The sequence below is a fragment of the Notolabrus celidotus genome, chromosome 10 (genome assembly GCF_009762535.1).
Source record: "Notolabrus celidotus isolate fNotCel1 chromosome 10, fNotCel1.pri, whole genome shotgun sequence".
NCBI classification, from domain to species: domain Eukaryota; kingdom Metazoa; phylum Chordata; class Actinopteri; order Labriformes; family Labridae; genus Notolabrus; species Notolabrus celidotus.
Genome location: NC_048281.1, coordinates 22,287,273 through 22,349,826, shown reverse-complemented (window position 1 = coordinate 22,349,826; position 62,554 = coordinate 22,287,273). Strand labels below are relative to the sequence as shown.

Below are 62,554 nucleotides of genomic sequence, written 5' to 3'. Positions count from 1 at the left end.
ATCAACAAACAAACACAATGAATAAATGAATGAATGAATGAAAATAAATTGAATATCCATTAACTGCAACCTTTCAGGACCTTTGCATTATGAGTCTGAGGTTAATGTAACACCAACAACAATAACAAAAATGCTGGGAAATAGTCCACTTTATATTGTTGATTTCTGCAGATGCACCGATATCCGATCCTGGTATCGATTTCGGTGAGCCCTCAAAGCTTGAGGGTTCATACCGTAACCGGTCTGTGTTTGAAAGTATATCAAAATAACTTGCCGAACAGGGACACAGAAGAACGTGGCTGTCTTTTTCTTTATACTTGACCTCCTCCGCACCTGGTCATTCATTCTCCGGCTCCCACTGCACAAAAACTTTTTTAACAAAGGTGAAAATGCTGACTTCCTCCATGTTTACGTTTGTGAAACAGCTGCATGTGACATCATTGTTACTGTTCTTTTGCGCACGTGGGGCAGTTCGGAGCCGCAAACAGTTCACACTGGAATCAGATACAGGTCACATTATAGAAGGTAATGTGAACAGGCAAACCAAAAAATCGGATCTGAGCAAAAAAACAGAATGGAGCATTAAGCCTTGCAGCGTGAACGTAGCCTATGTCTCTGCAGAAGGTAAAAACGTCGGTCTAAGTCAGCACCAGTTTTTTTGAATTAGATGCTTTTTGCAATGAGGCCTTTAATCATAAATAAAGGTAAAACTTTGCTCTAGGTGTTTTAATAATGGTTGATTAAACAGTGCACAAACAGCACTGACCCACAGAGAGGTTATTTTCTCTGCAGCAAAGAGTGTGGGATGTAAAAGTTTATCGAGAGCGAAAGCCGCACAGTCTTTTGGTGAATTAGCCGCTGGCAGTATGTAGCAATACCTGACTTGGAGATGTAATTGCTAAGGCAGTCCACTGTAAAATGTCACATACGTGATATGGAGTCATAAATAACATTTTTCAAAAGTGAATATATTATCAAGGACCATAGCTGTTTGGTGGTATATGCAGTTTCAACCCTCTTTTACACTATCATTTTTATTGGAGATAGCTCAAATATGTGTTGTATGTCTATTGAAGTGAAATTAATTATCTTTAACAGAGTGATGAAATCCAGTAGTCATGGTAAGATTGTCATCTGTAAGACAAAACATGACTCTGAGATCTGACATTGTTAGCATGACACTCATTGAGCTGTGTTGTTTTGCTCACATCTGCCTGTACACTTTGAGCTCCTCCCACGTGTGACTGCATGTGATATACATGTACATCTTTGCCTTTCCACGTGCACTGTAAGTGTGAATGTGTGTGTGGTTTTCTCCTCTGGTTTTGAAGCTTGCTGTCATTGTACTTCCTTTGTTTGTGGCGGCTTTGTTTAACTGGTGGATGGTCAGTAAAACAGCAGAGGTTGGCTGCTAAAGCATAACACTGGTTTTGTGTCTCAACACAGAAGCACAATATGAAGTGAGCTTGAGCTACATAACCACCAGAAGACCCTAAATCAAAGAAATGCTCTGAGCTCTAATCATCAGGATAAAGAGAGATGAGCAACCTCTGCATCACAACAACTCAAAAACACCTGGCCCCTGCAGGAGAGAATGGTGTTCCTAATGAAAGAGGTGTTTGGGATGGACAGACTGTGATTAGAGTTTTACTTTTAAACCATTTCATAGTTCATGTTATTACCATTTTTATGAATGACACTTAACAATCCTGAACCTTATCTTAAATGTACTTGGCGGCTCCAGAAACTATTGACACACACAGTACACCAGTAAGTACTTTCAAGGTTACATCCAACCTCTTGGGGTGGCTGTGGCTCAGTGGTAGAGTTGGTCGTCTCTTAATTGGAAGGTAAAGAGTTTGATTTCAGGTCCGTCTGTCCAGGCAGATGGCTGTCTAACATGAGTCTGGTTCTGCTTGAGGTTTCTGCCTGTTAAAGGGAAGTTTTTTCCTTGCTGCTGTAACTAGCTAAATACTGCGATGTGCAATGCTCATCGTGGATTAAGATGAGAAAAGATCAAGTCCAGTCAGTGTAGGGGACTGGATCTTATCCTGTCTTGATGTTGGGTCTTTGTTAATAATATAACAGAGTACGGTCTAGACCTGCTCTGTTTGTGAAAGCACCTTGAGATAACGTTTGTTGTGATTTGGTGCTACATAAATAAAGATTGATTGATTGATTGATTGATTGATTGACTGACTGACTGACTGACTGACTGACTGACTGACTGACTGACTGACTGACTGACTGAGACAATTCTGTCCTTTTAATTTCTGTACAAGCTGGAATACCACTTAAGTTTTTAACACTACAGATTTTTTTAAACATTTCTGCCTAAAGCTATGTGATCAGCACCACATTACTCTCAAAATATTAAGGTTTTTTACATCACAATTGATGGCCCCTATCATCATTTCTAAAAAACAAGTATTTAAATTAAATTCTAATAAAGCTTTAATCTGACATTTACATGTATCTATCAATTAATCTGTATTTATAAAGCACCTTTCTGTTTATCAAATGGAGTTTAACATTTAAAAAAATGGTTTTAGAACTAGAGACTAATGCACACCAGTGAAATTAAAATCAATGTAAATAAAACTAAAGAAGGCAAATAGTTACAACTACGTTAAACAATCAAGAATAGCAATAAATGTAAAATGATTTAAAATAGTCAAAAGATTAAAGTTCAGAGTTAAAGCACTAAATAACATTTGAAAAAAAAAGGGCGGTTTTCAATTTAATTTAAAAAGTACAAGTTTTTCCAGCTTCTGTCAGATCCTCCCGCAGGCTGTTCCAGGGTCTGGAGCGTAGGGGCTGAAAGCAGCATCACCAAATGTTCTTGTTCTACTCTGTGGAACAGCCTAAAGAGAAAAGAACGAGGATTTGAGTCTTCCCGGCTCATAAACCAAAAGCTGAGATGACGTCTGGTGCAAGGCCATGCAGTGCTAATGACAGCATTTTAACATCAATAAGGCATTTAACGGGCAGTCAGAGTATAGATTTAAAAAAAAAGGTTGAATATGAGTTCTCCTTCAGGTCAGAACCCGTCCTTCTGAATTTTGAATTAACTGCAGCTGGTGTTATATTCTTTGGTCAACCTGAAAGGAGAGCTTTACAGTAGACTTGTCTGCTAGTTATAAAAGGGTGCATTAGTCATTAGTGCATTCGTTTTTTGTTGCTCAGAGAGAAAAACGGTCTCACTGTGAAATGTTCTTTAATGATAAAATGCTGTTTTTTTGGCTGTGGCTTAGAATAAAAATCACAATCAACTTGACTTTGCATGCATTTAGTGTAGAGACCAGTGAAGATTACATGGCCCACAGTCAGTGTGTAGAAATGTAAAAGTTACAGTCCTAAAACTGATCCTTGTAATCATTAATGTCTATGAAAAATGTTCTCCCTCAAAGATGAGAGGAAACCAGTTTGAACATTTCTAGACAGGCCAACATTCTCGCTTAGTATTTCATACAGAATTTGATGGTGAACGGTATCAGAAGCAGAACTGAGGTCAAGTTGTACCAGGACTGTAAGACTTGTTAGAGTTCTTAATGCATTCATTACTTTTCACTGGGCTTTATCTGGAGCTTTTTTTTTTTTTTTTTTTACAATTTTTCATTTCATACCTTATTACTTTTTAAAAATTATTATTATTATTATTCTGTGTGACTTTTTACTTTTATTGAATAGGACAGCTAAAGAGACAGAGAAAAATCTGTGGAGAGACTGTATGAGATGATTTACATCAAATAGTGACAGGACCAAAAGTCCGGTTTACAACCAATGCAACGACTTTTGAAAAAGTAAACTTAAGACTTATTTATTTATTTATCTATTTATTTATTGTATTCATCTGATCTTGTTAACTCTACCTTGTTTTTAACTTTTCTTTCCACTGTTACTTATTTTATTAATTTTACTGTATTTATTTGGTTGTATTTTTAAGTATTTTATTTATAATCCTGCCTTTTATAACTTCACCATTGCTGTTGTTTTCTTTCTCTCTGTTATTCTGTGAAGCACTTTGGGCTGCATGTTTTATGTATGAAAGGTGCTATATAAATAAAGTTGAGTTGAGTTGAGGACTGTGGGCTCTGGCCGGCACCCCATTACTGTTAATTTTTATTAGTATTTCAAATATATATGTATTTACTAATATTATACTTTTTTAGACCCAATAGGATGGATAAACAGTAAATACACACACAAACACTGAGCACGCACACCTCAAGGGAGTCTGGCATTGAAAGTGGGTCACACAGCACAAGAAGTAGGGGGTGGGAGCATAGCGTAGCTCCACCTCTGTCTTTCAGACTCAGGGGAATCAGTGAACTAGTTCAGGTAAATGATGACAGAATTGATCCCACAAATCGTGACTTCCATTGTCTTGGTGAATCATCTGTTGTGGGGCTGCTTGGATTCCCTACTGCCAAAGAACGGCAGCACTGTACTTAGATTAGAAGGCTGTGCACTGTATGACAGGCTACAGCAGTGGTGTCCAAACTTTTTTCAAAGATGGCCACATTTGATGTTGTCAGAATACCTCCAGGCCAGTGGCTCCTACTGAGACTTAGGAATCATAAAAGTTATATATTAAATCTCTATTTAATAACAATTATTTAAATGATTCTTTATGTTGTCACTAAATCTAAACTAGGTAGTCCTCAGTTCTCCACAAGCCACGTAAATATTAGCAAACTATATCTTCTTCTGGAGGAAAATGTTAATATGAAAACCTGTTAACTTTAAGAGTTCATGTGTTTCGTCTTTATTGCCGTCTTGCAGAATTCCCAGTGCTTTGGCTTTTATAAAAATAGTCCGTATGAAGCTTTGTTTGCACGCTTGAAAGGAACTGCAAATGTACAGATGATTCAGAATGTGATTAATTTCTTTGCTATAAATAACACGTTTTAAGATGGAAGCTTGGGGCCATAAATAAATGGACCTTGGGCCGCGATTGGCCCCCGGGCAGTACTTTGGACATGCCTGGGCTACAGTTAGCAAATGGTCAGCAGTGCTTAGCATAAAAACTGGAAGCAAGAGGGAAAGAGGGAGAAGCAAAGTGTAGACGGTCAAATGGGGCAGCTATGGCTCAGTGATCGAGTCGGTCATCTCAATCAGAAGATCGATTGCATCTCCCGCTGTGCCAAAGAGTCCTTGGGCAAGACACTTAACCCCAAACGATTCCCAGTGTGTGAATGTGACTTATGATGTACAAGCACTTTGAGTTGTCTCAAGACAAGATAAAGTGTGATATTTTAACAATCAGTTCATATAGAAAATATATATTTATAAACTGTTTCTTTGAAGCCTCTCTGCTGCTGTTAAAGGCCTGTGCTTATGTGGCAGAAAATGTGTTGTTTCCTAATGAGGCTTTCAGAGCAACTGATGTTGACAGCAATGAGATTTAACTTCTATGAAAATAGAGTGATCATAGCAGAGCTGTTGGTGTGTGGGAGTGTGTAGATCGGAGGTTAGGATGTGTACGAGCTACAGCATATTTTGTTACAGATGCCGGTCTGTCTGGCAAGGCAGCATCAAGGCCAAAGAGAGTCGGTCAGCTCGGGAAACGAGGCAGGCAAATGAGGCTGCCAATCAAAACGAGAGTGAGAGAGAGGAGAGCTTGTTTATGAAGCAAACCCAGAAACCAGTCAATATTTTTTTTACAGGGCTTTTTTTGTTCATGTCACACCCTCACATGCAAACTTCAAACATTTCCTTCCCTTTTACACCACTCCACCCTCGTCTCTCTTTACCTGAATTCATCTCTCACGTTCCTGGTTTATTTTGCTAACGTTAACTACTGTTTACCCTCCTCCTGTGCAGTTTTGGACTGCGTGTTTCTGCTCTTCATGGTGCATTACAACTATAATTTAGCCAGCAGGTTTGGGGTAAACAAGCAAGAATTTAGGTCAGAAGTTCTCAGTGTCACTCTCTGAAAACGGATCCAAAAACAGAGCTGTTTCTAACAATAGACTTGCTTAGACAGTACACGCTTTGAAGTAACAATGAGAGACGGCAGATGTCTCCTTGTTTTGCATCGTCTGTGTAGTCCTGTACTTGTCCTCTGGTGTTGTGTGTACGTTTTCCCAAGTGCAGGGATATCATTTCAGATATTCCCCCTGTTAAATTCTGCCATGTGTCTTCACGGTCACTGAACTTGTCTGTCTGCCATCCTGCTCACTTTTCCATAATTATCACCCGGAGCAGTTGTAAACAGCCTCCACCACCTCTTCCTGAGTGAGAACATTGAGGTCTCTCTGTACTTACAACAGTGTTGCTACTGGCATGACTATGTGTAAATTTAAAACACAGTGTTTGAACAGATGTGGGACTCCAGCACGTCTGGTCTGTACATCCACAGACTGAAATGAATGTGTTGCATGTTTGGCTTTGTCTGTCTCTTTCGTGAGACAAACTCTATGTTAACCCTCCTGTTATGTTGTGGGTCAAATTGACCCATTTTAAACCTCCAAAATAAAAATAAAAAATGTTGAAAGTGTTTTTTCGCTATGAAACTTATTCTGCTTGGCTTAATTATTGTAAATAAACATATAAAATGAAAATGCCTTGCCCAAGGAAACTTTGCCATTTGACTGCAGCCATTGGGACAAGTGGGTAGAGCAACTTCCACTGCTCCATAACCCAGGCCCTGTTGTCACAGTGGATGAAAGGCTAGTGGCATTCAGAGGTTCCTTCCATTTTAGGAAATATATGCTCCTCCAAACCAGCTTAATGCAGCATAAAAATCTGGGCAGCATGTGACAGAAGAGGTGTCTCGTGTTCATTTATCAACATCCCTTCATAAAAAAAAAATTCTAAATTTAAAATACAATAAACAAAAATCTAAGTCATGTAAAACTACTGTATTTATATTTAGGTCTTTCCGATGTACATTAAAAAAAAGTTTTAAAGTGAATTTTCATAGAAAAACAAGTGATTTTCCTCATTGAACCAGTTAAAGTTAAAGAACCCCATTGCACTAAATATTGATTTAAATGGTTAGTAATGGAGTTAATTTTGAGATAAAAAATGTTGCTGTCCCTAAGAAACAAACATAACAGGAGGGTTAAATTGTCAACAAAGACCAAACATCAAGACAGGATACGATCCAGTCCCCTATTACAGACAGGACCCAGTCTTATCTCATCTTAATGCACCATGAGCATTGCACCTTGCAGTATTAAGTTACAGCGGCATGGACAAACTTCCTTTTAACAGGCAGAAACCTCGAGTAGAGCTAGACTCATGTTAGACAGACATCTGCTTCGACCGACATCATATCCTTTCTTCTTTCCTAGAGACATTTTTCCTGATAGAAAACATCTCAGTTTGAACAACCTACAGGGACAGGAGAAGCAAACCACAGTGCTGAAAGAATCTGACTAGATTTGAGGAAGCCGTATAAATGAATAGTCCTAAAACCATACATCAAAGAATTTTCCTCTATTAAGATCTGATCACCACTTTGGTTCTAATGTAAACCTACTTTTCTTTAAACTAGAACTACAGTTGTACAGTTGTTTCATTTAAATCATAATTTAACATACAAGTAGCCATTGAAATTACATCGCAAATACAATTAATATAATAAAAGTTTCTGGGAATCCTTATTCCCATTTTTAAATATTTACTTATAAAATGTTGATCAAATTTAAGCTTTAAATGTGTACACTTGTTACAGTAAGCCTACCCCCTTTTAAAATGCAGGTTTTCTGGGTTAAAGATGTAGCCATATTTTGTTGTCGTACAAATGTCTCAAGTGAAGTTTTGAGCATATAAGATTACTGCTGCATTTTTCAGTTCCTCAGCTTGGTAGAACACAATAGAGACCCTTAGGGGTGGAAAGAAGAGGGGGTAGAAATCTGGGTCATACATGATGGTGACTTTAAACAGATAAGCACATTTGATCTGTGGCCAGGACTTCTGTGTATTTCTCCAAAAGACGTGTACAGTTTCTCTAACACATGAAGTGAGATAGTACAACAACTTTGTGGTATCAGGAGGCGTTCATGCTGGACTATTTTAAAGACAGATTTGGAAAACCTGTGCTGTGGATACAGTAAAGAAGTTGTGGGTCGAATAAATGGTTACACCATGTAAAACAGTAAAGTATTGTTTCCCAAATTCTCTCTCTGTGGGTTAAATGAAGATGTTGCATAACATTATTAAGTATCATTATTATTAACACAGAATCTAAAAGCACAATCAATCAATCTTTCAATCTTTATTTGTATAGCGCCAAATCAGAAAACATAACATTATCTTAAGACCGTTTTACAAACATAGCAGGTCTAGACCATACTCTGTGTATGAAACCTCGAGCAGAACCAGACTCAATTAGGCAGCATTATTTGTGCTTTCTTGTTGCCTTATGTTTACATCTCATTTACAGTCATTATTATAACCAGGAGCACTAATACAACAATCAATCAATCAATCAATCGTTATTTGTATAGGGCCAAATCACAACAATGTTATCTCAAGACGCTTTTACAAACATAGGAGGTCTAGACCACTCTATGTCAAATTATGAACATAGACCCAACTTCAAGACAGGATAAGACTCAGTCTGACCCCACCTTAATCCATCATGAGCATTGCACATCGCAGTGTTTAGCTACAGTGACGAGGAAAAACTTCCTTTTAACAGGCATAAACTTGAGCAGAACCAGACTCATGTTTAGACAGCCATCATGCCTCGACCAAGTTGGGTCTTGAAAGAGGTATAGAGGGGAATAAGAGAGAGAGGTGATAGTGATGAGACGAGTAGTAGAAGTTGTTGCCGCTGGAGTCCAGCACGGTCGTATCAGCTGGAGTCCAGAACATCCTTAACAGGAGGATGCTTAGGGCAGCTCAGAGGGACCTACGAGACAATGGAGCTCAGGGTCTCCAGAGAGGTCTATGATTAGTAACTTTCAATGGGACAGGCAGAGTTAAAGTAAGTGATGGGGGGCTGGGGAGAAGGGGGTCAGTGCACCAGTTCCCCCGGCAGTCTAAGCTTATAGCAGCATAACTAAGAGCTGGTCCCACATGAGCAATTGTTTATGATCTGTAGCTAAACACAGCATCAATCAGAGACCACAATGGACATCATTTGTCACAGTCCGTGTACTGTGTGCGCGCTGTGTATTATATCATGTGCAACTTGTCACTACAAATGTTTGGGCTATCAGCACACAGATCATTTAACTCTACAATGTCTACCAGGGTAATGCTTGTCATCCACACGTCACAAGTTGCCTGTTAGGACTTAGTAGACACTTCTCTTTTTTGCATCATTGGTGGAGTTTGTGTCCCTCCTCATGGAACCCCTTTAATGCAGTTGCTAAGCAACCTCTGCTCTATCCTTTTCTCTCTCTGCCCTCATTTCTCTTTGAGCAGCAGAGCTCATCACTTGTCAGATGGAGTGAATGATGAAAGTCAGCCTTAAAACTGACATCACACTGTGCTGAAAGAAAAAACAGTCATGTGGTGAAGTTTACTCAGGTTCTAAAGCAAAAGCCGGATACGAGAGGCGGTGATATAACTTTGTAGTCATTCAAGAGAATAGGTTTATTGTGATTGAACAGTATGAATGCAATGTTTATTGAATGAATGTTGTATACGACTGCAGTAGTTAAAGCAAGTGCACTTAATAATCTTAGATGCAGAGCCGGCCCCAACAGACTTGGTGCCCAAGGCAAGATTTTAACAGGTTCCCCTTGTATTATAACCAACTCCAACAATCACATCACTGAAAGACAACTGACATTCAGCTTTATGTTTTACAGGTTTCTTTATTTTAAAATAAAAATAACCTCTAAAAGAACATTAATACAATGGTAATAACACGGATATTTAGCAGGGAAATACTTATACAATTTAAAAATACATAATGTAATAGTAGTAGTAATTTATTCAGTCATTATATAACACAATCATTTTCACAGTACAGACACTTTAAACAAAGGAACAGTAATGCATTAAGTGATGACTGAAAAGGCAGAAGCAAAATGTTTATTTAAGCCTAGCTTAATTTTTTTATTTGATTAAGCTAACAGCTTCCAAAGTGTGAAGAAAACAACAACAACAAAACAAAAACAAGTAAATCATGAACACTTTAAGACTTCAAAAACTGATTTGCATACCATTTTTTTTAAAACCAAAAGTGAATCACAAGCTCTTAAATGTATACTGGCATCAGTCCTCAATTTAATCCAAAATTAAATTACATAAAACAATATTGTTTTTCCTACTATCTTCAAATTTTCTTCCTCACTCATTTAGCTCCGCCCCTCGCATGTGCCTATACTGCCTATGCCACTGGCCGCCCTGCTTAGAAGAACCTATTGTGTGTGATGTAGCCTTATGATAACTTCCTTAATAACTTCTGCTGTTACTTCTGCAAAATTAGAGTATACAGATGTACTCTGAGTTTTCACCCAAGTTTTGTTGCTGGACAGAGCATAGCGACTGTCCTTTCTACAAAATCAAAACAGTTACACATCCACACAAATCAAAACAGCTAATCCAATCCAAAGAGATACTTACTATAAGTAATTACACACAAAGCATTAAGAGCTCTTAAGAGAGACTTAAGCATATTCACATAGTCAGGGCCGGCCCGGCATAGGCAGTATAGGCAGTATAGGCAAATGCGAGGGGCGCCGGCAATCCATAGGGGGCGCCGCTAAATGAGTGAGGAAGAAAATGTGAAGATAATAGGAAAAACAATATTGTTTTATCTTATTTAATTTTGGATTAAATTGCGGAATGATGCCAGTAAACATTAAAGAGCTTGTGATTCACTTTTGGTTTTAAAAATAATGGCATGCAAATCAGCTTTTGAAGTCTTTAAGTGTTCATGATTTACTGCTTTTGTTTTGTTGTTGTTGTTTTCTTCACACTTTGGAAGCTGTTCGCTTTTTCAGTCATCACTAAATACATGACTGTTGCTTTGTTTAAAGTGTCTGCACTGTGAAAAAATTGTGTTATATAATTACTTAATAAATTACTATTACTATTACTTTATGCATTTTGAAATTGTATTAGTATTTTCCTGCTAAATATCAGTGTTATTACCATTTTATTAATGTTCTTTTAGAGGTCATTTTTATTTTAAGATAAAGGAAACTTGTAAAACATAAAGCTGGATGTCAGTTGTCTTTCAGTGTATATGTGATGTGATTGTTGGAGTTGGTTACAATACAAGGGGCACCAGTTGAAATCTTGCCTTGGGCACCAAGTCGGTTAGGGCCAGCTCTGCACATATTTGAATGAATGAATGAATGAATGAATGAATGAATGAATGAATGAATGAATGAATGGAACATGATAGCAAAAGACATAAAGGTTACATCAACTGTCTCAGTTTGGAGGCTTATCATTACAATATTTAAAGCAGTTGCACAAAGGGGACAGTTTTGCATAGCTTTCATATTTACCAAACTTCGACAATCCTTTGAATCTAACTTTGAACGATATAATCTTGATAGGTTCATGTCTTCATCAACATCCAACCTGTCCTTGTACCCCTTTCCAAAAAACACACACAGGTTCATTATACACAGGATTAATACATCTACTTATATTTTTTCCATTTTTATTAGACTCAGCCAACATATCACAAAACAACAATGCAGCCATTAGACTGAGAGGCAAAAAAGAAAGAAATACTTTTGAAAACACTTAGTCCATAGTTCCAGAACGGTTAGAAATAGATACATTAATAAATAATAGATAGTTTAAAAATTAAATACATACATACAAAATAATAATATTAAAATTAATAATAGTAACTTAGAAACAGTGTAACTAATAAATCAAAATAATTGTACAAATACTAATCAGGATAATAAAAATCACATACAGTAAACTTTACAGAAAAATAAGTAAAAACAATAAAATAATAATAATGTATATGACAAATCAGCCATCAGAAAGTTAACCAAAAAGAAACGAAGCAACAGGCGCCCACCTTATCTGGAAAAGATCAGTTTTTAACTGAAATCTCACAGTTATACTCTCTTTATAGAAAATGTCCTTCATTTGGTTCTTCCACTGTGTGACTGTGGGGGCTGTGGCCTTAAACAGGAGACTGTGATGACCTTCTTTGCAACTAGAAGCAGGACCCTCAGCAGCAGGATTACAGTATTTCTCAATTGCTAAAACACATTTCTTGACATCCACCTTGCTTTTCTCAACACTATAAGCACAAAACCCAATTCCAAATTACATCCACCAAACCTCTGACTCTTCCTGCAAAACCAAACAATGTTGTCAGATCATACCCAAAGTCAATCAAAATAAAAACAATACTGTGCAGTCATTACACACTGCATCAAAACACTGAAAACACAATGCCCGGGACATGAAGCTGTAGAAATAATGTTTATTGTTCACAGAAGGCTAAATGAATTTTTCAAAAATAAATAAATCCTCTTTGAATGTAGCTCCTGTATACAGTAAATATAAAGTGACAACAAATATAAATGAAATGAATCTGTCACAGTAGCTCGGATTTCAGCAGAAGTTACTGTTCTTTGTCTGTCTCAATTTCGCTCCCCTCCTCTTCCTCCTCGACCACCTCTTACACACACTCTTCCTCTGCCTCTCAGATTATTTCTGTCCATTGTACAACCTTTAACAACCGGTGCTCTCTGAACTGGTTTATACTGGTTTCCTCACATCATAAGCCACAAGTGTGATCAGTTTTGAGTGGTTGTGTTTTAGCTGTGACACCTGTGCTTCAAATGTGTTTAACTTTAGCTACCTGTGCTTACCATTATGTAGCACAAGTGTATCACAGTGCAACATGTGTTTTAGTGAATGAGAATGTGTTAGTTGTGTCTAACAGGTGAAAAGTGCTTCTGGTTTTGCCAAAAGAGTGACTGATTCAATACATGGGTTCAGGCCACTAAGGAATTTGGTTCAGACAATAAGGGTTCAGTGTTTTAGCTATTGAGAAATACTGTAATATACATTATAAACAATGATATCAAAAATCATTTTTCTTGAAATGAGGACTAGTCAAATAAACACCAGAAGTGCTCTGTTTCCAGTAATCCACCTAGAAGAATGCATCACAGTCATTAAACAAACTTTTCCTTCTCTTTTTCTAATCATTTAAAATTAACGAGCGGTGGAACGCGCCGCCAGCCACGCGCTCCTCTCTGCACCTGAAGATGAGCTCCATAAAGACGGATACAACCAGGCCTGCTTCTTCCGGTGGTGACCTTCAAAATAAAAGTGTAGACGATCATTTACCTCACGTTCATTCTAAGACACTGAAAAATAGAAAAAGTACGTGTCGAATACGGATTCTAACACAGCTGTGTTTACAATTAAAATAGCTTTCTGCTCTCTTGAGTTTAAACGCTGTTGCTCTGAAGTGTCATGCATTTATTTTGGAAAAACAAGCGTTTCCAAGTGTTACTGCATCGGGGATCTTTTAGCTTGATGCAGGGGTGCTGCTGTCGAAAGCCAACACATTAAGAAAATATAAGGCTAAACACACTTAATTGATACCGGGTTGTTTTTCCTCGTCTATCCTGGAAGATGGTGGCGAAGCAGAGGATCCGCATGGCCAACGAGAAACACAGCAAGAACATCACGCAGAGAGGAAACGTAGCCAAGACTCTGGTGAGCCGTTCACTGACAGCGAGATGCCAGCATGACATTAGCCCAGATAGGTGACGTTCACTCCGGTCTGATCACAGCAGCATGATGAGGCAGAGGATGATGATGATGATGATGATGATGATGGTGATGATGATGATGCCAGCCGCCTGTTAGAGGAGTCTTGCTTATGACCACACATACGTCCATCAGCAACACCTCTACAGCTCCGTGTTGATCTCTGTGATGTATTCTGTGTGACCCACTAAGAAGAGCTGCTTCATTAAAATGTAATTTATTCACTCTGCTCGTTACCGCCCTCCGCACTGGAACCTGACATTTCTGTATGATAGCAGAAATATTGATGACTTGAAAAATGTTGGCATTAAATTAGTGTGTGATATAATCAAAGGCCCCCAAGTAGCAAACATGTTATTTTTCCCCACTGATAATTGAGCCACACTCTTAAATCTGTTAAGTAACCTATAGGCACTTTAGAGGGAGGGGGGGGGGATTTACCAATCTCTATTAAGAGATAATATCTAGCAAAATTTAAAGTAAAAAAAAAAAATCTATAACAGTGTTATGATTTCACAGAACATTAACTTAGTTTGACTTCAAGTTACTGTGAGAAGCTTTTAGTTTGTATTGACCTTTGTGACCCCTGTGGACAAAGCACAACCTGTTATGTCTTGGTTGATATCCTGTAGAGCAGAGGTTCCCAAACTTTTCAGCCAGCAATCCCTAAAGTATAGATGCCAAAGACTTGCGACCCCGCACTGTCCCTTGAAGTGATTAAATGTTGCTTCATACTTAATTTAGCTTGTCTATATGGCTGTTTCTTGTTGCTGAAGAGGAACCTGCTGCAACTGATGCTTACTGAAAAACATTAACTCTGACCCTAACCTGTTTTTAAAAATGAAAAGTTCATTTGCAAAAACAGTAAACTCATTTTTGAAAAATTTTAAAAATGTTTCAAAAAACACATTTCTTTCTAATACTAGCTTTTGGTATGATCAATCAACTGAGGTTGGGTGGCTTTAACTAAGTCAAAATGACTTTGCTAATCAGAGATATCTTGGAAATGTAACTTTATCAGGAATCTATATCAAAAAGAATTTTTTTTTCAAAATTTATAAAAACAGAACTATCTGTTTTTGCAAATGAACTCTTCAAACGTATTTTCGACCCACCACTACCCCCACGACCCCCCCAGGAGGTCCCGACCCCTTCTTTGGGAACCCCTGCTGTAGAGTAGGGGTTCCCAAACCCTTCAGCCAGCAACCCCGAAAATAAAGGTGCCAAAGACTTGCGAATCAATTAAATGTTGCTCCATTCTGTGCTGTTATGACTTAACCAGCAGCATCCTTTGTTAACTAATTGTTAATCAATTATCCAGTCCTACACTTAGGAGCAGAGATGTCAAGTAACGAAGTACAAATACTGTGTTACCTTACTTAAGTAGAAATTTTAGGTATCTATACTTTACTGGAGTAGTAGTAGAGTGAATTTGATTGTGGTTGGACATGATATATTAACATATTAATATAATATTATAGTCATTATGGCCTTTATAAAAATGTTTTTTTGGGGGGAAGTGGGGTACTGCACTATAGGCCCCTGTGGCACAGCCTAAGCTTTTGTCCTTAATGGCATTTTTTCCCCCTTACATTACTTTTATTCTTATATTTTAAGTAGTTTTGAAACCAGTACTTTTACACTTTTACTTGAGTAAAAAGCTTGAGTTGATACTTCAACTTGTACAGAAGTACAAGTATCCATACTTCTACTTGAGTAATGAATGTGAATACTTTTGACACCTCTGCTTAGGAGTCATCTGGCAAGAAAGACAGACAGAAATATAATGACATATTTTTTATTTGAAGGTTTTATTTCAAATTTAACAACTATTTTTGTCAATTTCTTTCAATAATGGGTAAAATATGGAATTTGAGATGACTTTTAAAAAATCATCCTGGAAGACATCGCTCGACCCCCCAGGGGGTCCCGAACCACACTTTGGGATGCCCTGCTGTAGAGGATAAAGTTATGTTTCCTTAAAATACTGCTTTCACTGAACAATAAAACAAATCAAGGGTTAAGACTACCTTCATAGAAAAAGTGAATGTGCTCTCTGAATCCTGTTTTATTTGGCAGCTTTAGAGGCATCAGTATTAATTTCAGCTTGCTAAACACTCCTGTCAGGCGTTTTAAGTGACGCTTCTCTATACTTCAAATGTCATCTGCCCTCCAAAAGATTCACAGTTATGATGCCTTTGTGATCTGAATGAATGTGAGGACCAGGAGAGGAAGATTTTAATGAACTTTGTGACAGAATACGTGTGAATTACCCTTGTGGTTAGCGGTGGTGTTTTGGGGTTTTAAGGAGATTGCACAATAGTAGTCCATAACTATAGGTGCATTTCTACCAAGAGTTCCGGGGTCTTTTAGCCCCCAGAACTACCCCATGAACTTTCCCTTGAACTAAAAGGTTCCTGTGTCCCCATTGTTGTCTGCGTTTTGACCACGGGCTGAAGTCCCGGGTAGATTGTGCAAATCAGGCCAGTGACGTATGGAGAAAAAAAATTATATTAAATAATATTTTCAAATCTTAATAAAAAACTAAACTAGTATGCATTCCCAGGAACTCCCTCTGTGTTTCAAAAACTGTGTAAACTCCACAAACACCGTCACATTCAACCAAAAGTCCCAGGACCTTTGAAAGCAGGGGCTTTTCAGGGGGGAGATTAAATACCCCTGAACTACATTTAGACCCTGGTTCCACCGGTCGGAACGAACGTAGTTCAGGGGTAAAGTCCCTGCGGTGGAAAAACGCCTTATGTGTGTACCAAGATTAATCTACCTTGCACATTTTCTACTTCCATCCTTCATGTGTCGTAAAATGGAGTTAAAATAGTGGATTAAAGGTGAAATGTTGAGCCGGTTAAGGTTTTGTTTTTTTTCCTTGTACCATGATAAACTCCAGCAACTGTTATTGTGTGAAGAAAACAGCAACTTCCACCACCAGCATAATTGAGACCTTAGCTGTCTCACTGGCTATAACAACCCTTTTCGGCACCAGCAGACAGTGAGGTTGCGTGTTCAAACAGACTTTACCATCCAGTGCGGCTGATGGATTCTCCTTAAACCAAATTGACAAGACAACTCAGTGCTGTTTTGTTTTTTGGCGTGTCCTGTGACATTCCAAAGTGGTTACTGTGAATATTTTGATGGGCAACATAACCTCAATAGTGGTGCAAATTAAACCTTTTTGTAAACCTATCCAGATCCAAGCAGCTTTACTATTACTCTGCAGCATCTGTCACATGTCTTTTAAAGGTGCAGCACTAATTTACTGTGTTTGTGTGTTTTCTTTGTGTTTCCTGTAGCGACCACAGGAGGAGAAGTATCCTGTGGGCCCCTGGCTGCTCGCCCTCTTTGTATTTGTTGTGTGCGGGTCAGGTATGAACTTTCGATAACTGTTGAAAGTTTTTACATTTGAATTTAATATATTTATGAAGTTTATACAGGGATTTATAAGGCTAATCTAGGCTAGTACATGATGCAATTAAAGGTAATATGGTAGAGGAGTACTAAGCAAAGCTTTCTAGACTGAATTTCAAAAAGCTTTCTGAAAATATGAAACTTTGGTTTGAGGGAAAAATCTTCAGAATTGATAAATGTATTATTCACCAGTAATGGTCTTTTTCTCTCAGCCATATTTCAGATCATCCAGAGTATCCGTATGGGGATGTGATCCAGAAGGAGCTTCTATACTCCCCGTCCCCAACCCCCATACCCTCACTGAGCCCTGCGAGCCCACACCTGCACAGCCCTTGGACCCTTTCCAAAGGCCCAGAGACTGACACCAAAGCTTTAAGATCAAGCAGACCTTGGAGAGAGAAGCTCCCCCAACCAGCCCCTCCTCGAGACAACCCCCTGCCCTGATCAGCATTTACATTGTCGCAGTCTGTGGTACTGACAGCTTTTCTATAGACAGTCTAAAACCACACCGGCTGAGGAACATGTGTGTCTCATCACTCACTTGGCACTTGTGTGTGTCTGTTGTGTGTGATTATGAAGGTGTGATTGTTGTTATGAGAGTATGTTTGGCCAGTGATTCCTGCTGACGATGTGCCATATCTCAGTTGAAGTATTTGTCTGTGTTATGTGAAGAGAATCTTTTTTATTTTCAAATAAATGTGGTGCATTTAGGAAGTGCCTAGTTTTACTTCTGGTTTGGTTTTTACTCCTTGTGTTTATCTCACTTGGCTCTGCCTCCCCTGTCTTTTGATATCTAGATTCAGACTCTTGTTGCTGTGTGTTGGGTGGTGGGGGCTGCTAGGGGCCAGGAGCTAGAGTATGTAGTATCAGTGTTGTCACTACCTGGAGCTTGCATATACGGAGCCTGTGTCTATTGAACGTGGCAATACTGTATGGGTTGGGTTGTTAAATTGGGGTGTTCTGCTAGTGGATATGATGGACAGCGGGAGCTGGCATGGAGGAGGGTTGCTCTGGGACGCCAGAGTTAACTGTTTAGCCTCTCCAAGGTGTCATGGGCCTAACTAAACAAGCATCAGTGAAGGGAGGAGCCCACTTGATAACCCCAGTGATGTGCTGACTCTCGCTCCCCATCTTTCCTTTCTATCTCAAGCTTCGGGGGCGGCCATAGGGTGGGCTACTAAATGCATCAGTACAGGGCATAGTGGGGTGGGTTTCTTTCTTTCAGCACAAGTACCTTGGGTTTATCTCAAATTCACACAGTTTGGATGTGAGCATCCTGCCTTTCAAAAGAACAATGAACCCATAATACAAATGTTAAACAATGACAGAGGAAGAGAGAACTTTCCACAGAACCAAATGCTTTGGATGCATTTGTTTTTTTTACTATCTAACTCAATTTAAGAGATGTTTCTACATTTTGTATTAACTTAAGACTTTAGAGCAAGGGTTCCCAAAGTGTGGGTCGGGACCCCCTGGGGGGTCACAAGACACAAATGGGGGGGTCATGAGATGCCTTCCAGAATGTTTTTTTAAAGGTATCTAAAAATAGTACAATTTACCCATTTTAGTAAAAAATATTGACAAAAATAGTAGCTAAACTTCAAATAAAACCTTGAAAATAGAACATGTAATGAGTTTTCTGCCTTTCTTTTTTTCAGATGACTCCTAAGTTTAGGGTTAGTGAACAGTTAATTATCAAAAGCATCAGTAGCAGTAGGTTAATTCATAACGTCACAGGAAACAGCCACATGCTCATATAGGAAGGCTAATTTTCTGCAGACCAGCTAAATGAAGCCACATGAAATCACTTTGAGGGACAGTGGGGGTTGAGAGTCTTTGGCACCTATATTTTGGGGGTCACGGGCCTAAAAGTTTGGAAACCCCTGCTTTAGAGCATCTTTCACGGCCCTCCTTTATCTCTGAAGAAACTACATTAGAATCTATTGGGAAAAAGCTGTAGCCCAAACAATCATCCACCCATCCATCCACCATCTTGACTACTTACCCCGTTTGGGAACGCAGGGTGCTGGAGCCTATCCCAGCTGACATCGGTCAGAAGTCAGGGCACACCCCAGACAGGTCACCAACCTATCACAGGGCTAACATGGAGAGACAGACATTCAAGCACACACTAGCAAATAGGGGCAATTCAGTGACCACTTTACCTGGTGGGCATGTTTTTAGGCTGTGGGAGGAAGCTGGAGTACCTGGAGCATACATGGGGGGAACATGCATACTCCATACAGAAAGGCACCTGCGGGACTAGGGATTCAAACTAGGAACCTTCTTGCTGTGAGGCAACAGTGCTACTAACTGCACCACTGAAACAATCATAAGCATCTTTAAAAACCCAGATGTTGTACTCAATATTAGAGCTCACAGATTCATCTTCTCTAGACAAATTACTTGATTGCAACTGACTGATGATAAAAAACGGAGTATCATCTGAGCTTTTCAATCATGTGTTGCTAGTAATTAGCTTCAAATGCCCAGGAGTGAGGGTTGTGGCTGAATCTTCCCAAATCTAAATGAATCTTGATGTTAGATGTTAGAATCTTTACCCCCCATGCCTACGAGAGATTCAACACAGTCTACAGTCATTAACCTTGATTTGAAAAGCAGAGATTCACTATACATACACGTAAAAAGCTGTGAGCCTTCAGAAGCTTGGTGCACACTTGCACGGTCAAAGCAGTTGACCGACTCTGCCTAACAGGTATAAAGATAAATAAGAACAAGATGAGAGGTGTTTATTTTCCTTTAAGCATGTTTATTGAAAGTTGTGAAGTGCAGCTGTCAAGTGCAATTGTTGTAAGTATGTTACAATATCTTATCCGGTCGTTGCAGAAACATGCACAGAAAATGAGCATACAACTAATACACAGAGTGAAAAGAAAAAACATCTCAGGAATTTGTATTTTTTTCATATGTTGAGTTTTAAGATATTGTTCATCCAGAAGTACATCACTGTCAAAAAAAAAAACCCATAAAGGTGCAATACTTCAGAAAGAAAAAAGAGCAAAGTGAAACTGGTTTTACAGTAAGAGTTAATGTTGCAGTGTAATGACAACACTGTTGGCTGTGTGTTGTCAGTTAAATAACCTAAGCTCCTGTCCATCCACAATCTTGAAAATACAGCATTAAAAATAGATGACACAGACTGGGTCAGTCCAGCACGTTCATCGCTCTCCTGCTTCAATCTGTGACTCAAGATAGCATCTGTTGTTTTTTCCTTCTCCTCACTATTTTACATGATACTTACACTATACAGAAATATACATCATCTTTTGCCCATCAAACTTTTAGGAAAAGAGAAAATGCAGCGTAGCCCAATGTCTCAACCCTGTCAAATAAGGTTTGTTTTACATGCCACTGCAGGGTTGAGAAAACAGCAAGATGAGCTTTGTCAAGGGCAAAAATGAGGAGCTTGAAAGTGAAATACTGAAATAGAATATCATAATCATCTCCATAAGAAACCATGTGTTTTGTTCATCCCACAGTTGAAGTAACGATGCTGCCAAGTGTTGTTCAAAATACCCTCCCGCCCACTTCCCTGACTCCCCCATTCCAGATGGGGACTTTGTCATGATAATAATTGCTCACATTCTTCATTTGTCACTCTTAGAAGGCCTTTCTCTCTCTCCTTAATCTTACAGCCTGTAACTTTAGGATCTAGCCTTGAGAGAGAACCACTTTTATTTACATTATTTCAGCAAAAAAAAAAAAAAAAAAAGTAACAACCAATACAATCCTCTACCTCCTCCTCATCATCGCCAGCATCAGTAAAATCGACATCACTTAAAATCCAGACACAGGCACAGTGATTTTTTTTATCTTTATTAAAGTATATCGTCGCCACTGATGAGCTGTTTGTTTCTTCTTGGTAAGACATTCTAGTTGATATGTCCAAGGGTTATTTGGCAAATGTACGATAATTCAGTCCCCCTCCTAAACAAACCACCCATACAGCATTGCCAGATTGTCACCCTCCACAGTGCTGTGGACCACCTCACCACTTGTCCGCTAGCTGCAACCTTCTGAGAGATAAATATGTGCAAAATTCTTGTCTTAACAGCGTAGCATCCTGCTGAAGAAGGCAAGTTGAGCTCTGCTGCAATAGCAGAACAAAAAAACAGTCAGCCAGTCTATAAGCGCAGGCCAGGCTACGCCGAGGGTCCAGAGCTGTGAAGGGTGGGCTGGGCGAGCGTGGCCGAGCTTGTTGGTCCCGGTGTGGCCGCTGTTGAAGGGGCAGGCGGGGAGCCAGTCTGAACCTGGGCCTGGAACTGGGCCATCTGCTCTGGACTGGCAAGTGTCTTCAACAAGGTGTTCTCCTGCTCCAGCTGGGAGTTACGTTCAATGAGCTCTTTGATCTGCTCTTTAAGGACCTCCACCTCCTCACGCACAGCGTACATCAGGTGACTCTTCACCAGGTCCTGAGAGACGGACAGAGATGTGTAAATTGAATGCATCAACAAATCCACATTAAAAAATAACCCAACGTTTTTCATCCTGCATTTGATATAACTTGGGAATTATCGTCGCTGTCAGGCAGAAACCTTGTATCTCCCTATTTAATAATTTAGAATTCTTTTAATGAAGCAATGCTATTGGCCTTCCTTTATGTCTGTAAGTAGGCTTTCTAAAATATTGGTTGAATCTCTTCAAAATGTTACTTTCTGGAAAGTAGTGGCTTTGGAGATACAAGGTTTCTGCCCGACAGTGACATTAATGCTTTTAATATTGTTTGGTACTTCCTGAACTTGGATCAAACGCAATATGACACAGTTTGTTTCATTAATTATTAATTAATTATTAATTCTAAAAAATTAGTTTGATCTTTAATCCAATCAAGATGATACAATATTATAATAAAAGTTTTAAAGTTTTCATAATTCAATATTCAAGATAGCTTTATTGCCTAGTGAGCTCGCACACACAAGGAATTTGACATGGTGAATGGAACACTGGTGCTTAACAACAAGACCGTAAGGACAATAAATTTATAAACCTAAACACAAATCCAGAAGTTCTAAATAAAAATACTATCTGTACAAAGAAAGGTTAAGAAGTACTTTTAAAGACATTAAATAAGTTAATTCAACCTAAGCCAGAGTGCACATGTAGTAGATGAATATAATAATACAATATGTTATTGGATAAATTACAATATTGCACATGGTAATACAGCAGGGTAAAATAATGTAGGACTAATCTAATTTAATGTGTTATATGGAGGATAACAGAGAATTATCAACATCTTTAGAATCAATATATCAGCAGAAAACCAATGCAAAGAAATTCCATACTTTAAAAACGTCTCATGATCAATGTGTACTGACTGGTTGGCTGATGTCTAAAAACATCACACAATGACAATGCATCATAATATAAACAAATAAATCAATAAATCGCTGAATCAAGCTCTTGAACTTGTCAAAGTACAATTAAAAGGCAAGTATGAGAAAACGTGAGTGAGTATATTCCCAGGGTGCCACGTCACCACGTTTGTGTCTTGGCCAATCAGAGGCCGAGATATTTTTACCCGTGCGTGAGAGCCTCTCAGTTTGCCTAGCAACAGAGCTGACAACAGCTACAAAAACAGAGAGTGAAACAGAAAATAAGACTCGCCTTTTTTTTTTAAACATATGTATATATTTCACGAAATTTTGTAATGAGGTTTTAAAACATTATCGGTAAGCTAATTAAAAATAAATGCACCGATTAAAAATAAGTTTGATACGTGACGTCAGGTAAAAGGCTTGGAAGTTGACTCAAGCTGAACTAATGGTGTTGTTGTCATTTTATCTTGGACTCTAGATTTGAGTTAGGATCATCTATTTCACATATGTTTGAACTGATTTTGACCCCATCATACAGCTGCTTTTTTAAATAAAAAAGCCCTACTTGTAAATAAACACAATAGCCTAAATGATTGTGTACATTTATCCAATACTATGTTTACTTTTCTTCATCAACCCCTCTTTTTCCCCGACAAACAAAAAATACATGGTGTTGAATCTTAAGGATATAACAAGCTTATAGTAGACTGATGTCATCAAACATTTGTCAGTAAAGATGTATAGTAGAGAAACTCACCATTGCTTGCTCAATCTTATTGTCTATGGCCACAACGCTGGCTCCCGACGAACTGCAAAAGAAGAAGGGAAGAATTAATGACACATTGAAAAGCAATCTGTGCTGAAATACAAAGAGATCTCAAGCCGCAGCCTGCAGGGGACTAGTCTTTCACCCAAGCCTGTGAAATGACTATATGTAAGACCTCCAGCTTGGTTTCATTGTTCAACCATCTTTATTCCCCTTTATGATAAAGTGTGAAGGCATTGTGTCTGCACTTAATGCTGACTCTGTAGCATCAGTCGCTCTCCATCACACAGCAGTGACATTATTTGCGCAGGTTGAAGCGAGCTGAACACAGATGCAGATGGGTCTGTACAAAGAAGGACAGTGATCCTACCTATTGTCGAGTTTGACTTGTGGGCTCTCTGCGCTCAGCAACGACGACAAAAACGAGATGGAGAAATTTCTCAGCTGGCAGACGCCTAGATCCATAGCCACGGTGTAGCACGGCGTATTCATACTGGCCATGTTTTTACAATCCGCTCACACCACACAGTCCCGTTGTTTGACTCGATCCCCCCTCACGAGCAGCCCCACGAGGCACATCCACACGCGCTTTTACAGTATTCTACCCTTTCAATCTCGTGCACCCAAACCAGCAGCGGCACAAATACATCCAAGGTCAGCTCATCTCGGCTCTACACAAGCGTCTGCAGCTCGGGGTAAAACCTGCATAACTTATCCAGTGACTAAACGAGAGGCCGGGCCCTGATTGGTCGAGACAGAGGCTATTTGAATGATGTATTCAGGAACGCCCCCACCTGCCGCTCAGCTGACACGCTTTAGCATAAAATATTCCAGGAACAGAGAGGAGACGGCGAGAACCGGGGAAAACCGGATGGGGGCAAGGAAGAAAAGAGCTATAGTACTGCTTCACAGTGAGGGGAAGGGCACAATTTAAGGCAGTTGACATAAAACGACAAAACACATCAATAAGCTCCAGTTTGGAGGTGAAGCGTAAACCAATCCAAAGGAACCAAATACTAGTTTTTGTGTTTGTTATTTAAATACTACACAAAGACAACTGCTTTTCATCCTTTGGGAACACTTACATGAATTCTCAGTTAGTTATTTGGTCTTATAGTTCATCGCTCATTAAAAACATTACCTGGTCAGGTATATTCGGAAGGACTATTTGAGGGGCAGGGAGGGGTGAAATAAGTAAAAAGGGCACCAGCACACAAAAACTGTGATCAACAACATTTGGAAAATAATTTTGTACTCTTCATTTTCTGTATCTCCTTAGGATCATGTAGTCATGTGGTTCAAGTCTATTAAAAATAAAGGTGGCTGATAAAAATTGTAGATGGTCAAGTCAGGGGCATTTCCAGAACATTTTGACCGGGGTGGCCCAACTGAGACTCTCACATAGGCAGGGGTTGCCAGGGCATTTACACATAAATAACATTTGGAGATTAGTACTGAATTTGAATATTCTTGAAACCCCTGATTCCAACAGTATAGAGTTCATTTAAACAGGAACACTTCATTCCTGTCATCCTGAAGATTTATGAGGCCATTTGTGGTGGGCATTTCATCATGTAAAGGGAAACCACTAAATGAATACATAATTTACAAAAACTTTCCAGAGTATTTAACTTAACATTTTATCATCTGGAAGTGCCTTTGTTTATATTTTTCACACTGGTAGACCAAAAGGATATCTTTTGCTGTATTATGTTTTATCCACTACATCCAAGAGGGAGCCTCTGCTGCGTTTCCAGAACACCAAGCAGGGACGACTACCCCCTTTTGACCCCTTTTGAGGACACCTCTGTTAATGTTGTTCCCCAGGATGTTATTGGATTCAGGCAGCTGCCACACTCTAATAAACTGATCGTGAATTTATCATCCAAGACATCTTAAATGTGAAAATACTGAGATGAGCAATTTCGTACAATAATTATTTTGACAAAACATCCTGTTTTGCAAGCAATAAGGGAGAAGGACAAAGACAAAGGGCCATAAAAGAAGCCATCATTCAGCACTGCCTATCAAAAATGTTAAATTACACGGACATTGTGTTTTCAATTAAATTTAAAAAATCACCAAAATTGATACAATGTACAAAAAAACAAATGTAATCCAGTCAAGTGCGATCAGAGGCTTGGGAAGTGCTTTAGTCATTCATTAATTGTCGTCAATTCCATGCATCTGTTGCCCCCATGTGGCCCTAGACAGAATTGCAATGCTCTAAGGCAGAAACAAGTCCAGCATTATTTCCTCCAAAGTTAAAAACAAACTAGATTAACCAGGAGTCAAGTGTGGGGCTTGAAGTAGGACTACTGAAGGTCATTAACATTCGCAGAAAAACAGTAGACAAACAACATCTCTTAGTGTTAAATTGTACCAACAAGACATAACAAACCCAAAGGATGTGTCAATCAAATCTATTAGGCGACCTTTCTGTTTGTTGACTTATTAGACATCTGAAACTTGTTTTTATGTTTAAAGCTATACATGGTTTGAATTCAGCTAAATGGAAAAAGTACATTTTAGACACGATGAAACAATGCCACAGAAACTGTCATACATTAATAGAGTATCATTTTGATATCAATGGAGCCTGCCACTAACCAGATTGAATAATTTATTGTAAAGTTAACTTTACTGCTAGCTTACAATTACGGTGAGAAAGCTATTGATGTCCCATTATACTGAGAGATTATAGTCTATTGTTTGAGTAAGATTGACCTAATTAATCTTCCATGATCTCCATCATTTATGAGCCATTTGGCATTCTCACGCACCAAAAACCATTGTGTAAGGCGGTTTATAGAGGGGAGTATCTTAGTCACAAAGAAGGACTTACACATCTACACAGGTGTGTGTGAAACTCCCACATCAGACATCAACACACAGAAATCTACCTCCCTACATGCCTTTGTAAAGGCAGTACTCAACGCATTCCATGCACACCCATAACACTCAAACTCATGTCAACGCTCGAATATCACTCTGGAGACTGGTCACACACTCATTAAAACACAGACTATAAAGTTAACAAAATACAGAAGTCCTGCTTTGATCATTTTCTCACACAATTACTAAGTAAGGGAAGGTTGGTCCATCTATGCATCCAGTAAATCAGTAAACTTTGAGTCACTATCTGAAATTCACTACACATTCTCGACTGTTCACTCATCTTACCATATCTCACTTACTGTACTGAGGTTTGGGCTGTCAGTACTACAGAAAAGAGCCATCAGAATAGTTCACAATGTTGATTTCTGTGAACACACAAATTCATTGTTCCTCAAAGACCTTGTAGATTTTAAAACTGCACAAATTGTGTATAAGGCAAGGAAAAATCACCTTCCAGGAAATATTCAAAGATTGTTATTTGAAAGAGAGGGGGACATAACTTAAGAGGGAAGTGAAGATTACAGGTGGTGAGTGTTCAGACCACAAGGAGAAGTTTTTGTAATTCAATCTGTGGTGTGAAACTGTGGAACAGACATAAAATGGAGCTACAGCAATGTCAGAACATAATCCAGTTCAAGATGAGGTATAAATAAATGATTTTCATGAGGTACAAGGAGGAAGACAAGTGTTGAGAATCATGAGGGGTTTACTTTTGATTGTCGGTGTAAATATGAAGATTTGACTTGTGGGAGTGCACTAGTATAATGCCAGATAATAGTGAATGAAGCGGTAGGATTAGATAAGTTTTAACTTCTTCCTCATCCTTTTCACACATGTAAAGTAAATTGTTTCTATGCTTGCTAATGGAACTGATTGATTTTGTTGCTTTTGTATAACTATTTCTTATTTTCTACTTGTATGTTTTTTTTCTATTTTACTTTTACATGTTCGAAATAAAGTAAACAAATCAAATCAAATCAAATCAAAGTTAATCTTAAAAATATTGCATAAGGTCAGGGAAGTCAAAGAGCAAACACAAGGAAAGCTAGAATGGAGGTCAGAGAAGATATTGCAGATCATATCAGTACTCAGAACTAGCTGTTGCATCAAGGTCCTGACTTTTTCAGCCACCACCTTCATCATGATGCACCTGTTCCCCAAGTCACTTTGAAACGGGGGCACATGCTTATTTGTGTATCACAGCACACATCCTGACATATTAAGCACCAGTGCTATGAACAAAGGCTTAGACATGGCCTCTTGAGCTGCTTGTGTTTATCTCTGATCCCAGTCAGACACTTTAACAAGGAGCACAACGGCTTAAAAAGAAGCTCTAAGCTGCACTCATCTCTTCCGGTGGCTTCTTTGACTGGAATGGGGTTTAGCCAATTATCCAGACCCAAATAGCAAAGTACAAACGCAGGCCTTGATGATCACACCAGGAAACACACTTGGAAGATAAACACAGCCCAAGTTGTGGGAAAAAAACTCAATGATGTTCTAATCAACACTCTTGGATGAGAAAGATCAGCTGCGGAACGACAAATCCAAAGTTTCAGCATTAGTCAACACAGGACAGCAATTTAATATTTGTTCAGTGTTTGTAAGATTGAATTCAAGATGTGACATAAACCCAGATTGTCGTTTTTTTCTCTTTCATTTTTTTCAATTTCCTGCAATATCACATCATTATAGTTTCCACCAGTGAAGTTGATACAATATATTAGCAAGCTATGTTATATGTTATATGTTATATGTTATATGTTATATGTTATATGGGTCAGCCAATGTTGGATATTTCTGCTTTCCTGTAAAACAACACCAGCCGAGTGACCTAATAACACAATATAAGCGGGAAATAACCCCAAACTGTATGCAGACAAATGCTCAAGGTACTTTAAAGTTGTTTGGGGTGCACTGCCACCTTTTTTTCTCCAGCAACAACTAGTACTGTTCTTCCATCCATATGAAGACAAACACTTTTCCAAAAGCATCAGTGCCACATTTACATGTAATTCTTAAACACATTCAACACAAAATACTAAGCAAAGAAAACAAGCCCATGCAGTAACAGTTCCACTATCTATGGTGTAAAAATGACCAGTATCAAGTTTAACTCCTAACTTTTACAAGGATCAGATGAATGACACTGTGCAAAGTAGAATGTCATGCCAACTAAGACATAATGGGTTTTCAATTTTTGATTGTGAACAATTTCAACATGTAGAGTGGTTTTATGTGCTACCATACTGTTCCAGAGAGAAGTACTAGTCCTAATGGACCAACATGATGGCAATAAATAGGTCAAGAAATAGCACAGCATGATTAAGCTGTTGGTTATTATTAATGTTCTCCTGGAGATATCAGTAATTAGCGCAGATGTGTGCAGATAGTTGACTTAACACCAAGAAATCATACAATATCAGAAAAGTTACATTAAATTGAACTTACAGCGAGAGGAGGACCCATTCAACCAGTTTCAACATCTGCGTTAATATTCCCTCATTGTGGATGCTCCCCTTAAGCTATGAATGGTTGAGAGGAAAGGACAATATAGCTGTGCTTCCCTTTGTGTGCAGCAACCGTAGTGATTGGCCCATGCTGTACTACACTGTCACTGTACTGACTCCCCAGGGATTCCCTGTCTTTATTTTACCTTTTGAGATGCTGCTCCAGCTCCCAGAACAAAAGCTTCATCGCCATCTCGTCATGGCCCTGCACCCGAACTCCCCGCACTCTCATGGAGCCGTCCGACAGCAGGATCATATACACTCCAAAAAAAAAAGTAACAAGAGTAGTGCGTTCCAAGCTGATATTCCCGTTGTTTTTTTTTTCTTAAATTTAGTGAGCAGATGTAGGTCACGCCCTATGGAAGCATTAGTGGGTGCAGCTGCACAGGGACTGAAAAGGCAGTATGCTGGGTTATGATGACTCTGTTTATGTGTGCTCCTAATTTCTCCTCTGTCTATGTCATCTATTTGTGTTTGAATGGCTGACTAGGGAGTGAATTACTGAGTGCAGACAGTAACTAGGCGGGTGGTGACGTGTGATCATGTGACACTTGGAGTTACATAAACCTTCAGTAAAGATCAGCATGTGACCGAGTGTTCCCCCTGCTCCTACACTTTAAGCCCCTACCCTCTACAGCCTGAGACATGGATATACAATGAGCCTCAATGTTTACATACCTTCACAAATATTATGAAAACTAATCAGTTGCAGTCTCTGATGAGAGTCTTGAGAATAGTATAAGCTAATCACCATGTAAATGAGGTTGCAGGAATGTACTATAATGCAGAAATATAACTTTGGACATCCATGGTTTGGATGTGATGTTAGAAGGATTTGACGTTAGCGCTCTTCCCAAAACTCAGGGATGGTAACGCTACATTTCTTTTACCTTTGTTTCAAAGTTTTAAAGATGATTTAAGTCAATGTTGTAAAGGTTTTTTGGTCCTTCCCCCAGAACTGCATTAACAAAACTCATACTTCCCAAATGAATTCCCAATGTTTTTTTAATACACCCTTTAGTTTGTCTGACAGCCCACTGCATGATGCGACAGACAAGAGACCTTATGCCTCAGGGTCTTATCTTGTCATTTCTCATTGAAAGACTGCCTTAAGATGGCTTAGGGCCTCAGCAGGCAGAAAACACAACACGAACTCAAAGCGCCTCCACAGGCTTAGAGACAGCCAGCCAAGAAATAACAGGTAAAAGATGAGCACAATGCGGAGGATTTCACTTGTCCTAACAGACTGCATGTGCTGGGGGTGAATCACACGACTCCTGATTAGGTCAAAGAGCCCTACAGCAGCCCACTCAGGACTCAACACTGTCCTACATCCTCAAATCAAAGTCTGACTCCCTGCTTCACTCGTTTTTTAGATAAGAAAATCAACTGATAAAGAAAAAATACCAATTGTAGTGTGAGTAAATTCTTTGTAGTTTTCCAAATGCACATCATTAGCCTTGTGGCTTTCTGTTGGCTTCAAATCTCTGAAGAGCTCACTATATACACTGATGTATATATACCTTTTATATATATATTCTTGTACTGTACACCTTCTTGTTTGCTCCTGTATCTTAATGCTATGACGTGGTGTTGTGTCGATACTGTTCCATACCACATGCTTTAAAATGTAACAATCTGCATTATTTTTGTGTAAACAGTATCAGAAAGTGTCCAACGTAGTGAGAAGAAACATATGTACTCATATTTTCCATCAATAATTGCTGCAAGGGAAAAAAAAAAAGAGCTGCGGTGGTCTTTCAACATACTGGAAAGAACCAGCATGATTAATAAAAAAAACCCAGAAAACTAGAAAAACAAGATGTTATTTTTTGACTCTTTCACAGCAATAATGTATCATAAGAACTTTACATGCACACCTCAAGTAAATGTGCATTCAGGTGTCAGAAGTTCTTTGTTTGCAGCTGAAGTCATGCTGCTTCCCATCCACGGTGTGTGTCTCTGCTCCGTCCTCATCACAACCACAAGACCACGATATCTGCTCATTCACAAGTGGGCAAATGCTCATGTTTGTAAAGTTCTTTTAGCATCTCATGAAGATGATTACATTACATGTATGTTTGTTGCAGACAGACTGAGAACAGAGGCATGGTTGTCATCTGTTTCCTAAACGTCTTCAGGTCTATTAGGCCAAATATGTGGACTGCTGACAGGTCGCCTCACTGCACAGGGATTGACATTCTGAACTCCAGTAATGCACGGAGAAAGTGCTGTCCAAATGTATTCTAAAAATGATTGAATGATGAAAACTTGAAATATTGAACTAGTTCGATCAAGCGGCAACCTCCGGTCTAAAAATATGAGTCCAATGCGGAAGTGCTAAAAACTGCAGTTCATCGAGGATCCGCTTGAGGCTGGCTGCAGAAGCACCGGAAACCACATACACACCAATTCAAAAAAGACGATCTTTACAGCAAAAATAAACATGTTTACAGCCTGGTACCAAAGAAGGGTGTAGTTTGGATAGCTCATTTCTCGATCGGCACACACTGTAGGGGAGGGTGAATTTTTTTCTAACGCAGGAACTTCAAAGATATTGAGATTACAAGTCTTCCAATGAGAGGCACAGCTGACTTGATAGGCGGGAACACTGTAGCTGTTGGCTAGAAGGCTCAAAGCCTGCCTCTTTACCTCACACTACCTCAATTTGCAAGACTATTTAATTGAAAATAGTGGAAATACACATATTAAATGTTGCAAAATTTGTATTGTTTTATGAAAAATATATGCTCATTTAAAATTTGGTGCCAGCAACATGTTCCAAAACAGTTGGGACAGGGACAACAAAACACCCAGAAAGTTGTGTTATGCAATTATTGAATGACATTAATTTGCCACAGGTTAGTAGTATGACTGGATCTAAAACAAAAAAAAGGGCACTCCAGCGAGGCAGAGTCTCTCAAGTTCAACCACTTCAGACTCATGTTCCTCAGCATAAAATAGCATAGAATTGTGGGATCTCATCATCTACAGTGCATGCATTATATTTAATTAAAAGCTTAAATAAATCCAAATCCAATAAGAAGGACAAAAACAATGAAAACAGATATGGCCCTGGAGGGAAATCACTGCATGGGCTCAAAATTGCTTCCAAAAACCACTGCCTCTGAACACAGTTCATCACTGCATCCACAAATGCATGTTAAAACTACGCAATGCAAAGGAACAATATACAGGTTTTTGAGCAACATTTGCTGCCAGTCAGACCATATGCAAGGTTAGACCTCACATGTTTCAGCAAGACAATGCTAAACCACATTCTGCGCATGTCACAACAGCAGTGCTCCATAGTAGAGGAGTCCAGGGGCAGGGTGCACCAGCTGGGCGGACACCTGGGTGTAAGTCTGACATTGCATGTCAGACTTAGGGCTGAAAGTTACGACCAACCTAAAGTTAAGCCCTGTGCACCAGTTGGGCTTAAGCCCTGTCTGAGTTACATCTGGGTGTAACTTTTACACCGAGGGAGGAGCAGGTGTAAGTCTGTAAAGTCAGACTAGTCAATGTAATATAACAGTAAAATAACAGCCACAGAGAAAACAGTGTTGGCAGTGTGACTTTTTACAGGGTGATCGATGAAACTAGGATAAGATAAAAGAGAGTAATCTGTGATCCGGCAGTACTCTGACAGTGAGCTGATTTTAAGGTTTAATTTTGCACCTTAATGACGTTCAGTCCTGTAAAAGTGAGGAAATACTCTCCAAGTCAATAATTATGTTGATTTATAAGAACTGTTTTGATTACAGACCTTCCCAATTTCCTTGTCGAAAGCTTCTGTTTGTTTGTTTTGGTGTCAAGTTTTGTTTTGAGGACGTTTTTAAAGTCTTCATACAACTATGAGGTTAGGCTACATACTTCACGATCTGTATTATTTTCTTCTTTTGGTTGTGTTAAGATATTTTGATTTGAGAGGAGAGTGGATAGGGGTGTGTAACTTGGCATCACTCCCTGCTTAGCAAATGTTCACATGATAAAACCAGGTGTAGATAAGACCGGTCTAGGTGCACTTGATGTAAGTTCTAATCAAAGCATCGGTCGTAGCTAAGTCCAAGGTAAGAAATGGGACCAACTTAGGTCACACCCTTTGGATTCCTTGCAGACTTAAAGCTGCTGTTGGTAGGAATGGTGTCAAAAACGTTACTTTTTTTCTGCTGGGTTTGGAGAAAAGGTCACAATGCCCATCGGTACTCATTGGTAAGTGGAGTAATTTGAGACTATTGCAAAATCTCTGTGTTTTCCAATGCCTTTGTACAAAGCAATGTTATTATTCCCCTCGTTCCCGTTATGACGGACCAATCATAGCTAATCTCCAATCCTCCATCCTGATTGGTCGAGTGCCGGCCCCACTGCGTCGCCCTGATTAGCTGGGAAGCCACTACTTCCTCATAGAACACGCACAACGATGTTTTGTGGGCGGGGTTACGGGAGCAGAGAGGGGAGGGGTAGTGTTGACATTCGAAATCTCTCTCCGAACTGATGTTTATATCCCGACTACCAACAGCAGCTTTAAACCTGTGCTTAAAGAAAATGGAGTCTGCACAGTGAAGGTACAACATTAATACACAATACACTTAGTTGTGCCCTTAATACACAAAGAAATGGACACACCCAACCATGAGATGAGCCCGTTCTATGTTGCAAGTTGTCTACCTTAAAAAGCTAGAGTACATTACAGCAAATCTTTTGCCCTGTCATCTGCTGTGTTCAGAGAGAAATGCAATCTGGCATGTCCCAGTGACAGAAAAAGAGGCCTATTGAATTTTTGAATTGTAAAGACTTTTGGCTGAGCTGAAGCTTGATAGTGGAAAGCACACACAGACTTTACCAGTAAGCCCTAGCTGTGGTTTTCCATAGTCACACCCTGACTATGGAGAATGACAGAGAGCTACTGAGTGAGTCAGGCAGGGAGGCAGGGACGAATGATGAGTGGCCATTTTGGCCTTCATACGTAAGAGAGAGAGGTGCTTTTGGAGAAATAGGGCTGACAGCAGCAAGTCCTTAGTGCTCGCTCCAAACTAAACCCTGACCCCCCCCACACACACAGTAATGGTGGGTGTGGGTGGAGTGAGAGAAGGAGGGAGGGAGAGAGTCGGGCAGAGACACAGGAGCTAGAATGGACTGGATCCACTGCCTCAGCATTCACTCTGTCCTACAAAGACATAGAAAAGGAAGGGCAGAGAACGCTGTTCCCCAAATCTAATAACTGATGTGAATTTTTTTGTAGAAGAGATCATTTTATCCTAAATCTGAAACTTTGACTGATCTTTCAACTAAATGCATTAAATGATCAATTATCAATATTGCAAATTTTGTATTAAATACAGAAATCTCTCCAGTACAAACAATTCAAACAGCAACCTCAAGAGGACGTGGTCCGGAAACATATCCTCTTCATTACAGACCCTGGATGATCTAATGCAGTATCTGACAAAGCAAAAATGAAAACTCTGCAAATCAACACACAGAGAAACTGTTAGAATCACTTTAAGCTGACAGGCTATGTAGTTATTGAAAAACCAAGAAAATGAACAAAGGCAATCAAAATCAACCAGGTCATGTGTTAGAGTACTTTGCCTCCGCTAATAAACGTTATCAGCAGTTAGCCGTTACAACTAACATTCCCATTGTTTGTTAGCAGACGTAAATACAAAGCAGATGACGTGTTTTTTTTTACTTCTTAAGAACAGGTCCAAACTCTTCTACTCCCTTCAACACACACACACACATAGAAGATCCAAGTTACATAAGTGTGTTTGATTTGTGTATGTGAGCAGCAGGTTTGAGTAATGTGGAGTGAAACCTGGCATTAGAAGGATTAGCAGTCTAAGAACACACAGGGATCTGAGTGCAGACAACAGAGGAGAGAAATAATGCTAACGGCAGCAGTACAGATGAAGAGCACATTCTGAAGTCTGAGGAGAAATGAAGGGTTGCAAACATCCACTAATGTTGGACTCTAAGATGTTCATGCATTGGTTTGTTACTTATTAGGCTATTATTATTATTATTATTATTATTATTATTATTATTATTAGTGGCGATTCCTCAAGTTGAAAGTAGAGTTGTAGTGTGGACAATTTCCATTTCCTGTCATGAGCTCACCATCAAACATTGGTCCCATGTTTTAAGTTAAATTTGAATTTAAGCAGCCGTCTGTAAGGTACATGTAGCTGACTAATTTAGGCACATTCACTGTCAAAGTGTAAACAGTTTATTTAATTTGGGTTTAATTGCTGTACAGTTGAACTTTTCACATGTTCCCTGTGAACAGAGGTTAGGTTTACTTACTATGTCAAATGTGAAATTGGCCAAATTTGCCCTGGTTGTGTGTATTGTTATGATTGTCTCAGGGAGAGCATCATCCAAGTTTTAAGTAGGATGTATCTTTTGTATTAATTCCGTTTGAAAGCAATTGTCATAAATAAATATGCAGTTTTAAATATCAAGTGTTTTTCTTATTTTGCATAAGAAATGAATATAACATAACAAATGTGATAAGAGTATCACCAATTAGGTGTGCGGGAAAAAATATTGGTATCGGTAATCGACAAATGAGTTGTAAAATGTCGGCATATCGGCCAAAAATCCAATATTGTGCATCCCTAGAAATAATGAGATATGAGATCCCTGAGACCAGGATGATAAACTGTTATGTTTCAGCTTGCTTAGACTGAATACAGCTCCTCGTGAGCAAGCAGACATGTATTTTTCCGAAAGTGTAGTACGCCTTTATATAGAAATGTATGAGATGTGACTAGAAAATGGCCATTGAATTAATGTCACTAATGTATATATTTAATTTGTTAAAGACATCCAGTAAGAGAGGCAGTCTGCAGCTCCTGCTATTAAACACAGTGATGGCTGTGAAAGGCAGCCTGTGGGGAACCATGTTAATTTGAGGCCTGACGTTTTTCTTTTTCCCTTCCTTTGCTTTTTGAGAAACAATATTATATTGTAAGTATTATTGTTTGAAGAACGAATGCCACACTGCAGTGTTTAGTCATTGTGCTACATGTTCCCTCCAAATGGAGTTGTGGTCGCCTTTGTGATCTGGAAGTGTCATTTGACAACTTTCATCCATCAGTCCAATTACAACAGTGAAGGACTGTATCACTGGAGCCAATCATATCCAGGGATACCACAGCGTAAAGCTACTCGCAAGCAAGCAGGTCAATGTTTGGTGAGAGCCACTGAATACAAGGAAACTCATCACATGCTCCAACCGTTTCTGCACAAGCTCAAAACAGAGCATAAGATGTGTGCATGGCGTGCGCAGCTCTTCAACATCCTCTCGCATGAAAGTCACAAGCTTGCGCATGAATCTAATATGTTCCCACAAGATCTGAGGGGATATACTCATAAACATACACACCTTTCATCACACACCTTCTTCGTTCTGGTATCTTTGAGGAGATAATACAATGACAGAGGTTTCACACAGACCCACAAAAGAAACGAGTCATTTCCCTTTTATGCCCGAGTCTGCATCCCTCTGACACACTCACAAGCTGCAGGTGCACTCAGTCACATTAGCATTAGGTGTTGAAAAGTGTGTATTGAAAAGGAGCATTCAACATAGAAGCGAGATTAAGCTGCTACAATAACTCTTGGTGGCAAGTAAGAAAACAATTACAAGGAGATGGTTAAGCCCGATTCAGCCTTCCCTGGATGATTGGATTGGAATAACTCTTAAGATATTTAGGATGGAAAAAGTGACCTATCAATTAAGAATCCAAATGGACAAATTTTACCAAATTTGGAACAACTGGATTATATTTGTTACCCCCAAAAGAGCAGATTTTATTTGATCTCACTGGTAATATTGTTTTGTAATTTAACTATTTAATTTCTGTCTGGTTATTGACAGGGGTTTTTTTTTACAGCAGTGGCAGGTGACCACCCCAAATTCGTGTTCATAGTTCCATGTACACTGGCAGAGTTTATCCCGAGCAAATTGTCAGGTCTGTCCATAAGAGGTCTTTGTGTATCCGCTATTATTGTTTCTTTTTCACAATTGCTGGGAAATTTAAGTTATCAGAGAAGTGTGGACACCATAATGGATGATCAAGCTTTGGATTGCCATGACCTGGATGACTGAGAACCTTTACAGACATGTTGTTTTAAGAAAATAGTACATTTTCTGTAACGTTTCTAACAACCTAAATTTGGAGTTTTATCAATTTAGAAAAGATGTTAAGTATTAAAAAGGATAACACTACAGATCATGTGGTGTAATTTAAGATGCTACTCAAACTGGTAAGGACATTCAGTTATAGTGTTGTAAAAAGGCTCTATGTACAGTATTAGTTTGACTGTCTATGGCCCTTTAATATCTGTTTTGCTCTCTTTTGCCAAGTGTATAAAACAAAACAGAGGAGGGGATGTGGAGTCCTACTGAACTTTTATCTCTAACTTTATCTATTTTGATTTACAAACTTTTCTCTATATGAATAATGTCTTCAGTAACCTTGACGCAAATCTACTTTCTCATCTGTCTTTGACAACTGCAGGCTAATTGACTTTCTTTTAGGGCAGAAAGTGCGACAAATCCATAAAGATGTCAAAATGTGTCTTATTTGAGCAATACTTTATGCATAAAGTTCACCATCTTATCACTGAAAAAGGTCAAAGGCCACTTAGAAAAGCTAAAACAATTTGGATCAAGTTGAGGTTGTTTTAACGTTAAGATAAACAACCAGGAAAGGTCTAACAAATCCAAAACTTTAGAGCCAAAAAGCTGTAAGCTCTGACCCATTTCCCTGCAGTCTCATTTGTGTGCGTGTGGTTGTGTTGTTGTGTTGTTGTGTGCAAGTGTGTGGGTGTGTGTATACGCTAATACAAGATTACAGGTGAGAAAAAGAGGACAGTATAGAGAGTGGATTATCCAGTGATGATTCAGGCGTCAGGGCTTAAATCTCTGAGGACACTGGAGCTATCATGAGCACAGCTTAGCTAAAAACAAACAAATTGTTGGCTGGCTCCAAGAGTTGGGTCTTAATCAGGGCCCTTCATGGAAATGGCCATAACATTTTTTTATTCAGCATACAGGAATTTTATGAGTTCCTAAGAGTAATTGTAGGGATGCACAATATTATCGGCACATTATCGGCCGATACTGGCTTTAAAATGAATTATCGAATATCATCCAACATGCCGATATCAGCCGATATAATTACCGATAAAATAATGGGCTGCTGCACACATGTTGGTCTCACGTTTTAAGTTAAATTTGAATTTAAGCAAGGTACATTTCTGTAAGGTACATGTAGCTGACTAATTTAGGCACATTTACTGTCAAACAGTAAACATTTTATTTAATTTGGGTTTAATTGCTGTACAGTTGAACTTTTCACATCTTCCCTGTGAACAGAGGTTAGGTTTACTTACTATGTCAAATGTGAAATTGGCCAAATTTTCCCTGGTTATGGGTTTTGTTGTGATTGTCTCAGGGAGAGCATCATCCAAGTTTTAAGTAGGATGTATCTGTTTGTATTAATTTTGTTTGAAAGCAATTGTCATAAATAAATATGCAGTTTTAAGTATTAAGTATTTTTCTTATTTTGCATAAGAAATGAATATAACATAACAAATGTGATAAGAGTATCATCATAATACTGTACGCTAATTCCAATAAAGAAGAGAATTGATGATCTCTGCAATTAGGTGTGTGGAAAAAAATATCGGTAATCGTCGAAATGAGTTGTAAAATATCGGCATATCGGATATTGGCAAAAATATCCAATTTCGTGCATTCCCTAATTAATTGTCTAATGATGATGTTAAAGATGCCTTGATAAGGTCTTATGCTATATTTGAGAACCCTCACTAATGAAGGGGAATACTACATTTGATACAGCTTGCACACTTGCCAGCTTATACTCATTCTTGCAAATGAACAAGGAGAAATGGTATCTGAATGGTTACCACAAACAAAGCCTATAACATATGACATAATAGCTACACAGCAAAGTGAGGGCTTCCAAACATATGGCTAGAACAACAAAAGTCTGATACAACTTGTCTGTCAACACGTGTTATTACTGTAACAACAATCAACACTGCCATCTTCAGGCTTAAAAAACACACTGACACACTGTCCCCTGACATCCACTTTAAATACATACTTAATTATTTAGCTTTCCTCAAGTAAAAAGAGTGAGGGATTTGAGAGCCCTGTCACCCTCAGCAGCCTTTAAATAAACAACAATAACTTTAAGTTATTAACTCTATTAACTCTAAGGTAGGATGTGATCTTAAGCACTTGCACTTCTCTTATGAGGCTACATTTTTAACTAACTGATGGAAAGTTTTATTATATACTCTTATTAGTAAACCTGAGGCCCTGCTTACAGCTGACACCAATATACAGTAAGCCTAGGGTGACCAGATCACAGATGGATGGCTCCACACTGCAGTTTGAGGAGGCCTTGAGTACACACAAGCTTGTTTGTAAAAATAACTCTGCCTGTCACTGGTTCAGTGTTCACAGGCAAACAGCCAAAGTTCAATGACATTTGAAAATCATTTAATTACTCCTTACTAGGGCCCAAACTGTATTAGTAGTAAATAAAACATGTGATGTCTATATTAGTCTGTTTCAAATATGTTAAAAAAAAAAAGCCATCATCACAGGAAAGATAAATAATAGCATCAAAATGTCAGGGATTCTAAACTGCTGAACATTAGTACATGTCCATAACTTCCCATTAACTCTTCAATTACCACACAGATGAGGAGTTATTTAAATATTATGACTGCTATTAAGATGTTTGAGGGGTTTTTTTAAACATTGATGTTGCTGTATTATGGTAGCTCTGCTGAAAGAGAGAGACATGCTTTTACTAGAAGTAGTAGAAAATGCAGTGAGACTTCAGAGATCAAAGCTGGTAAACACTGCCATCCTGTGGTAAACACATGAGCCACTGATGCTCCTACTAATTCAACCTCTGCAAAAGACTTTAACAGAAGTCCCGTGCCGATTATTCACAAACTATGATTTTAGTTTACCTAACTTATCAGAAATGTCTGACATGTGACAAAACTCAGGTCTCAAAGAAAAATAGTGGAGTCGGTCTCTGCATTTGTCTTTCTCAATGTCCTTGGCCTGTCTTTCAGTCACTTTTTTTTCTGTCTTCCCGAGTCATCATTTATGATTTACATCCACAAACTGACTGTAAAAATCCCATATTTAAATCACTGTGAGTGCGTTTTTCATACTGTGTATGCTCATAAGAACCTGGTGCAATTTTATTGCGCAATAACATACCTTACTATCGATTAATGAGATAGAAGTGTAGAAGTATAAATAGAATATCTCTTATATTTGCTATATTTTACCTTATCTTATTCTTATTTTCTATTATATTATTATTGTTATTATTATAATTATTATTATCATTGTATTTTTAACTATGTAAGTACATTGTAGTATTCTCCTGTCCCGTGTTGTAAGCTGCTGGGACAAAAAAAAAATCCCTCAATGGGGGATTCATAAAGTATATCTAAATCTAAATCCAAACTCTGTAGGCTCTTTTTTCTCATATCTGAGACAACTCACTCCAAGGGAGTTTGATTAGTTTTCCTCAGTGCCTTAGTGAAAGTTACATAAATTGAGTAGAATTTGCCATTACTCTAACCAGTTAGATGTTCAGCTCTCACAAACCCCAAAAAACTCAAATCCTCTCATCAGGCCACTCTTAAAAACTAATCTGGACATGGCAAATATAGTCATTAAGATCATCAACAAGCTATAAAGGAATTTGAAATCAAACACGTGCACTGATTTACTACATCTGTACACACATGCTCATGAAATCCTAAAATTTTCTCCCAACATTTCCTGCAAAAATAGATAAAAGGCGTTTTTCGACCACAGAAAATTACCCCGGAGCTAGGGACTTTACCCCTGAACTACATGCATTTCGACCGGAGGAACCAGGGTCTAAATCTAGTTCAGGGGTAGATAATCTCCCCCCTGAAAAGCCCCTGCTTGAGGGGTAGTACTTTTCAAAGGTCCTGGGACTTTCGGCTGAACTTGATGGTGTTTGTGGAGTTTACACAGAGGGAGTTCCTGGGAATGCATACTAGTTTAGTTTTTTATTAAGATTTCAAAATATTATTTAATATAACTTTTTCTCCATATGTCACTGGCCTGATTTGCACAATCTCCCTGGGACTTCAGCCCGTGGTTGAAACGCAGACAACAATAGGGGCAGAGGAACCTTTTAGTTCCAGGGAAAGTAGTTCTGGGGGCTAAAAGACCCCGGAACTCTTGGTCGAAATGCACCTATAGGGTCGACTTCATGTTGATGTACTGTCCTGACCTAACTTATGTTAAATTGCAAATGAAAAACCTCAATGGGAGTCACTGCATCTCAAATACTATAAAGCAACCAGGCAATAAAGATGTAAACATGGCAGTTATTAAAGCAAAGGTATAACAGTTAATCCATGCAAAGTCAAAGGAATTAATTTAAAAATGAAAGCTTTGTTTGTCTTTGTACATGCAGCCCCTGCTTTACAAATTAAACCAATGTCCTTGACACATTGGTCACTCTCAGCCATGGCCCTTTATTTCTAGTCTGCCCACTCACTCACATTTTCTGTCTCTCTTCAGCTGTCCAGTCCAAAAAAGACAAAGGCCAAAACTATTATTTGAAAAAATACTACAGCTCATAGATACAAAAGATTTCTCTAGAGACTTAGCTAAAATGTCAAACTGTCTCCATCCATGCCAAGTGTAGAACATTAAGAAGTGGTGTAATCATTTCATAGTAGCAAATATATAATTTCAGAAGAGGTGGCACCATAGTGTTTAAATTTAGTAGCATGTACAAGAACTGACCGCCAGCAAACACACAAGATACTTTGTTTTTTGTGTGTTCATATTTCTTCACAAACAACCACATGACCACAAAACTCTAACTATACCACTACATGGAATTCAAAATCTAGAACATTTCCTGCAGATGTTTTGTTTGAAACCAAAACATCATGGACCTCGAATCAACTAGAGTCAGATTTGTTCTGTAAAATGCTACAATGAAACAAATTGCCCGAATCGATTTATTCTTACAGTTAGCCCATCACTGTCTTTATGACTTGAACTCACTGCTTTGTAACCTCAAGAACTCTTACATGACTGATTCTCAAGTCTCGGATGGTGAAGCACATGAATGGATAAACAGCATTGAAGTTTAATTGCAGGGAAAAATAGGGAGGATTTAAAGATTATAAGTTGTTAAAATAGCTTAGTTAAATAAATAGATCAAAAAACGTTGTACGAAACACATCCTATCACAATATACTTACACAGAAACTGACATAATCTAAAAATGGCTTATTCCAAGCTAATGAATTGCTCCAACTCCAAGCGGATTTAAAAAGGAACTATACATCTTGCAAATAAGAAAGAATTTGAGGTATTTATCAAGGACATTCTTCAAAGAAAAGCTTGCTAACCCTGCACTGGTGTTGTGTCTTCATTGAACTAATTCTGTATGCCTGAAAGAAGCATTCACAGTAGTGGTAGTAAAGTTATTGTAACATTCAAAAGGCTCTTTTATGCCTTTGTAGAACAGCCTCAAAGCCATCATGTGACCCACACACCTTCAGAATGTGAAGCCTGGTTTATGTGTGCTGTTCCCAGCCAACAGGAGGCAGTACAGGACTACTTTTAAAAGCAAACTCAAGACCTGCCTTTTTAGTCTTGCTTTTAACTGAGTTTTATTCTGAACAGTTTTATTTATTTATATATTTATCTATTGATTTATCTATTTATTATCTACTTCAAATTTTAGTCACTTTTATTCTACTTTATTTATTTATTTATTTACTTACTTATTTACTTATTTATTTATGTATTTATTTATTTTAAGTAAAGCATCTTATTTTCTTTGAATGGTTTAATATTTTAGTGTTTTATTATCTTATACATTTATTTTATTTTGGTGTTTTTAATTTCATGTGTTCAGTTTTAACATCTTATTTTACCTCCAGTGTCTCTCCTTAAGATATCATGAGAGCGTCTTTTTTTCTTAATTTATTCTATTTTAAGTTGTTTTTATGTACAGCACTTTGTGTTACAATGCCATTGTATGAAAAGCGCTTTATAAATAAAATCTGATTGATTGATTGATTTACAGAGTAGACAATTATGTATAAGCAGACTATAGTTCTATTTCAAAACAGTATCAGACACTGTATCATTGGTGCAATCTACATACAACTACATTTAAACACAGACTTACTATGTCTAACAAAAATGTATTTCTTTTTAGTGTAACAACTATAATAACTTATTTTTAGTGTCTTTGGGTGAAATTCCCGAATAAATTTAACATGTTATAAAATGTAAGTGCAACATAAGGATGTTTAAGTACCAGATACGCACATGATGAAGGGCAAAGTGTTCCTGCTATATTCATGCTAATAAGAAGAAAAGCATTCGGCTGAACTATTGAGGGGAAAAAGGAGAAAAAACAAAACTTCCCCCCTCCCTCCAGCAGCCTTCCTCATTCAACCACAGCATAGAGAAGAGGATTAGCTCACACAAAGCAAGAATGAATATCGGACCCTATGGGAAAAGACACTCGCTGGATGGAGCACTCACGTCATCACAGGCAGAGTAGAAGGGCTGGAACTGTCGGACATTATTGACCTCAGCAAAGCAAATAACACACAGTTATCTGATCGGTATGACACTTCATGAGCATCACCCGAGAGATTTTGAACATGCCCACCCCCCCAGTGTATACTCTTTTGTGAAGCTAGGCTAACACTTGTTAAACTCGGGCTTTATATCCATGATATAGATCTTGTCAGCTTGTGTCACTCTCCAAAAAGGTACATTTTTCAATATGACAAGAAGTGCTGTAATTTGAACTCTATTATGATACAATTTTGTCTGTCGGTATCTGCCACTCTGAGCTTCGATGCACTTTGCAGTTACCAAATCTGGCTTTATTTGGTGCCTTTTTGGTGCATTTTTCTCATGCCTTTAGTATATATGTCGCTTTGTTCCTCTCTAAAATAATAACAGTTGATTAATATTTACAATAAGAATAATAGTTTGTTGGTTGTCGAGCAGTTTTCTTTTATCTTGTTGTGTTAAATCCACAAACTGTACAAAAAAAGAAATGATAAGGAAAGAAATGGAAATGCTATCAGCTTAAGCAAAGTCATCCAATGCATTCCCTCTGTGTGTGTGTGTGTGTGTGTGTGTGTGTGTGTGTGTGTGTGTGTGTGTGTGTGTGTGTGTGTGTGTGTGTGTGTGTGTGTGTGTGTGTGTGTGTGTGTGTGTGTGTGTGTGTGTGTGTGTGTGTGTGTGATTCCTGGAGCTGACTGGACAGTGTTCTGGCCACAGGAATGCCGGCCATGATTCAGCAAATTGCCTGCATGTTTAGGGGGATGACAGTGGCAGGGATCATGATTTCAGACACCAAACATGCATTATACAAAAAGCATCATTATTGTGTTATACTGTGCTGCTGTGTTAAATACTTGATTTTGATTTGTCACACCTCCATTACAATTAATTGTAGCTAGCTATTAATTGTATGGATGTCCCAGTCCCGCTCTCAACAATCCGACCTGTCACTGTGAGCATTTCTTAATTGATCGAGGACTGGCAATTTGAGCCGATCATCTCACCTTGATCATTTACATCAGCTGAGCACAATTTGTGGCAGAATTCAAGAGTGTTTTGAGTGTGGCTTACTGTATATACTTATTAATAAGTAATGAATAGTCCTCACTTCAATGTGGAACTCCAGCCACTGCTCAAACTTTACTGAATGAACATGCATGTGCACAACCGGCCAAATTACAGCAACATCAACTGCTTTACAGCAGCCTACAGTAACTGTCCAGGGACATGTGGTGCAAAAAGGAAAAAACATATATCAAACACATGACACTTGGTCAGTTAGCATTAGCAACCACAAGGCCAACATGTAAGCAGTGTGGAGATGTTTTAAATTAGAAATTGAAAGCAATCCAACAGCCATCTGCAATATATGTAATTAGGGTTGCAAAATTCCGTGAATTTTCAAAGTTGGAAACTTTCCATGGGAATAAACGGGAATTAACCATGAATTTACTAAATTGAAGGTTGGCACTTAACAGGGAACTTAAATATAGTTGGGAAAAATATATTTTAGCATAATCCTGACTAAAACAACCAGATTTCATGCAAGTACAGTTGAATATCTATGCAATTCCTCAATAACAGATGATTTCTAGAATCCTGCAGAGGCTTGAGAAGCTTGAGGGAAGATGCTTTTTTATTTGCATGTTGAATGGGACTTTGTCGGAGGTAGAGGGGCTCTTTTCATTTAACATTTTGAATGGGACTATGTTGGGATTGCATTTTTGTTCATTTTTGAATGAGTTGGGTCGGGGGGATGAGTAATACTTAACTCAAAATTCATGTTTTTGCTCTTCAATGAAAGAGTTGATTGGTCAATAAAATATTTAATACTTGATAAAGTTCTACTTACAAATAAATCTGTTTTAATTGGATTATTTTGGATGGATGTCTGCTTATAACAAAACAAATATTTATGCTTGGATATGATACCTTTCCATTAAATTACCCTCAATTCCCAGTTAACTCCCATAAATTCCCATAATTCCCATGGAAATTTTCCAGTTTGAAATATTTCCAAAATTCCCCAGCTTAACCTCCCATGGAAATTTACCAGAAAGTTTCCACCCCTTTGCAACCCTATATGCAATACAGTCTTTCCACAAGGGAATAGCAGTGGAGCTGTGTTGAATACTACCTATTTGAAACATCTAAAAAGTGTAAATGCAACAGAAGTCACTAAAGGAACAGTAGAAAGGCTGCTCTGCCGACAAAACGCTGGACTTAATATAGAGGAATAAATATTCTTGAGAGAACGAAAAGACCAAAAAGACTACAGAGAAGGTTGAACTGAGATTATTTGCAACCCCTATTATAAGCATGAATGTCCAAAATTCAAATGCCCCAATAATAAGTCTGTACGACCTCAGAAATACAAAGCAACTTAGTTGTTACATCTCACTTTTTACTAATTGCTGTTTCAACCTTCATTCCTTAATTGAGATTTAAAACATGTCCATCATGCAATAATTTCAAATGTTAATTTGTGTAGAGAGTATGCTGACTGATGCACTTAAAATCCCTTGCAGAAAGGCCAGTGAATAAACATTTAAGAACAGCTGTTCAAAACATCTAATTGCCTCTATCCTGTTTTCCAGGTACACAAGCACTGGAATATAAACAACAGGACTTTCACTACACTATGGGTGTGTGTGTGTGTGTGTGTGTGTGTGTGTGTGTGTGTGTGTGTGTGTGTGTGTGTGTGTGTGTGTGTGTGTGTGTGTGTGTGTGTGTGTGTGTGTGTGTTGAGGGGGGTGGTCGGGCAATATTCTCATAGATAAAAGGCAGGCTGAAAACACAATCCATTATCATCCATTACAAGCCATTAGTTTCCCCGCCGCACTCTTAAGTGAAACAGTTCTGTTTATTGATGGAAACCATCAGAAAGAAGGGGGCAGGGACTAATGAAATCAATGGTCTATCTGCACCAAGCATAAAAATGAGCAAGAAACAAATACACTTGGTGATATATAAAGCTCTGTGCCCATGGCTCTGAACCGCTCACCGTCTCCTTGCATAGTTTCATTCTGCCATTCATGCTTTGAACACTTGGCTAAACAAGACAGAAAATATTCAGGAACATGTGGTGAGACCTCCCTCCCTCTCCCTCTCGTGCAGCACGTTTGGTCTGCCATGTTCTGGTGTTCTCTGGCTTGGTCTATGTGGTAGGAACGGGGGAGGTGTCAGCAGCAAAACAAATAACAAATGCTGTTTGCTTTTGGTGAAACATTTTTTGAAACAACAGTGATGTGCAACTGTGGGCAAATCAAAGATTTTCATAAAGAGGCAACTGTTTACTAGAAAAATATTTGTGAATGAGAGTGAATGTGTGAGTGAAACTGAGGAAAACTATGCCTGCTTGGAAAAAGAATATTACTTGAAACTGAGTGCATTTTTACTCATCACCTAGGTGCAGTTATGGAGTTCAGCTTAAATTTGTGAAAGGATAAAAGAGGTTATGCTCAAAATGAAATTTTAGTTTTGAATATTCAATATAGATACATGCATTTTCTCAAAAACTGATGAGTCTATTGATTATAACTGTTTATAGAACAGCATGTCATCTGAGAACACACTTCATTACTTCATCTACAAGTTCAAACTATGTATGCAAAGAGGAACCCATAAATAAATAGGGATGGGCATCTGAAGCAAAAATACTATTAATCGTACAGTTGCCCCCCCAACTCCCACTGCCTCACTAATAGTTGCTGGAGATTTCTGTTAAGCTAGTCTAACCTGGAAAAGTTGGTACTCTACCTCAGTTTTGTTTCTTTTTTGGAAGACGTTCCTCACAAAGCTCTGAAGAAGGAGTTATTTCTCCAGTTCCAAATCTCCCAACACTCCAACTGTTTAGTGAGCAAATGAAAATAATGCTTCTTCTTTTTTATGATTCATTGGTTAAAACACTGCTTTCAGATGGAATCCAGCTAGTGTGTGGCAGTTGTATCACATTACAGGTGAAATAATAGTAAAAACACATATTTAAGGGATAATGTATGGTTAGCAGGTAGTTATGGGAAACAGAATTCCAACAGGGTGACAAGACCCTGACGCGAAGTAAGAGAGCCGGATAATAAAATGGGATAATAGTTGCATGAAGTTTTCGATTGTTCATAAATCAACGACTATTCAAATATTCGAAAAAGCATGACTCATCTTGAACACAAACCAGATCCAGAGGGGCCAACGCCTTCTCTGGGCCCATGCTCATTTGAGATCGACTGAGGTGAAGAAGATGAAAACTGGTGAGTCATCATTTGAAATTCTGTTTCATGTAATCATGGAGGCCACATCCTAAATGCTCCAAGAGTCTTTGTACCAATCTGACCTGCCTGCAGAACCTACTTGAGGCTCACTATAATTGTTGAGCAAATTTTGAAACATAGAATATGATGAAGGAGACCTAAAACTGTTGGGCCGTTGACACTCTGCATCATGTAAGTATGGTAAAACATGCCACTTTTTAAATTATTGCTCTTAGTCTCCAAGGTTCCTAAATGCTCAAGAGTGTTGTGAAAAGATAAGGTGATGAAACAGAGCAGTAAGCATGAGTCTGTCCCATGTTTTTTAATGTGTTGCTGGCATCAGACTCCATGAAATGTGTAGTTTCGATGTCTGATGGTCTCAGTGCTATTTTTTATCACAATAGCGTTTCAATGTTTTATCAATCATCCCATTCTGTTGTAACCCTAACCCATTCCCAACTTTTCTGGAAATGGGGTCGCAGTTTTAGCAATGAGAACAAATCGGTTGCAGCCACATTTTCTGCTTTGTGTAAACTTTTCAGCAGGAATGTCCAGATCAGCTTTTTTGGCCCAAATCCTGAGCCTACTTTTTATTATTGTGTACAGTTAGGCAAACTCAGGATGCTTGGTTACAGTGGGGCATTTGAGTTCTTCTGCAAACTGTGCCCAGTGACAGCTGATGTAAATGATTGAGATTATAAGCTAATGCTCATACAAAAACAATTTCAAGAGCCTTCATATGGATGGTTGAACCACACATTTTCAGGTCTATCAGAACAGTAACAGTGTTGCATAGTTATGTTTAGTCTGGCTCCATCTGGTCCAGTCTGCTGTGTCCTCAGTGGTCTAAACAAGCTTCAGCAGACCTGACTACGTTGGGTTAGGTCAGGTTAGGTCACTTCCTCAGTGTGTTGTTAATTTTGGGGATCTCGTTGATCTCATCACAATGAGCACCGGGCACGACACACACTGGCTCCCTGCGCTGCCAGGGGAAAGATTACATTCAAAACAGACAGCATTAGAGATAGCCATCATGCTGCCAACCAGCCCACATTCCCCTGAGCTTTCACACATTGGAACCCACACACACACATAGACACACTACAGCTGCATCCACAAAAACAGCAAGCAGCATCCTTATTAAAAACTAATCTCTACTTTCGCAAAAAAGAGGCTCTAGTAAATAAATGCTATCCAGTTTGGCAAAAAAATTCTACCTGGCTCAACTTTAACTGCGACACATCTTTACTGGCACCTTGTTAGCCTGTCAAATACATGCAGCACCTACACCAAAACAACTCCTTGTATTATTTATTCAAAAAGGCCTGTTTCAGTCATGACTAGGGAATGGGAATTGATAAGATTGTATCAATACCAAAGTCATTATCCAGTCTGCTTATTGATCCAATTCTTAATTTATTCCCTAATTAAATATTACAGACTTCCTTGGTGGAGAGAACTAGGCCTATAAAGTAGGGGTGGGGAATATGGCCTAAAATGTCTGTAAAACTGTTTTATAACACTGTTACACTGTGACAAAGTACGTGATTATGCATGTTCACTTGCTGTGCCCCCTCAGCCAAGTTTGCGAGGCCATACTCAACTTATGTCTGTGCTAAGAAAGAGAAAGAGTTGTATTTAAGTCACTGTGTGCTCAGTTCTCAGTACAGGTGCATTTTGACCGAGAGTTCCTGGGTCTTTTAGCCCCCAAAACTACTTTCCCCGGAACAAGAAGGTTCCTGTGCCCCCAGAGTTGCCTGAGTTTCGACCGAGGGCTGAAGTCCCTGGTAGATTGTGCAAATCAGGCCAGTGACGTATGGAGAAATGTATATTATATAATATTTTGAAATCTTAATAAAAAACTAAACTAGTATTCATTCCCAGGAACTCCCTCTGTGTTTCAACAACTGTGTAAACTCCATAAACACCGTAACGTTCAACTGAACGTCCTAGGACCTTTGAAAAGTACTACCCCCCCAAGCAGGGGCTTTTCAGGGGGGAGATTATCTACCCCTGAAATAAATTTAGACCCTGGTTCCTCCGGTCGAAACACACGTAGTTCAGGGGTAAAGTTCCTGCAGTCGAAAAAACGCCTTACGTTATATTTTCATACTGAATCGGTGTGATCTGAAAATGTTGTGTCACACCTGCTTCCCTGTTTGTATCTAAAGACATTACTACTGATAAAACATGCAATTACCTGGCATTGCTGTTTCAACAAATTAATAGCTGGGGACTTTTATTGGGTGGAATTTATTGTAAATGTTAAGTGTTTTAAGGCCTTGTGTAGAATTTATAGGAAACTAAATGAATTTTAACCAAGCTTTAGCAGCGCTATCGTCAATTGGTTTCAGTCGTTACTTTGACTACAGGTAACAACCACAACCAGCAATTACCTTGGACTAAAAGCAACCAAGTGAGCAGTTGAAACAAACTTTCAAGCATGTAGAGCCTTTATAACAGAGATGCATATCCTGACAGCACTGATACTTATGCTGAACGGCACTTTAATGCGCTTCTTTGCACTTTTGTATAACTTATATGCCCCTTGTGGTGTATTCTTGTTGTCATTGTCATGCTATCGGGTATTGTTTCCATCTGTTATTTATCTTTATCATTTGTTATGAACTCTGTTTTGACCTGCTGGGGACTACAGACGAAAAATCTAATAGAATGATGGCTAACTCTGGCATATTTATATGGATGCTACGCTGAAATGTTCATTAATATGCACCGTGCCTTTAAATTAATTAATAAATAAGTAAATAAATAAAAGAACTTGCCGGCATCAAACTTGGCAACAAAAGAGCACAAGCATAGCTGACCGCTGTGCCACTATTCACTTTCATTGTGAACACTGACACCCGCTCTGACACAAGGGGGAGGTGGTGCTCTTTGGTTAGCAAGCATGGCTCTGTTCTGAAGTGACAGAGCAGAACAAACAAATAACTAGCCTCAGTGTATGTTGTTGTTGGTCACAAATCAGGTTGTGGAACTAAGTGGAAGGCATCAACAAAGGAACCATAAAGCAGAAAGGCATATTATGTCAATTGTTCAAACCAGTTGGGATCGATTCTAATCTGGAACCGGTTTCCAATTCCCATCCCGAGTCATGACCACTACTAATGTTCAAATATTTTAGGGACCTTGTCAGTCATGGGCCCCTAGAATTGTGCTTATCCTGCAATGGAAGAAAGTTGTGGAATATTTGACGTACTTTGAGAGCATAAAACAAGGTGTAAACTTAAAGTTAAAGGCGTGACTTTAGTTAAACAGTTAATTGGTGAGTATTAGGGCCCTATGATTTTCGCGTTCACGGAATCTCAGAATTGGCCAATAAAAATGGGATCTACTGCTACACGCAGAATATTGCGGAAATTGACATAATGTGACTGAAATGCTGTCATCATGAGGAGAAGAAACGTTTGTCTGGGGAAATGTTTCCGGGGACCGCTCATTCATGGCACCACCCGTGCATCTCCTCACAAACACTCACCCACCCCCTCCCGAAATAAACAAAATGTTGAAGCAGCCACCAGAAACACAGTTTAAGTCTGCAAAAACACTACAAAACTCATCTCTTACTCCAAAATACAGAGCTGAACAGTTCCCAAATGACTTCTATGTGTCAGGTGACATGCCTTTTTGAAAAATCTGTTGACTGGAAATTTGAAAATATGTGTGATGACCACTTGTCGTCCAAAAGCCATGTGAAAAACAGAGAAAAACACAGTGCTGCTAATGCTAGCCAGGCCAACCTGCACTTGCATTTCATTAACGGACATTTTATTCACTGACACAAAAAGCGCACACAGTGTATGGTGGTAAAATAAGTGTAAAGGGTAAAAAATTTAAACGGATTTCATAGGGCCCTAGAATATGTTTCAAATGTGTTAAATGGGTTGGATGTAGTATAATGGTATGTTTAAAGCTGATGCTAAACTGAACCGCTGTCTTTATGAGCTCAGAGTATAAGAATAGAAGTCGTTTGTACAGACCATGCTGGTTCATGGATGACGTAAAGCTTCAGGAATGTATTGCTTGAAGCCAAATGCATAGCTATATTGATGTCTATGTAGATAAGGCTTGTACAAGACTCGAGGACATATAAAATGTCTGTTCTGAGTACCTGTGTGTCTAAATGCCCTTATTAGCTCATCTCAATCAGTTGTGTGTTCCTAACTGCAATAAAGGTTACCATGGTGATGAGAACTGCTGTCTCACTCCCATGTGAGGCACTTGATTTCATTCAGCTCAAAACATCTCTTTTTCTTGCTTTGAAGCAATAGTGGAAAAAATGTTGCCTTGATGAACCAGCTCAACCAGTACAAGTATACAGGTACTATTTGATACCATAATCATATACGTGGAGGCAAATTCCACACAATACACACCAATGCAAAATGCTATGAAGGGCTGACATTTCACTGAAGGTGGAGTTTCTATCTGAAGTTTGAATTTGTTGTTTAGTGTGTAAATTATGTGAAAATGTGCAAATTATGAACATTCCATCCATTCATTTGAGTGTTGAAATATTTAAGAGCCAATAAATGTGACATTGGAATTAATAACTAATTTCAAATAACTTCAAATGTGTACAAATTGTTTAAGAAATAAGTGAGGACAAATTCTGTGAACTAAAACTTTGATTTGAAAGTTGTAAACAAATGAAAACAAGAGGACTTCTGCACATACACCTACACAAACCTACATCTTCACATAAAGACTGTGTACAGACAAGTCACCCATCTTGACTTACTCCAATAGTGACTTGTAGGTTCAGACAGCCATTGCACAATTAAAACCTGCTCTTATTCAAACACCTAATGCCATACACACACGTGCACCAACACTCTAAAGAGTCCCCTTATGTTTTACAGCTACCACTTAAGTAGGAGTTTTATGAGAACAAGGTCATCCCATAAAAAAATATCTGAAAGTAGGTTAACAGGAGCCAAAGAACTTAACAAAGAATTGTTGTACAAGTGCCTGTATGACACTCAGTCCCCAGTCAGAAAACATGCAACAAAAAGATCACCCACAAATCTGTTTTCATGAGAGGAACCGGCTACTTTTCAAAAAGCAGATAACTGAAAAGGTGAGTACAGTCTCTTTTATTTTACTGCCTCTTTGCACAAAATGAGACTCATTTTATTTGAGAGAGGGGAAATTATCAGTACCAGTCAATGCAAAAGGAAAAATATGAGATTCAGGTGCAATGACAGGTTCATGACTATTTCGGTTTTTTTTTTTACATGTATTGTATTTGTTATCTAACCACAGAAATCAACTTGAAACAGTGTAAGAAGACAAACAGCTCATTCAACAATTAGTTGGCTTTTGTTAGGAGATTTTGTTCCAGTATCTTACTATTTATGTTCTAATGTGTTATAAAAAATACAACCTCTAAAACATTGTATCTTTCACTCAAAGGATGCCGCATTATAATTGAACTGAGTTTTATTCCTAAACAGTTTTATTTATTTATTTATTTACTTATTATCTAGTTCAAACTTTAGTCACTTTTATTCTACTCTATTTATTTATGTATTTATGTTTTTATTTTAAGTATAGCATCTTATTTTATTTTAATGGATTAATATTTTAGTGTTTTATTATCTTAGAAATGTATTTTATGTTATGTTATGTTTAATTTCCTGTGTTGAGTTTTAGCATCTTATTTCACCTCCAGTGTTTCCTCATGAGAGTGTTTCACTCAGTTTGTTCTGCAACTTCTTTTTTCCTTTTTTATTTTTTATTTTATTTTTTATTGTTGCATATACTGTGTTCTTAACCTTAGGATTGTGGGGTGGGTTTGAGGTGGGGGTTGGGGTTGGAGCTGGGATCTTTTTCTTAATTCATTCTATTTTAGGTTGGTTTTATGTACAGCACTTTGTGTTACAATACCATTGTATGAAAAGCGCTTTATAAATAAAGTCTGATTGATTGATTGATTGATTGATTGATTGATTGATTGATTGATTGATTGATTGATTGATTGATTGATTGATTGATTGATTGATTGATTGATTGATTGATTGATTGATTGATTGATTATGCAGCTTTTTTTTGGCTGCAACAATAAAAAAAAGTGTAGTACAATTTGGTGAGTTGTTCCATACAAGTTTACAGTATTCCAGCTAACCAAGGTGCAGTATTCACTTGATTTAATGAGTGCCTAAACAACTGACAAAAAACTGAAACATGAGTTGGGATGAGAATCAAGACACATTTGAGAACAGGTCCCAAATTGTGAAATTCTAAGAATTTGAGCTTTTCAATTTGTTTCAACCAAGTGGCAATTTCGAAGATATTAAGGTTAAAAGGTTTCCATTATGAGAGGCATAGTTGACTTGATTGACAGGCGGGAACACTGTAGCTTTTGGCGTGGAGGCTCACAGCCCGCCTCTTTACATCACACTAGCTCGACAGCAGTTAGGTTGAGTTTAGCATTTCAAATATGGCTCCCGCCGACGATTGGCTTCAAAACAGCGCTTCAGAAACAGATAGAATGACGTCACGGATACTACGTCCATTATTTATAAAGTCTCTGGATTCACCCACAAATCAATGACATATTAATGCACTAATGCTGCTTGATCATTCAACAATGCTGCTTGTAGTAATGTGTCTTAGCTAGAAGGAGACTGATTACCAAGAACCTGAACTTTTCTTTCATTCAAATAGGCTACTTCAAGCACCACTACAAAGTATTGTGGTATTTCTTTTCAAATAGTCTCACCTCCTGCTCATGATTACTGAGCATACTCTCTTTATGTATTCTCCCTCGGTTGAAATAACAACAACTTCAGATGTTGTGAAAATTGAGTTACACGTAGGGATGTACATTTTAAGTATTTTCCGTGATCGATTTTTGGAAATGTTAACGATCAATTATCATTTTATTGATTAATTGATAAGAAAAAACATTATTATTCTTACGTCAAAAACAATGCCAAATAGGTTGTTTTCCCCCTAAATTATATTTTCTACAGCAACAAAATGCATCTGACTGACGGGATTGAATACGGGCACACGTTTGACACGCAGAATATCAACGATCAGGCTCATTAAAATATTCTCCGCGGACATAATCTTATAAAGTAAAGGCTCATAATACTAACAGAAAAGTACTTCAGACTCACAGTGTCCAGTTTTCTGTCTACTCGTTCTTATTGAGAAAAATAATCATGCGTGTTCAATCAGGTGTCAGCCGGGAGCGCAACCGGGACATAATCAGTCCCGCTGGAGAAAAGCCCAGACCGATCTGATGTTGCTGCTCTGTAAACGTAGCGTACCAGAATTTCCCACCGGTCTTTTGCCTTCGTATCCAAAGGTGGAAATATCCTGTTTAAAGTTGTCAACCTTCGTGTCCGTGTTGTTGTTGTTGGCAGCAGTTTTGTATTGATCCTCTTTTAAAAAGCGCACAGGGAGACCTGACGCACAGCCGCAGCCGCCAGCTGAGCGTCTCTGCTGTGCGCAACACCTTTAACAGCTGATTCACATCGAAACATGCTTTAAACTTAAAACACCTCCCTGATAGATGAATGTAATATGAGACCACATGATGTTTGTTCCACGTGATGGAAAATTGATAACAAAAATGTGTGTTTCGAGTAATTTCTTAACAATCAATTAATTGATAATCGATTAATTGTGGTCATCCCTAGTTACATGTGATGCTATTGTAGAAGCTGCTCATCAAAAAAGAGCAGCTTAGTCCCACTAGACAAGGACGCTCTCTCAAGTCTAGGACAAGAGAGACCCAGCAGGGAATGTTTGTGAGGATTGGCTGCACACTGAACATAGGGGCTGTCTGATTGGAGTGAGAACCTCCTCAGCGGCCTCCAGCTTGATGAAAGGGAACATAACACAAAGTTGATTGAAGCCACTTTAACCAGGGCTCTGACTCGGGGGGGGACAATGAAGACACACTATTTTCAGATGGAGACAAGAGGAGTGAGAGGTGGGAGAGGTGCAAGAGGAGCACAGACCTCTGGAAGACTGAGCAGAGGTCACGATGGAGCCAAAGGTGCATTTTGACCAAGAGTTCCGGGGTCTTTCAGCCCCCAGAACTGCTTTCCCTGGAACTAAAAGGTTCCTCTGCCCCCAGAGTTGTCTGTGTTTCGACCGCGGGCTGAAGTTCCGGGTAGATTGTGCAAATCAGGCCAGTGACGTATGGAGAAAAAAATTATCTTAATTAATATTTTGAAATCTTAATAAAAAAATAAACTATTATACATTCTCAGAAACTCCCTCTGTGTTTCAACAACTGTGTAACTCTACAAACACCATGACGTTCAACCAAAAGTCCTAGGACCTTTGAAAAGTACTACCCCCCAAGCAGGGGCTTTTCAGGGGGGAGATTATCTACCCCTGGACTAAATTTAAACCCTGGTTCCTCCGATCGAAACGCACGTGGTTCAGGGGTAAAGTCCCTAGTTCCGGGGTAAAGTTCCTGCAGTCGAAAAACACCTCAAATCCCCAAAACAAGTAATCCACCCTGACAATGATAAAATCAAGTGCTTTGAAATATTAACAATGATCCCTTGAGCACCATTTGGTTTGTCTACTATACTTCCTTTAATGTATGATAAAATATGCAACATTTACAAGTGTTAAAAATTAGGTATCAGCAAATGATCAAATATTAAATCAACAGAATCTAGGTCAAAGATTTAGGTCATGATTAGCTTGCGGTAGGGCTGAACAACAAATCACAAATTCATCTATATCCAAATATAAGAATTTGAAATAAACTTATCCAAAAAATCTTAATTTATCACAATCAATTAGGAGCAATTTTTTTTTAATCTTTATTATTATTATTATTGTTATTATTATTATTATTATTATTATTATTATTACACATATGTTCTTAAGCTTACACATGAATCGTGGGGTGGGTTTGGGGTCGGGCTAGAGGGGGGGTCTCCTTTCTTTTTTTAATTTATTCAATTTTTATTATTCTTATGTACAGCACTTTGTGTCACAATATCATTGTTTGGAAAGCGCTTTACAAATAAAGTCTGATTGATTGACTGATTGATTGATTGATTGATTGATTGATTGATTGATTGATTGCATGATTGATTGATTGATTGATTGATTGATTGATTGCCTTGATTGATTGCAGGATTGATTGATTGATTGATTGATTGATTGATTGATTGATTGATTGATTGATTGATTGATTGATTGATTGATTGATTGGAAATGAGTCCATGTATACAATCCATGTTTCCTCATTTAGCAGGTATATTTCACCTGTTTAGACCTGGGATAATGGCTATGTTTTAACACCATGTTGATGCAGTCATATGAAGATTAAGCCAGCTGTCAGCTAACTTCTAATTAACTGGTTATAATTTCAGAATGAAAAAATTGCTTGCGGGGTGTCACACAGGCCCAGAGTCAGATTAGCTGGTCAAGGCTTGAACAGAGCGTGGTTAAAATATAGAAATATATTTTGCTTTGTTGGTGGAAAAAAGACTTAAGAGATAAGATAAGATAAGAGATTCCTTTACTCGTCCCACAACGGGGAAATTCAAGTGTCACAGTAACAGAGTAGACAGTGCAAAAAAAAACATTTTTCAAGTCACCAATTAGAAAATAGATTATTATTAAATGTAATGGTATTAGTACTGAATGTATTTTTTCATATTGCAATAAATATCAAGGAAGAAAAAACTTAACCCAAAGTCAGTTCTTTCTTATATGCAGCCCTAGTTTATAGTCTAATTAACTCTTAAGAACTTAGTTCAGCTGATGAGACTGGGCCTCTGTCTTTGCATTTGTGCTACTTTCTGTCTATAGCATCTATTGATACTAAAGGGAGAAATTGCCAGCTCCAGCTCCAGCCAACCATTGGTGAAGAAACACAGACTTCAACAGAGCCTTTCAACTTGTGTGACAGCAGGTAAACTAGAGAGAAATTAACCATGAGTCTAATTCTCTGTGACAATCTTCTCGTTTATAACAAGGTCTTTGGTTTCCCCTGAATGCTACTTATCATCAAAGACAATAATCCACCTTATCCCTGCAGAATTCACATTCCTCAGAGTTAAATGTCATGTGATAATGGTTGCCATCCTTTGTATTCATCATACTGGAAACAAAACTAATATCATTACATCCCACATTCTCCTTTTATTTGCAGTAATTAAAACCTCAAACAGTCAAATCATCTTGTCCTCTCAGCTCTACATTTGTATCACTCAGGTATGCAAAACTACCTTAAGTCTGAGGTGGGAGTAACACTTTTCAGGAGGTCAGTAAAAGGGGCTTAGCGTTTGTAAGAGTGACCGAATTTGAGCAATTTCCTGTTGCAGCAAGGTGATTAAAAATCTCCAGTCTCCTCAAAATAAGTTCTTGAGACTCATTATTGGAAGGACATTCAAAAGGACTTTGTCTGTGGCATAAATCTGTAGCAGTCTGGAGAGAAGCGAGATAAAAAAAAAAAAAACAATGAGCATTTAGAGACAGAAAGGGACTACTGGGGTATACTTGTCAGGTCAAAAAGTGAACCAAAATGTTAATGCTGAACTTAAATGATAGGGAAACGGGTGTTTTCAAGTCCTGCTTTAAGAAACAGACTATTAAAAAAATATGAAATGTTTTGATTCATCCATAAAGGAGGTTGATTGGGTCCATTACAATGACATTTGTAGCTCATTGTGTGTTTTTGTTTCGTAGTAAACGTCCATGGAACACCTCTGCACGCGATGTGACTTGCTTTTTCGACAACGAAGCTGCTGAGAATGAATACAGCAAACTGTGCCCCCAGCAGAAATTGTGCCCTGTAAGGTAGACAGTCTGGATTGAAGCAAGGAGTCTGGGCTAGGTAAATTGTTGATTCACTGCAGTCACTTTATAAAGACAAGAGACGTCACATCCAGCTGAGCCCTGCACTGTGTCTCACTGACAGAGGGTGAACAGGCGATGGCAGCCCGGCCACTGTCTGCTGGCTATCTAGGAAAACAATAACACTTTTCTTCCCTCACAGCTACCACAGTGACCAGTGAAATCCCCCAGCTTCAGACAGAGTGTGAATGCTGAGTTTACTACAAAGACCCATTTAATACGAGTAATGTCATTTGAAATTTGACATGTGCTGCAAGGTTTTTAGTTGTCTGTCCTAAAACAAAATCTAAAAATGGTTCCAACACATCAAATATGTGAACAAATAGAAAAACATAAGAAAACTCTTACCCATCCTCCTCTCCGTCAACAGCCTTGAGACCAGCCGATGCAGTTAAGGCACTGACAGAAGCGGCATTGCCCTCCAATTCTTGACTCTGCCCAGTGATGGATCCAGACCCACTTTCCCCTCCAGACAGCTTGGGCAGCCCCAACAGAGCTGACTGGTGCTGGAGGAGCAACCGCTGAGCATCCTGCAGTTGAGTTGTGGTGAAGGTGGGCAGACTAGCATAGAGGGCACTAGCCTGTGCAGCATGAGCCAGGGCCTGGGCACTGTTGTGGTCCTGGGACAAGCTGACAAAAGATGGCTGACTGTGAGGAACACCCTGTGTGGGCATCCTGCTGCCATTTCCAGTGTTGTGGGGATCATTCTGAGGGTTGGGGGGGAGAACACTTGATGCAGACACTTGGCTCTGGTGGACCGTTGTAGGCAGCTGAGTGCCCAGGCCCAGGTTTTGGTTTTGTGTTGGGAGTGACTGCAGCTTCTGCTGCTGGCAATCTAGGTGGCTGGGGTGGCTCTGAGGCTGTTGGGCGAGACCAGGTACTCCAATTGGAGATGGCATTGTGGAGTTGGTGGCCTGATGGGAGGAGGGCTGCTGGGGCTGTGGGTGAAGGAGTGACTGTGATTGTTGCAGGGACCCAATCATCTGACATGCTCCATTGGCTGGGCCAGAGGGAGCTGATCCAGCCTGGTTGGACAAAGAATGAGGACCGGCAGCCTGGGGGATACCTTGGTGAACCTGGGAGTACTCAGATGGCCTCACTTGCACCGGGGCTGTTTGGATGGTAGCAGCTGGTTGCTGTGGCATGGAGGCATAGCCCATCTTCTGCTGCTGAACACCTATTAAGCTGTGCGGGGAGCCTGCAGACTGATTTGCAACTGCCTGGGCATAGGTGAGCTGCTGCTGGTGCGCAGCAGACGCAGAGAGCCCAAGTGTATTCTGGTGGCCTGGCATAGCTGCAGGGTGATTAATGTTTGAGGGAGCTGAGGGGGCAGCAGTAGTCTTAACATGTGAATGAGTAATATCCTGGGGGTGCATGTGAGGTTGGGACACTCCAATACTTAAGCCACTTGGTAGGATTCCTTGAAAACCCTGGGGAGGTGAGACAAAATCCTGGGAATTTTGGGGTACCCCAGCTTCTCCACTGCACACACTCTCAGTATAATGGCTCAATGTACTCATGGTGCTACTCACAGAACTACCACTTGTGCTTTCCCTCTCAGCGGCCCCAGTAAAGCTCTCAGAGACAAACTGGCGCATGCTGAGAGACCCAGTATCAGATGTAGTGGAGCTGGGAGCAGAGGGTGGGGTCTCCTTGTCATAGAATTCAGTGCAAGTCCATCTGCCCTTCTTAAAGGGCTCTGAGCTGGAGTCCAGCTTCACCACCCTGAAGCGAGAACTGGTCGTCGCCACTGCAGGGGTTGTAGGTGGGGCAGGTTGGGCAGGAGTAGATTGTAAAGGGGGCGTGGCCACAGCTGTGATGGGAGCACTCACAGCTTGCAGTACAGTAGATCCAACTCTACCTTGGATCCCACTGGAGTGACCAAAACCTCCAGAGGCACTGGCAGCAGCAACAACAGCAGTTGTTGTGGTTGTCATGGAGATGTTGGAGTTGATGTTTTGCTGTTGCTGGATAACATTGACATTAGTGGTAATAAGGTTACCCCCAGCTGCAACAGCACCACTTCCACTTCCCCCGCTGCTGCTTATCACATTGAGAGGAAAGGCAGCACTACTACTGCTAGCACTCATGCTGATCCCCCCTTTCACAGGCACGTTGGCAGAGCTCACCATATTCACATTACTAACACTGCTGGTCTGGGGATTAACTATGCTAACTGTAGTGCCTGTAGCAGAGTTGTGCATTCCAGGGACAGATCCTGGGGCCACAGACTGGGCAACAATACTTGGAGGGGCAGCCTGTGTAACATTCTCTTGAGGGACCCCCATGTTAGAAGGCATTTTCTGGGCGACACAAGGTAAAGCTCCAGATGGGGTGCTCCCAGGTCCAGAAGACAGCGAATAGACATGAGCATGATTAGGATGATGAGGATGTTGATGGTGGTGATGCACAGTCCCATTGACCATGCCCCCACCTTGATGTTGAGCCTGGCTCAGGGCATGAGGTTGTGAAGGCTGGTTAGGGGAGACAGCTCCAGGAGTCTCTGCTTCATGGAAATTATTCAGCGTCTCTTCTGAAGAGCTTCTCTCTGCACCTACTACATCATTAGCCCTGGACAGGGAAACATCCAGGATTTCAGAGGAAGAGAGATCCTCTGTGTGGGACTCATCCAGGTCATCATAGCTTTCTGTATCCTCTGCAATACTATTGTTGGTACTCACAGATATTTGGGCTGGAGTCACACTTGTGATCTGAAAACCACTCTTCTTTTTTATTTGAGCTCCAGTTGACTGTGTCGCCTGGGGCTGGGCGAGCAAATTCAGGCTGTGGGGTGGAATGTGATGAGGACCTGGGGAGGATGAACCAGCAGGAGGTTGGCACTGGATCAACAGGGAGTGTTGATAATCATCAGCAGCAGGGACGTGGCTGTTATTGACCACCTGATCTGCCGGCGTGGACAACGTGGACAACGTGGAGCCGCTCCCGCTGCCTGTGTTGCTACCCCTTCTGTGAAAGACAGCCGGGTGCGCCATCTTTCTAACACTGCCAGAGTCTGCTGCAGGGTCCGGATGATGCATTTCGAGAGAGTCCGGGGGGTAGTTGGTCTCTGACAGTATGCAATAAGCTTGCAGTTCGTTAAGGTCGCCGTCTTGACAAAACTATAGTCAACAGACAACACGATCAAAAATAAATATATCCACCAAGTGCAGGATGCTCACAACAGTTAGGCTCAGGTGTGCCAGTATTTACAGCCTCTCATACACGATGCTGTTTTCTGGTGACAGTTGAAAAAGAAGCTAGTAGCCGCTTACTGTTGTTAGCGAGGTATCGTCAGCTGATGCCCGTTGTAATTCACCGGCTAACTACCAGTGTGATCCGTCAATGTCTCTGTAAAGTACAAGCTCATTTATTTCCGGGCTCTTTTGTTGTTGTAATGGCTACTTGTCCCCAAAGCAGGAATAACTGCAGTGTAAATTAGCGTTATATGAGATGCTAGCTTACAGAGGAGTAACGTCAGCTAGCTAGCTGCCAGTCTCCATCACCGGCTAACTAAACACAGACTATGTATGGTGAGTCGTTTTTAACTGCTAGATTTGCTAAAAGGAAAATAAATGAAAACAAGCAACCTTATATCCAGTGTCCAGAGATGTAAAACCGAATACGGATTGTATAGCTGCGCACAAAAGGTTTAATCCATTCCAATGAATCCTCGTTTTGGTCTTGGTTTTGCTGTATCACTGGTCCTCCCCAGCGTTGTTCAGTCTGTAGTCTCCTGCACCGCCTCTGTGGCTCTGTGCTGTGACGGGGCTGAAGGGGAGGGGTGCTCGGTAATATGGCGTCCGCGCATGGTCTCTACTGCCAGACATAAAGCAGTCTGGGAGAGGCTGTGACGAGCCCTGTATCAACACGAGCGGAAAGAGCCGGAAAGAGCCGGAGATAACCGAGAGGCGGGCGCTCCCTCCACAGCCTCATTGATACATGGCAATAGATGGGTAGGTTGGTAGGTTTACTGGATGGATGGATGGATGGATGGATGGATAGATGGATAGATAGATAGATAGATAGATAGATAGATAGATAGATAGATAGATAGATAGATAGATAGATAGATAGATAGATAGATAGATAGATAGATAGATAGATAGATAGATAGCCAATAACAATAACCTCACCAAAACGGACTCATGTGCAATATTTCCCCT

General features: G+C 39.2%; 2 protein-coding genes across 4 annotated transcripts; one reads left to right on the top strand and one right to left on the bottom strand.

Moving 5' to 3' along the window:
* The first annotated feature begins 13,391 nt into the window (after positions 1-13,391).
* On the top strand, positions 13,392-17,830 carry serp2 (stress-associated endoplasmic reticulum protein family member 2). Its single transcript, XM_034693921.1, has 3 exons — positions 13,392-13,623; positions 16,989-17,061; positions 17,316-17,830. The coding sequence occupies exons 1-3, from the start codon at positions 13,540-13,542 to the stop codon at positions 17,354-17,356; spliced, it is 198 nt and encodes a 65-aa protein (XP_034549812.1). The 5' UTR covers positions 13,392-13,539; the 3' UTR covers positions 17,357-17,830.
* Positions 17,831-20,923: 3,093 nt separating this feature from the next.
* Positions 20,924-62,262, bottom strand: LOC117820611 (TSC22 domain family protein 1-like). Of its 3 annotated transcripts, none has more exons than XM_034694437.1 (3): positions 58,740-62,255; positions 23,200-23,251; positions 20,924-21,536 (listed from the first exon to the last, which is right to left on the bottom strand). In XM_034694437.1, exons 1-3 carry the CDS (start codon positions 61,427-61,429, stop codon positions 21,267-21,269), a joined length of 3,012 nt encoding a protein of 1,003 aa, XP_034550328.1. In that variant the 5' UTR covers positions 61,430-62,255; the 3' UTR covers positions 20,924-21,266. The 3 variants fall into 3 exon arrangements, with proteins under 3 accessions (XP_034550328.1, XP_034550330.1, XP_034550329.1); XM_034694439.1 differs by lacking the exon at positions 58,740-62,255 and adding an exon at positions 23,579-23,948; XM_034694438.1 differs by lacking the exons at positions 20,924-21,536; positions 23,200-23,251 and adding an exon at positions 48,125-48,510 and having other exon boundaries at positions 58,740-62,262.
* Between the last annotated feature and the right edge of the window lie 292 nt (positions 62,263-62,554).

Coding starts and splice junctions, on each gene's coding strand:
- LOC117820611 (XM_034694437.1), bottom strand. CDS start 61,429: ATGCATCATCCGGACCCTGCAGCAGACTCTGGCAGTGTTAGAAAGATG. Junction 23,252..58,739: donor GTTGACGGAGAGGAGGATGG/GTAAGAGTTTTC, acceptor CTTCTTTTGCAG/TTCGTCGGGAGCCAGCGTTG. Junction 21,537..23,199: donor ATAAGATTGAGCAAGCAATG/GTGAGTTTCTCT, acceptor TCCGTCTCTCAG/GACCTGGTGAAGAGTCACCT.
- serp2 (XM_034693921.1), top strand. CDS start 13,540: ATGGTGGCGAAGCAGAGGATCCGCATGGCCAACGAGAAACACAGCAAG. Junction 13,624..16,988: donor GAAACGTAGCCAAGACTCTG/GTGAGCCGTTCA, acceptor TGTTTCCTGTAG/CGACCACAGGAGGAGAAGTA. Junction 17,062..17,315: donor ATTTGTTGTGTGCGGGTCAG/GTATGAACTTTC, acceptor TTTTTCTCTCAG/CCATATTTCAGATCATCCAG.